This window comes from Vicia villosa, linkage group LG4 (genome assembly GCF_029867415.1).
Source record: "Vicia villosa cultivar HV-30 ecotype Madison, WI linkage group LG4, Vvil1.0, whole genome shotgun sequence".
Classification (NCBI taxonomy): Eukaryota; Viridiplantae; Streptophyta; class Magnoliopsida; order Fabales; family Fabaceae; genus Vicia; species Vicia villosa.
Genome location: NC_081183.1, coordinates 194,426,860 through 194,498,132, shown reverse-complemented (window position 1 = coordinate 194,498,132; position 71,273 = coordinate 194,426,860). Strand labels below are relative to the sequence as shown.

Sequence of the window (71,273 nt, the reverse complement as noted above, 5' to 3'; positions counted from 1 at the left end):
TATTAATGAAAGATTACACTATTCTACCCAAAATATCTTTTACTCTTTTAAAATTTACAAAGTAAAAAAGGTATACGAGTATTTACATAAAGATCAATATAATCACAGTTTCTATTCAATAAAGTGTTGACACTTCACAATACAAAACCACTTTCTCATATCAAATTATATTTTTCCTCCTTTTTCAAATTAAATTAATTATATCTTTCACTCTCTCTATTAAACACTCTACACACTTCATAATTTTCGTTTTAATTTTTTTCCCCTCAATTTTCTTTTTCCTTTTTTATTTTTCTAACCATAAATAAATTAATAAATTAAATCTTTTTTAATAGAACAAAGAGGAACACGCAAAAATTTACTCAACCGAAAACATAATTATTTTATGATTATTAAAAAATTATTCGTAATTATTAAAAAAAAATCAAATGTCAAAATGTCTGTTTACTGACGGACCACTATCAACAAAATATCTTTTTTATTATAATTAACAATTGTCTTTATTTGAGATACAAAATTCTTATTTTCGAACGTCAAAATTTTATTTTTTTTTCACGGGGCGTTATCAACAAAATACCTATTTTATTTTAATTAACCATTGCCTTTATTTGAGACACAATTCTTATTTTCAAATGTCCAAATTTTTAATTTTATTACGGGACAAAATCAACACGATACCTATTCTATATTTTAATTAACAATTCTAAAAGATCATTATTTAGCTTTGTTATGATTTTTACAATATATATCTCAAAATCATATTACAACTTATTCATTATAACTCTGCATTTATCTTTAATGTTATGGGACACAACAACTTAAATCCAAGCAATAAAACATGTATAAATGTTAATTTACATTTGATAAAGTGACACTAGACACAATCGATTAGATTTAGATAAAAAAATACATAAATTGACCCTTTTAATGATGAAATATCTTAAATATTAATATCTATTCTAATCTTTTCGTTCTAATATGATTGAAGAACCTATTTATTCTTACTCTCAAGATAATTTATTATTTCATAGGTGTTTACTTATCACTCATTTGCACTTGTGTTTAATGTTGAAAATGTGAATTAAATACTTTATTAAGTGTCATGGAACACAACCAATTAGATTCAAGCAGTTAAACATACATAAACATAACTTTAAATTTGTAGTATAATTTTATACTACTAAATAATTTTTACCCGTGCGGACGCACGGGTATATTTCTAGTTTGAAATTTCAAAATGGTACACCAAACTAATAATTTTAGTTCTGTTTCAATTCTTAGTAAATTAAAACGGTTCGTTCAATTCGAGTGAATTTTTATTATTGTTTAGTTCGGTCCGATTTAATTTTCTCACAAACTGTCTTATAAACTGTTTTAATTATTATATTTATTTTTTATACATATTTATAAATGAATTGAATTTTTTTATTAGAGTTAGGGCAAATTTTAAGATTTAAAAAATAATTATAAAAGAATTTACAAATTATTCATTTAAAAAATTGTTTATTGTTGATGATAAAAATTGAACTTGCCTCTTCGCAGAATATGAGACAACTTTTTAAAATTGAATTAACTTTTGTTGATAAAAAATTTAATAGATTCAAGATAAATTACTAAAATATTGCTAAATAATGCTATCTCCGTCCCATTTATAAGAAAAAAAAATTCATTTTTCAAATACATTAAATAAATAATATAATATTTGAACAATATATTGTCTTAGAGAGAATACACTCTTAACCTCAAGAAAAATTTAAATGTTACCCTTATTTTATCAAATTCATTAATAAAGTATATGCTTAATTTTTCAAGCTATTCTTTCAAAAAAATATATATATAATTAAAATCGATATACAAACTAACTTTTAATAACTTGTGAATGAAGTCTCTTCAAGAGATGTACATAATTGTGTCCCCCACTCCACTTAGAGATGTGAATCATGTAGCCCATAATATAGTAGTAGCTATCAAGAGTGACCTTATACCTAAATCAAGGAGGAAGAAGAAATTTCTAGATTAAATCAATAGGGAGATTAGGGAAGAAAGGGACATTAATCATCACCTATAAATCATTTTAAACACCTAACTTTTTCCACATCCAAACATCTTAGTAGTCAAGTCTTTACTTTTTTGACCATTAAAGGAAAGGAGGGGGGGGGGGGGGGGGGGGGGGGGGGTGTTGTTAGCTTATTCCATTAAGAAAATAACAACATGAAAACTATATTAATTTAATTTTATTGAATTGAAGACTGAAACTAAAAGTAAAGACATGGAATAGTTTTTTATAATTAGATAAAGTATTGCATTGAACTGGTTGGTTGAGTTTGTCGCCTGGTCTATTTGATAGGACATAAAGTCTGTATTATGGTGAATGAATGTCATTCTAGGGTGACAAATCCGTTTCCATTTAAGTTTGTCACATAAAAGTGCAAACAAAAGAAGCCGAAGCGGAATGGAACAAACATTGTGTAGGGGGTAGTCTTAAAATTTTGATTTTCTTTTTATAAAGAAATAAAAATAGAGTTGATCTGCAAACATTGCACTTTTATAAGTCAATAAAAAAATTTGGCAGAACAACGGTAATTTGTTTCATAGAAAAAATTTTGGCGGAACAACCGTAATTTGTTTCATAGAAAAAATATGAACAAAGCAGATATGTCAAATAAGTCAGATTTATTTTATCATCTCTAGTCACTAGTGCATGGACTAGCTAACCAATTTATTTTATGATAAGGGAAAATATTGTTTTAAATTGAATATTTTATATAAATTAATCTCTTAACTTAAATACAATCAAATAATGTGCCGTTTGTTTTAATTTTTAAAAATATGTTTTTTTTTTTTTAAACCACTTTTGATAAATTTAAATACAATTGTGTAAATATTTTGTTCTCTATTTCTAAATTCATGTGATTAAGAGAGAAATAAATTCCAAAAATTGATCCTTTATTATTAAATTATTTTTGTTTTCTCATGCAATTTAGTTTGATTTATGGGTGTAATCAGATCGGTTTGGACCGGTTTTTTGTCAAAAAAAGTCCGAACCAATGATATTTCCATCGGTTTGGTTTGGTTCGGTTTTCAACATTTTTCAAAAATGGAACCGAACCAAACTAACCGGTTTGGTTCGGTTTGGTTTGGTTAATCAGTTTACAATATTTATTTTTAAAAAAATTACATTCATCAATATATTCTCCATTATCTTTTTTTTTTTGTGTGTATTTAATGCTATTATTTTTTAAAATAGTAGGACATTTTATGTTATTTATTTCATGCTATATTTTTTTCAAACAAACTAGTAACAAACCCGTGCGTTCACACGGGTTCTGGTACGGGACGCCCATTTGGTTAAGATGTATATTTTTAATAGAAAAATATCTAGTTACATGTGAAAAAAAATAATAATTGAATGTGTAATTAATAAAAAAAAATTGACCAGTAACTTCATGTCTCGTTAATAATTAATATTTTGATAAAAAAAACTTCATATTCCCGTGTACAAATATTAGTTTGATCAATAACTTCATGTCCCCGTGTACCTTACAAAATATTTTGATCAGTAAATTCATGTCCCGTTAATAATCAATATTTTGAACAATAGTTTCATGTCCCGTTAATAATCAATATTTCATATTTTTATTAATAACTTCATGTTCCCGGTACAAAAGGTTTAGTAAAAATCTTAATTTTTCATCATATTTTATATACTAAATCTAACTTAAAAAAATATTATTAATTTCATTTTAGAAGCATAAATTTTCTTATATATTATTTTATTTTTAAAATCCGAAATTGTAAAAAGTATTTATTAAAAATAATCTATTATAAAACCATTTGCTTAAATAAGAATTTTGGCTAAGTTTATTCTGTCACAAAAATTGTTGGTCTTAAAATCACTTATTATCATACTTATTAAATGACTATTGCGATAGTGAATGATAAAAAATTAAAAAACAATCATTAATTATTCTCCTCATAAGTTGTATAAGGTAAAGTAGTAAAAATATTTGAATTTAATTAATTAAAATATTTTGATTGAAAAGGTTGAGTATGGGGTTAGAGAAAGTTGTATTGGGAAGATAAATAACACTTAATATATTTGTCTAATCACACTTAATATTTTGGTTCATATAGAATCATCCAATCACACTTAATATTTGTACAATCATTTTATATATTATTTTTTTCTTTAAAACTTAGTATAGAAAAAACATGTGAGATTTATATTAAACTTAGTTAAAATATATTCTCATAATTAAAAAAAAAAACATTTTAATATGCAATACATTGTTTTATTCTCATAATTTAATCTAACAAAAGAAGAAAAAAAAAGTTAAGTATCAATATAACAGTATCACGTAAAATTTATTTATAATAAAGCATATTTACATTTTTTTTCATAAATTATTTCATAATAAATAGACTTTAATGTATTAATATCAAATAATTACTATAATATTACAAATTAACTATATGTTAATTCCATTAATTGAAGTTTACCGTTTTACTATATATTTATAGAAAAAAATTAATTTTATTATAAAGTAATCTATAATTTTATATCAATATATTGAAGTTCATGTAATTCATTTGTACATACCAATTTTTAAATTTATCATATAAAAAATGTTGAAGTTATTATGAGAGACTTCGATTTGATTTTGTATTCAAAATAGAACTATCTTACTATTTTTTAACAATATTTTCATAAAGAATGGTAATAATGAGAGAGATATTATAACTATTGAATGGTAATAAAAGAGAAAGATAACTATAATTTCATAAAGAATAATAAAATTTATCAATATTATAATAATGATTGTATAGTATAAATGATTTAAAATAATAAAAACATAAATTTAAAACTTAAAAAAATTATTATGTTTTAATAAGTAACAAATAGTATTTATAATGGTAGTTTAATAAATAATATGTATAATTATATTTCCAACAACTGATAAAATTAAAAAAAAAATACTTTTTGTATTTTGTTGATGCTAGACAACTAGTATTAGCTTTATTACAGGATATCAATTTTTCATAATTAATTTTCTTTTCTTTTCTCTTTCTTTATTCCACGTGTCTTTTTGTCATTCCACAATCCAGTTCTCCATCAAAGATTATTATTACTATCAAAGACCATTATTACTCCTCATATCTATTCCATCAAAGACCATTATTACTCCTCATATCTCTTAAGACCATCATTACCTCTCATATCTCTTACATCAAAACCATTCCTTTTTATTGGTCGTCTTTAAATTCTCACTTACTATCTTTTAAGATTTTTTTTCTCATTTCTCATTTTTCTTATTCTTATTTGGATCTGTAATAACAAATAAAAAAATAGAATATTTTCATTCAAAATCACACAACAACTTCATAAAAAAAACCCAAAAAAATCAAACCAAACACAAAAAAATAAAATAAAATAAAACTAAAAACCCAAAAAAATCAAACCAAACACAAAAAAATAAAATAAAATAAAACTAAAAACCCAAAAAATTAAAATCAAACATTATTATATAAAATCATAATAGAATATTTGTTTAGAAATACCGTAATTTGATACAAATCATTATAGAAATTCCATAAACATCTCTGCAAAAAATGAAACTATATGCCATATAAAATCAAATATTTGTTTAGAAATACCATAATTTGATACAAATCATAATAGAAATTCCAAAATACATTATTATATAACATTTCAAACAAAGCTACCATCATACTTGGCGCCGCAAGATATCTTCCACCGCGAAACCGCAAACTGTGGTAAGAGAGTCGAAACGCCATAGAAGCCGCCGGAAACGCTATAGTCGTCGCAACACCTGAACTTACCGAAATCACATAAAACATTTCAAGAAATCAAACCATCAAATCAAATAAAAAAGAACTTGTTTTACTCACCCCAACATCCACTTCTAAATCCATAGTGCAATCTACTTAGACTTTCTCTGCTTTCTTTTTATCTCTGTTAAAATTGAAGCTCCATAGTGAAATTTACTTAGACTTTCTCTGCTTTCATTTTGTCTCTGTTAAAATTGAAGCTTTTATCAGTTTATGATAACTCAAAAAATGTATGGTTAACATAACAAAGCATCTTGAAATACAATAAAAAATAAAAAATAATTATAAATTAAAAGATTGTTTCATATTATCACATAGTATTTAATTTGGCAGCAACATTTATTTATCAACTTTCTTACCAACAAAGTATAAATTTCACATTCCCAAGAAATTTAGCTCCAACTAAATAAAAAACAATCTTTTTCACTGGTTTCCCTTGAATAGAAAGAGATCAGTAAGAATCTGAACAATCTAGATGACTTTTTGAGTAATAAATGCAAATCAATACAAAAAAATATGAGATTGGAAAATAAATAAAGAAATATGAACATTGTTGATTTTTAGGGTTTGTATCAATGTTACAGATAATGAAAAGAAAACACAACAACCATTTCATCAACAATCATCACTTTCACCATTGTCTGTAATATTGAAAGCCAAATGCTTAAAAGTAAACGTTGGTTCTCCAAAGTTGAAAACCTAAACAGATCAAATAAAAGAGAATATGTTATTAACATTGTTTTCTTATACAAAAAATCATTAAACAAATCTAAACTTAGGGTTTAAGGGGAATAAGTTAATAAATAAACCTAAACTGAAGAAATCACACATAAAGCATTTCGAATCCAACCACCACCATGCTCGTCGTCGGAAACATGTTGTCGCTGCAACAGATCTACCATTGTGAAAACGCCTACTACCGTAAAATCGCCGGAAACGCCATAGCCGCCGCCAAAGTTTCGTAGATCTAAGCAGAGATGGATAAAATAATACAAATCATGAAATTTATACTTAAAACATAGCTTGAAGAACTTTGAGCATCATTAACAAAATAAAATAACCATAAAACCATACCTGAAGTAGAACAAAATAAGCTTCTAAACAATGAAGTAAGACCTGGAAAAAATATGTAATGGAATATTGTTAAATAAAGATGAGTAAATTTAAACAAAAAATTGATGAAATAGCTGAGAACATAATTGGAAAAAATGAAGGGAGAGAGAGAGGACCTGAGAAAAAAATGAGAGAAAGAGAAAAAGTTGAAAAATTAGGAAAGAGAATGAGAGAGAAAAAGGAAGAGGAAGAGAGAAATGTAGTGTTTCTATCAGAAAGTTAATTAATATAATATTGTTTAATTTTTCCAACCACCAGTTTTGCAGTGAATGAGATAAAACATGTGAGAAATAAAAGAAAAGCAAAGAAGAATGAGGAAGGCATCCACGTGGAGTCATGGTTGAGCAGCAGGGCAGTTAGGTCATTTTAAGAACATCAAATTTTCTTATACGATAGATTACAAGTTGCTCTTATTCCATACGAAATAGTTACATGATTTCCATTGCATCATGAAATAAGTTCACTATCAAATATAAAAGTTAACACTTAGCATCAGAATGTTGGAAAGAGATTTCAAAACTTAACATATAAAATATAACAAAACACACATCCATTAATATTAACATGTTTCACATCTTAAACACGCATCAAAACTATTTTGTAACAAAATTGAAATGAATTTTGTTGAAGAAGGAGAAAAAAAGGTACAAAAATATATGAAAATTAACAAAGAGAAAGTGAACACGAAGAAGACGGCCATAACATATCATAATGACTGTAGTGAAAGGAACAATGGTTGTGGGCAATAAGAGCAACAGTTCTGTGAAAGCATATTTTTGGTGACTTATGGTTTCTACTTTCTATGTTTTAGAGTTTGGTTCTAGAGGCGTGTTTTGCTTAAAGGAATGAAGTGTAAACAAAAATGGATAATGGTTTGACCGATAAAAAATTTGAGCTTAATGACGGGTAGAATAAAATATTTAGAGTGTCATTATTTTCATTGGTTCGGTTCATCGGTTTGGCGGTGCCTAAAAACTAAAACCGAGAACCGAACCAAATCACATCGGTTTTTATTGGTTTGGTTCGGTTTTTGAATCAAACCAATAATAATCGATTTTATTTCGATTTAGTTTGATTTGGATTATCGGTTTAATTGGATTTTTTATCCGCTAACCCCCTTAGTTTGATTCATTGACATTTAAAAATATTATTTGGTCATTTAACTCTTAAATTAGACATGTTTATTTAATTGTTAGTAACAACATCAACTTTAACTGATATGGAAAATGACATGAAAATCGGCCGCTTAACTCGAGTTCAATTCTGTGACTAATTAAGCAACTGAAAAATCGATCGTTAAAAGAGATTTTTTGGATTTTTTTTTACATTATTCTTCATCTTCTTCATTAAAATCAAACACCAAATTCGTGATCAATTTTTCTCTCTCAATCTCAAACTACATAAGGGTAACTTTCTATCCTTTATGGATTTTTGTCTAACTAAAATTTTATGTTGTTCAACAATGTAAAATTGAATCATTTTGTGATTTAAATTTTATAGGGTTAAATATACGATGCCCCCCTGCCACTAGGGCGAGTTTTGATTTTGCCCCCCTGAAGTTTTTTTTTTGTAAACTGCCCCCTATAAAACACAGATTCTGTTTTCAGAAGCCCCTATCCCCTGTTTGGGTGACTGGACGTGGGGGATCTGGCTGACTTGGCATTTGAAGTCCTTGTTTGGCTGACTAGACTTGCTTACTTCTTGTATAAGATGTTTAATAAGCAAAAATCAATTAAAATTTTTGCAACAACCAAGGATCGAACCCACCTACTAGGATGTTAATGAGCAACTACTCAACCAACTGAGCTATGCGTTTTCGTTGTAACTAAATATTTTTTATATGCTTTTCTTATTAATTGTTTAACTGAATAAATACTGAACATATTAATTACTAAATTTTTTATAAACTATTAATATATATACTTTTATATAAAATATATTTATATAAAACTGTAGATATAAAATGAAATTTAAAAAAAAAAAACTGTACATATAAAATGATTTATATAATATATATTAGAATCATTATAAAAAACTGTACATATAAAAAAACTATACATATTAATTTATAATTTTGTTCTATAAAAATATATATATAAATGATTTATAACACAATTAATTTAACACAATTAATTTTTATATATAACGTTTTATATTAATATACTAACTTTTATATATAACGTTTTAATATACTAACTTTTATATGTTAAACGTTTTAATATATATACTTTTATATAAAATATATTTATATTAAAACTGTACATATAAAATGAATTTTTTTTTAAAAAAAAAACTGTACATATAAAATGATTTATATAATATATATTAGAATCATTATAAAAAACTGTACATATAAAAAAACTATATATTATAAAACTGTACATAATATAATATATACTAACAAAATAAATAAACTATACATATTAAAAAAACTGTACATATACTAACAAAATGTACATATAAAAAAACTGTACACAATTAATATATATTAGAATCATTATAAACATATTTATTAAATAATATAATATTAATTTTATTAAATAATACTATGAAATAATACATTAACGTTTTTTTTCAAAAACATTAATATATAAAATACATTTTTTATAATATATAAAGTACATTAATATATTAATGTTTTATAATATATTAATATTTTTTATAATATATAAAGTACATTTTTAATTATATATTAACGTTTTTTTATAATATATTAATGTTTTTAATATGTATAATTATTGTTTAGTTTTTTTTAATTATTAATTATTGTTCAGTTTTTTAATTATTAATTATTGTTAGTTTATATTTATATATTATATAAAATATTAATTAGGGTTAGTTTATAAAAATGATAGGTAAAACGTAAGTAATATATATTAAATTGTTTTTGAAACGAAAAAAGTCATTAAAACGAAATGGTTTAGCTGGCTGGAGATGTTGGTTGGTAACCTTCAACTACCAGGTTCGATTCTTGGGTTTGACATGATTTTTGAATGTTTTTTGCCTTTAAAACATAGTATACAAGTCCAGTCAGCCAAACAAGGGATTCAAATGCCCAGTCAGCCAAATCTCCCACGTCCAGTCAGCCAAACAAGGGATAGGGGCTTCTGAAAACAGAATCTTTGTTTTATAGGGGGCAGTTTACAAAAAAAAAACTTCAGGGGGGCAAAATCGAAACTCGCCCTAGTGGCAGGGGGGCATCGTATATTTAACCCAATTTTATATCTGGCTCAGCAAGTTCTTATTTTTCATGTGTAAAGGATAACAAACGACAAGAGGGAAGAAGATACCTTCTTTATTATGAGTTTTTTGGTTTTGCTCACCATTGAACAACCTCCGAATTCGGTTTCTCACTCAACCTACACAAATTTTACCCTCAATTTGTTTAACCTCTCAAAATCTCCACTTAGCCTAGAACCTTGACTTCTTCAAGTTCTTTAGTTTTTTTTTTTGTTTTCTAAGATTTCTTTAGTTATACATTTCTGAGTTCCAAGAACTTTTAGTTCATTAAAGGTTGGGATTTATGTGTTGTTTTCAATATTGTTTGATTTGTTTCTCCTCTTCTTAGATTGTGGTATGTTGGTTTTCTGCTATGAATTTTTGTGTCCATTTGTAACATTTTGTTGTACTCACCTCATGGCTAAGGACAAAGGAAGCCCCAAAGTTAAGCCCTAATCAAAGAAATGCAAAAGAGAGAGGAAAAAGGGTCTTTCAGATCAAGATCAAGACCACACTCATCTTTATTAACCGACTTTGTGAACGATTTGAATTGATTGAGAGACGGGAATTTTGAGAGATTTTAGACACACTTCCACTAAAAAAAGGGTTATGACCAATTTGTACAGCTCTCGTTGAAAGTAAAGTTAGTATTCTGTTTTTCGATGTTTGAGTTCCATAATCAAGAAAATATTGTTAATACACCCTCTTTAAAGAAGATTAAGATAATTATCAAAACCCAAAAAATACTTTTAGTGATCGATTTTTTTATCATTAAATTAGTCGTAAGTTAGTCAAATCATTCCACGTCAATGTCATGTAATTCTATTGATTGACAGAATTGACGAAAAGGACTAATATGGTCAAAAGAAAAATATTTTATGTTATGAAACAAAAGATATACGAGTGAGGTGGCATTACTTCGACACCTTTCTATACCATCACTACTCATGTATCTCAAAAAACGAAAAGTTACATCCATTGAATTTAATACACATGAATTTCATGAAGAAAATTCATCGTACTAAATAGCAATGTTGTGGTCAAAATCACATAGTAAAGACAAATAGTTTTTCTAAATATTAAAGGATCAAAATAACCCTGAATCAAAAATAAATGAAAAAAATATTAAACCTTGATTTCTTTGTAATTTTATAAATGGAATATTTGTATGATAACTAAGTTAATGAATCCACATAAACAATACTTATATTAAGTTTAAATATATTACCTATTTTATCTCAATTTAATATTTAGTCTCTTTATTTTTAATAACAGCATTTTTTTTCTCTCTTTTTATTACCTTTGAAATTTTATTACTCTCTTTATCGTTTTTATTATGTGGCAAGGTTGACTAATAAGTATTTATGTCATTATTTTGCAATAAATTATTTTAAGATAAATTAAAATAGCACTAAAATAAAATAAGCCTAAATTAAAAATATATTACAAAAAATTTAATAACAATAACATAAGATCACGAAGATCTTTCTACGGATAGGTTTGATAACCATTGACCATCGGATAGTTCTATGATTGAAATTGAATCACAAAACAATCTTAAAAAGATTACAATCAAAATGGACCCCACTTAAATAACCATATTTATGCCATAAATCATGTTAGATTATAGTTTAAGGCAAGTCATAAAAAAATGCAATAAGTGAATGATGCATATGATGAAAACTAGTAAACTACTAGAATTTGAAAATCAAAAAGCATGAAGATTTGATGCTCATTTTTCTACTTTTAGTTTCAATCCACAACCTTTGTTGTGGTAACCTATAAACTTGTTTTGTCCAAGAAATTGTCTTTGGAGTTTGAGGTATAAGTCTTGGAAGAACCCTCCCCTTTTTTGTACCTTTCAAATTCTCTGCAATTTTCTAGACTCTTGTCTCACGGTACACGCTTCTTTCTCTCATTTTTTGAGCTTTTTTCACTTCTTTTTTTGTTTCTTAAATCTTGTACCAACTTTTATATTTTATCGAATTCGGATTCTCCGAAGTCTATAGTTGCACGCATTCACCCAACAGTCAGTTGAATCGAGATTAGACGGTCAAGATATGAACCGTGTGATCTCAATTCAACGACTGTAGTAGTTTCTGAATGCGTGCAATGTCTTTATATATATTGTCACTCCATCATTGTTAATATGATAAATACATTGAACTTAATAAAAAATGCTACTATATTGTTGTGTATGCTAGATTTCTAGTCCTGCATATCATAATGTCATTCAAGAGTATTGTGAGAGAGATCAAGGAGATGAAAGAAGGAATTGGAAATATGTATAGAAAAAGGGTAGAAGCTAAGAATATGTATAGACATGGAAAATCTCATATTGCCCCAGAATGTTCATCACCAATATCATTATCACTATCACCAACTGAAACTCCGTCTTCATCGTTATCGCCATCGTCACAAAGCAAATGGGCTAATTTACCTCCTGAGTTGCTATTAGACATAATTCAAAGAGTGGAAGCTAGTGAAACCTCTTGGCCGTCTCGCCGAGCAATTGTAGCTTGTGCCTTAGTTTGTAGATTATGGAGAGAGATAACAAAAAGTGTGGTTAAGACACCTGAACAATGTGGTTGGATCACTTTCCCTATATCTTTGAAGCAGGTAGTTTTTTTCGCACTCTATGTATTTGATTTAATGTCATCTTTGTTTCAAACTTGGTTGTAAGATAGTACTAAATGTGTGATTATTTTGTCTTTTGTTTTGTTTTTTCAGCCTGGTCCAAGAGACAACACAATTCAGTGTTTTATTAAAAGAGAAAGGGTTTCTTCTACATATAGTTTATATCTTGGTTTGAGCCCAGGTAAGATTGTTGTGTTCATATGAGTTATACTCAATCTATTAATTTAGTCGCTAAATTAGCGTCTTTGTGAAAATTGTTACATTGTATTTGCAGCTCTTTCTGGTGATATGAGCAAACTTCTCTTGGCAGCAAAGAAGATAAGAAGAGCAACGTGTACAGAATTTTTAATATCATTGGTTTCTAATGATTTCTCTCAAGCTAGCAATACTTACATTGGAAAGTTAAGGTTAGTTTCTTTAATTGATTCACATCTTTTCATGGATGGTGCATTTTTATTCGACTGCTTATCATTAAGCAATAAACAGGTCTAATTTTCTCGGAACGAAGTTCACGATCTTGGACGGTCATCTTCCACATGATTCTTCGCTTCCATTGAGTTGTAAGTTGCATCAAAAGGTCCATCGGAAACAAGTACATCCGAGAGCTGCTTCTGCTAACTTTAAAGTAGCAACGGTATCTTATGAACTTAATGTTCTTCGTACGAGAGGTCCAAGGCGAATGCGGTGTACAATGCACTTAATTCCGATATCTTCAGTCCAAGAGGGAGGGACTGCTCCTACTCCCATGGAGTTTAGCAATTGTCGTAATGAGCGTGAATCTTCAAAAGGAAAGAAACCAGAAGTTGTTGAATTTGGCTCAACTTGCTCCGATTTTGCAAGAGAACCACTGATTTTGAAAAACAAAGCACCTAGATGGCATGAACAACTTCAATGTTGGTGCTTGAATTTCAAGGGACGGGTTACGGTGGCTTCGGTTAAGAATTTCCAGCTTGTAGCAGCTGCAGAACCTTGCCATAACGTTTCGGCTGCCGAACAAGAGAAAGTTATACTTCAATTTGGAAAAATTGGCAAGGACATATTCACTATGGATTTTCGATATCCTCTTTCTGCTTTTCAAGCTTTCGCAATCTGTTTGAGTAGCTTTGATACAAAACCAGCTTGTGAATAATAATGCCTTTGCAATCTTATTTGGTATAAAGTGTACATATTTAGTTGAGAAAATGTTGCACAAAATAAATTTCATTTTACATTCAGCAGGTCCAAGTTTGTGTTATGCTAGCTTTCAGAATCAATAATTAATGTGTAATCAAGTTTGTTAATTTCCTCAAGCATGACATTACAAAGTACTCCACTGAACATAATATATATTTTCTTGTAAATATAAATGAACAATTAAAAATAAAAATGACATTGACATTGACCATAAAAATAAAAATAAAAGTAAAACTTCACAGTATACATTGTGGATGTTGTCAACACTTGCATGATAGAAGTGGTGAAACTGGCTCCTTATTTTCTTATACTTTTTGTGTTGCAATATTTTTATACTAGGAAAGCTATGTTGTTTGTTCTTCATTCACATAATCTCGATATCTTCATTATTATTGCCACGACTGAACTTGCAACCATAACGGCGAACCGTTGGCTGAAATGTCGACTTCTGAGACCGGCTCATGTTAAACTCGGTCCTCTGATTGTGAGTGTCTTTATCATTGTGATTGACGGGTTCTAAGGGCTTTTGTGGAAGTGTAACTTGAACTCCAGGGTCTCTTTCACTGACTGAACCGTGAAACATGAGTGAATTGTTGATACTTTGTATGTTGCTGTTAACATATGCCTTCCCAACCTCACCATGTTCCATAGAATCTTCTTCATTGTTAGTATTTCCTTCTCCATCTGTGCTCACCTCAATGCTCTCTTCAGATTCAGTCTTGTAGTCCCTATGAATGTGGATTGATCCGTCTTTTTTATCTGATTCAGAAACAACATGCATCGTAGCTCCTCTATTGTCACCGGTCAGCGTTATGACACTGAATTTCTTGTCATCCATAGGCTGTGTTGGTTGAACTGAGGCAGATATTTTATGAACAAACTTTGTAATATCATCTTTGATACCTTTTTGTATTGGAGCCTTTTCATTCTGTTTCTCCCTTTCCTCGCTTGATGGAGCAGTTCTTTCGTGTGAAATGCTTGAGCTTGGATCTTTTGAGCTCATAACTCCTATGTCTTTTCCACTAGAGTTTGATGTGGCAAACATTATCTTTCTCTCTACTGTTTCTCTTGCTCCATGATGCTTCTTATCCTTTGTGCCTGAAGAAGATGGCTTGGCATGTCGATTCAGTTGGTTAGTACTTTTGTCTTTGGATTTTCCTATCTTTTTGTTTTCATGCACAGCTTTCTCCTTTTCTTTATGTTGAAGGATCTTGTGATGAGTCTCCAAAGGGGACTTTGATCTTGTTTTTGAGATTAATCTTTCCTCATCTAATTTTGTTGTTGTGTGCTTAGACAAATTCTCTGATTGTGACATGCGGAAGGTTTTCAATGGTGACTTCATCTTTGGTTTTGCTTCATCTAGCATCGGATCAGACACTGACACTGGAATTTTAACTTTTTGTTCTTGAGAGGTAGACGATGAATGCAGAGTGTTTTCTCCGTGCTTATCCTTCCCTTTATGTTGAAGGAACTTGCTTAAAGCTCCCAAAGGGGACTTTGGTGTTGTTTTTGGGATTGATCGTTCCTCGTCTAATTTTGTTTCTCTGTGCTTAGACAGATTCTCTGGTTGTGACATGGGGATGGTTTTCAATGGTGACTTCATCTTTGGTTCTGCATCATTTGGCACCGAATCAGACACTGACACTGTCATCTTATCTTTCTCTCCTTGAAAAATAGATGATATATGCAAAGTGTTTTCTTCGTGATTAGCTTCTAACACCTCATTTTTTCGCTCCGAGGCCAAAGGAGATGGTGGATGGTGCTGAGAAGCTGGTTCAATTTTAGAAACTTCGAGCGAAGAGGGAGTAGAAAAAGGTTGTTGATAAAAGGTTTCTGGTGACTTGGTGATTTCTCTCAATGGTGAATTCACCTTTACCTTCATCTTGGGCTCGGCTTCAGCTTCTTGTGGCATTGGTTCAGATACAGATGATGAAGGATGAGTACTCTCTTCAGTAGAAGAAGGCATCGACTTTGGCACCTTCATGGTGTCATATTGAGAAGGAGACTGAGGTGGAGTTGAGAAAACATGAAACTGAGGTGCTGCATAAGAGGATGGTGGTGGAGAGTTAACATGGTTTGGAGATTTTGATGGAGAAAGAGGTTTTGAATGAGTGGTCTCAACAACCACTGAAGTTGATAATGGTGTTGGTTGAACTGGATGAGGTGGTGATTGAATTTGAGGTTCTGTTCTAGAGGCTTCTTGAGTTTTTGTAGGACCTGGAGGAGACTCTGCAGGGGTTATGACAGAAGGCCTGCTAGATGATCTTTGAATCGGAACATTTATGTCTGATTGAGTAGATGATTTTGCTGCTTCTTTCGGATGGCGAGAAAATGATTGTGTTGCTGTTAGCCAAGGGATTCGAAAACGAAACGACGGCTTTCTTTGCGTCATGGATGGTTTGGTTAATATTTGAATACAAAGAGGATTATGTTTTTCTTTCTGTAATCAAATATCTGAGTTAAAAAAAAAAAAGTAATCAATTTTGTTTTTCTAGTGTTCTGGTTAAATGTAATGCTGCATAATGTGATTGTAGTCTATCTATATATACATAATTGAAGTTGTATTTATGCCTTGGATGCATGATGAAGCTTTCATTATATATGTTTTACTTGAGCTCACAATTTCTTTATTACTTCCTTTGGAACATTTCACGCTGATTCCCTTAAAAAGTTCTACTTTGGTTCTTTTCTTCATTATATTAATGACTTAAATTATGCAAATAATCAAACGTTTGCCACCCATTGATTGTTGTTTCTTGACTCTTAAGAAAGGATATGCCTTGCCTCATTGTTGTTTCTTTCTTTCTTTTAGTTATTCATCCATTTCTTGAAAACTAATTTCATTTTGAACCAAAATGTGAGTATTCTCATTTGCTTGGCATGCTCTGCATATGGGGCATGACCCATCAAGTTAAGAATTTTGAGGTGGGGCAGAGACACATTTGGCTTGGCCCGAAACGTTTAGGCAATTTCACACAGTAAAATCCAAATTCCAGGACAGCTCAAGGTAAAGTCAGAACAAAGTGCATCCATGCAAAACTGTAAAATCGAACAAGAAAATGCTTAATCAAATTAATCTACTACTATATACACGAGACAAAAGTTCAAAAGAATATTAAGAGAAATAAATCAGTGAATTCTGAACACTTCCAAACATGCAACCATGGCAAAATTTTCATTGAAAATGATACAACTGAGGAACTAACAACTTATCAATAATAAACTAAAAATCTTTTATTGGTTACATTGTATGGTCAATCTATAAGACCGAGGCTCCCTTCATAAGGCAGTGGATTTGTCGGCCACATGGCAGAAAAAGACAGACACAGCACAACTCATGACCTCATACTTAATAGTAAGTCGCCAGATTTAAGGGCTGAAATAAGCTGTCCAGATGGTTTGAAACCCTGTGCCTCCATGATCCCAAGCATTCTTTGTGCGTCCCGCATAAACCCGCCACCAACAAGGCCGGCTATAACCCTCTGAAACTCGAGTTCTTTTAATTCGTTCTTCCTAGCTATTAGAACGCCTAGTGTTTGAAGGGCCTTTTTCTCCATTTTAGTCCTTGCATACATATCACAGAGACTAACTTGAACCTTAAAAGGAGGAGCCTCACCCAGCAGAGCAATTTTGTTTAAAATCTGTTCAGCTTCATCAACAAGCTGCATTTTGGCCAGCCAATCAATAAGAACAGAATAAGTTGCAACCCCAGGCTCAAACCCATCCTTCTCTAACGTCAAAAGAAGATCCAATGCTTTGTCCAATAAATTTGTCTTCTCATAAGCACTAATCATGGCAGCAGTGCACCTATCATCAGGCTTATGCCCAAGTTGTACCATGTGGTCAAAATTGGAGCTTACCTTATCTAGGTCACCTGAAACTGCAGCTGCTTCAATGAGCAGGGTGCATGTCTCCATAGTCTGCTGGTGTCCTGCAAACTGCAGAGATGTTGAAGTTCGTGAAGCACGATCAAAGTCACCACGTTGGGAATAGTATCTGAGCAATGACATGTATATTTCCTTTGTGGGCTTAATATCTCGGGTGTCCATCTGCCTCATCAGTGTCTCGCCTTTTGTAGGTTCACCGGCATTTATATAGGCCATGATCATTGAGTTGTAGACTTTAGTGTCTGGTTGGAAACCCAGATCATTCAAGACTTTCAATGCTTCTTCTGCACGTTCCAGATTACCTATCTTGCTGTACATGTGAACCAACACACTGGCTATCGAAGCATCTAGCTTTATACCATTTTCATTCATCTTCTTAAGCATCCTCTCGGTATCATCAATGCGGTTCTCTTTAGCATACATATCAATAAGCCTAGAGTAGTCAGATATATTTGTTTGGAAAGAATCTTCGGTCAATACCATTTCTGCCACCTACAAAAGCAGTGTTTGAAAAAAAATTACACCCAAAATTCAAACAGGCCTTATTTAATCTCGTTTTGGATCACATCAATTCACATTCTAAAACCTATACACTACATGAAAATTTTTACAACTTCCATATGCAGCATATGGAAATGTTTTCTTAGAATCATTTGTGCTCTCAAATGATAAAGATTGAAAACAAATGAATGATTTCTTATTGGTGTAGAGACATCGAAAGAGAAGATACAAAAAGTAAACAGTAAAGATGATAACATTGCACAAGGCTACCCAAAAGAAGCACTCCCTTTTCACACTAGATAATTCTCTAATCACAAAATTGAATTATTCAAAGCTATATTGCCTATCAACTTAAGGCTATTTAAAGACTTCTTAAGAATAACCAAAATAACAACTCTTAACAACCACCTAATAAACTTATCCACTTACTACTAGTACTAACTAACTCTTAGCTACTCTAGTTATCAACTTCTCTCTTGATTTTTCATTCCAAATATGTGCTTTTGATTTCTTGTATAGTTGTATCTTTATTTCTTGAATTACTTTCAAGTTACCATGGCTAAAATAATATGGTAACAAAAACATTTTCTAATAGCATTAATCAGCTAAACTATCTTAACAAATTCACATAGACAAGTAATCTACAAAAATGACATCGAATTTAAAAACTAAAACAGCCAATGCAATCGCAGATATACCAATCCAACTATACAAACAAAAAAAAAACCACTGGCATTGACGTACCTTGAAGTAAAAAGGAGAATTCTGGTTTTTCAACCTATCAAGCAAATTGATCCAATCCACCCTAGCAGGCTGTAGAAGCTCTACCCACTCAGCCAACAGGTTTAACAAATTATCATCCCCATCCTCCTTCTTCAACGACAAAATTTTCTCAGTAACTTGTTTGCATTTCCCAGTTATCGGCTTTGCCTCCTTCGGCCAAAGAACTTCTCCCGCCTCATGAATCCTATCCGCAACTTGCTCCCATTTAGGATCAGATAAATCAAGCCCATATATCTTAAACCTCATTTTCCCTTTCCTCTTCGGAAGCCCAACAACCTTCTTCTCCTCAACATTGCCATCAACAAGAACATCACCATCAACATTAGTTTCAGTTTCCTTATCATTTTCAACTTCTTCTTCAACAACCTCTCCCTCTTTCCTCAATTTCTCCAAATCCTCATTAAACTCGTGTTCCTCCATTTTCTCGCGCGCCCATTTAAACCTAAGCTCTCGAAGCAAATTACCCCGAATACCAACCTCACCGGCGAACCTACACATCTCTTTCACCTCATCACACTGCAAAAACCCTTTCATTTTCTCCTTCTTCCTCTCTTTATTCATATCAACCAACACCTTATTACTAACCTCCCACACAGTCCTCCAAAGATCCTCACTGAAATCCACCGATTCAAAAGACGAAAATTCCGCCGTCGCACCACCATCCTTCTCCATTTCCGAAGCAACTCTTTCCACAATCACAAGTAACATCGCATCAACAGTGCTCTTGTCGCTCTCGGGATACGATTCCTTCACCTTCTTCCGCATAATCCACGCGAATCGTGAGAGGAACTCGTTGGTTGTTTCGTCTTCATCGTCGTTTCGATGAACGGTGTCGTTTTTGAAGTGAGTACCGAGTGATGGATCGATTAACGAGTTACCGAGTTCCGGGGAATGGGAATGAAGGTTACGGTGAACGGTGAATGATGAAACGGGTAGTGGTTTGAAGAGTGTTGTGGGAAATGGGGAATTTGAGATTGATTTGAGTTTGTTGATTGCGTATCTTGAAGAATGAAGTGAAAGTAAAGTTCTCCAACTCATTGTTTCTGGATTTGAAAATGGTGGGAGTGAAGCATTAACTGGTTAGGGTTTTGGGTTTATGCTATGGTTCCGTCGCTTACACTGTTGCGAAAAACGAACAAACGGAGAAGAAGAAGCATGAAATGAAATGGAACTATGGGCCTGTGGGTTATTGTTTGTGGGCCTATTTAGTACTGAGATAAGCCCAATATCATATAGAAAGTGGTTGGGTGTGGTTAGTAAACTATGGTGGAGAAATATACATCCAAAATCTCAATTCACTAAAACTTCTGCCTACTGAATTTAAATGTATTTGCAACCGATGGTGAAAAGAAATTTTACACGATCGTCTAATAAGAAATCAGCAATCTGTCAAATCATTTAAAATTGTTTTAATTATTAGTATGATCTAAGGAAATACACGTTGTTGATTGGATGACGGTGTAAAATTATTTTATTTGTTAATATATCTCTTATTTTCTCTTTAACAAATTCGATTTAAGTAAATTTTTATAAATTCATAAATTTATATAATTTATGTATAAGTGAACTTTAATAATGTAGATATGCGTGAATTTAGTTCACTAAAATCAAAACTTTAAATAACACGTAGCTGATTCGAACTATTGTTTATCCGCAGGCAAAGAAAAAAGATGTTAAAAAAAAACTTCATACTTAAAAATGTTGAAGGCTATGTTTTATTATGGCAAATCACAAGGCTCTTAGAGTTTTGTGATGTTCAAATTCACCACTCTTATCGTGAAGCTAACAAGTGTGTAGATGTGTTGACCAATGAAGGATACAACTTAGATTGCACTTTTGTTGAATACTTTGCCGTCCTAATTTTATTATTGGGTTGTTAGAAGATGATTTGTTAGAAATCTTTGTTCCTAAATTGATCCTGTAGCTTTTCTCCAAGCTTCTGCCCTCTTGTTTAAAATTAAAAAAAAAAAATCAAAATTTACTAAATTTTGTAAAAGAGTGATTTCACAGTTCAATCATTAATTTTCTATTGCATTTAATTGCATATTTATCCAAGTTTGTGAGAGATTAAGTGAGAAATAAAATGAATTTTTAACCTCTGGTTAAATTAGAAACCTGGTCAAATTAGTAGAGACTCCTTCTAGTAAGTGCTTTTGGATTTATATGTATTCATTTAAATTGCTTGCATCTTACACTATTTTTGCTCCAATTAAATGGATCTTAATGGTCAATGGACAATAATAATCATCAATAAATAATCATAAATTTCCACCTTTTGGGTTGATTGAATCTTTGACTTGATTCACACACATTCCTACCATTTTGAAATTCAAATAAAATTCTCATATTTAATCAACAAATACAAAAGGTATTCTAGAAGCTCCTTCTCCTTTTGGTTTGTCTTCTTGACTTTTTCAATTTGCTTCTTAAGATTTTCTTTCTCCTCTAAGAGAGAGATTGAAGACTTAATATCCAACTTCAAAGCTGCAACTTGAATAGCTTCAAGTTCTGCTTTCTCTTTAGAAGTTGAATCTGGAAATTCCTTCTCGAGTAGTGAAAGTAAAACTTTCCTAGTTTCATCTTCAATTTCCAATGAAAATTTTGTGCCCCTTAGATCCTCTAGTATTGCACATATCTGTAGGCCAATTCCAAATATCACAATTAGTTGCAAACCTAATAAACATATACTTAAAAATATTCCGAATACACACATCACCTCTAATAATAAATTTAAAAAAATAAATAAATTGAACATAATCAGTTGTATTAGTCTCAGCATCGTATCAGACACCAGACACATCGATTCCAGTAATAAGTGAGTGTGAGATATTGACACGTGTCGAACACTATGTTTTGTTCAGAGGTGTGGCTTCTGTGTTAAGTATCACTAACCTCAGAAGCTAATGGAATTGGAACAGTATTTTGAATCTGATCCAAGTACAACTCAAAAGAGATTCTTATCTTTTCACATCTTGAAACTATCTTCTGTGATGTTATTGCCTAACCAGTTTGCAAATAATAAGGTTAACTGAAATTAATATTTATAAGGCATATAAAAATTGAGTAAGGTTTGAAGTTGAAGAAAATACCAGGTAGAGTTTACTGGACTCAGAACAGTGTTTGATAACTAACTTGGCTTTATCCAAAGTGAAGTGCAAAGAGCACAGTGTTTGAATTGCTAAGGCACAATTTGGTCTTGCAGATTCAATGGATAATATAACATGCAAAATTCTATCAATGAAACCTTGAAGCTCTATGCATATTGAACGGTGCACCTACACAAGTCAAAATTTGAAGTCAAGTATAATAAAAACTAGTTGGTGAAGGTGGCATAAGTTGAGGGTACAAACCTTGACTTCACAACAGATTGGAGTTGTAGCACTGGTGTTGACCAACATAACTATGAGATTGAAACACAAACTCAACAAGAAGAAGAATATAAAAGGACAGGTAGTATATTTTTTCTCTGTTATATTAATATAATCTATCAATAATTGAGACAAGTTTCCAACCTTTCAATAGGATTTATTTAATTATATATACTCCTTCTATTCTATTTGTAAGAAAATAAATTATTTTTAAATACATTTAGTTACTAATATACTCAGATAATATATAGATAATATATGAGAAATGCTAGGCTTACATAAAAAGGTTACACTACACCGTATGTGTATACGGTTAGACCTGTCTTTCTATTTTTTTAATAATTATTCTCCAGCATTGATTTCTGTGCCACAATAAAATGGGTTGAAAAAGGCTACGGTGTATATACAGTGTAAATGAATTGGGTGTATATATAGCACACCTCATAATATGTAGGTCAGATACATTGTCTTTTCAATTAATTTAAAAAATAAAATTATATATTAAAAATTATATTATATTAAAAATAATATATTAATAACGTTTAGTATTAAGTACATGGGCTCCTTCTATTTTAATTATATATTAAAAATTATATTATAATTTAATTATATATTAAAAGTTATATTCTAATAGTATATTATATGTTAGAACAAGAAATGTTCTGATCAATATTCTTAGTTTTGATGATAACATTATAAATAAATTTTGTATAAGAGAATGTGGTACTCTAATTATTCACGTTTTCCATTTCAGGAAAAGTATAAAAGAGTATGCACAAAATCAGCGCTCAGAGGCTCTGACCCAGAAGTTCTGGAGTGCTTCATCAGAACATGGTCTGACAAGACATCAGAAGATGGTCCTGCAAAATTAGAACATGAACTGGAAAGCATCAGAAGATGGCAGTCAGAAGGAAAGCTCTGAAGTTCTGATGGTATCACACTCAAAGCACTTCTGAAGTCTGAAGACAGAAGTTGCATCTGCACCAAAGCTGAAGACTCTGATATTCAAACGTCTATTCTACATATTCTGAGTCCAGGAGCAAGTGCAAGATGAAAAGGCTATAACGTCAAATCTCTGACTGACAAAAGGAGCGTTAGAAGCTACAAACGCCAAAGTCAGTAAAAGCAGTGAAAGCATGGCTTGAGGTAGTTGACAAAAGTGTGAAATATTAAATGCAGCAGTGTACTATTCACGCAAAGCATTAAATACTCCCAACGGTCACATTTCCTTCAGCGCCTATAAATAGAAGTTATGATTCAGAAGCAGCAACGAACTCTTGCGCAAAAGAACCAAAACGCTGTCAAATTGAAATCAAACAAAAGAAAAGAAGAACTTCATCTTCAACCTCACAACTTTGTAATATCTTAGTGAGAGTTAGATCTTAAACTTAAGAGAAAAACTATTTTGTGATTATAGCTTTTTTAGAAGCATTTGAATCTCTTGTAATATTTATTTTACATTGATTGTAAAAGGATTTCCTAGAGTGATCAAGTTGTGATCAGGATACTCTAGAAGACTTAGAGAGTTTCTAAGTGGAGAACCATTGTAACCAGTTTGATTAGTGGATTAAATCCTCAGTTGAGGTAAATCACCTTGTCAGGGGTGGACTGGAGTAGTTTAGTTAACAACGAACCAGGATAAAAATAATTGTGTTATTTATTTTTATCTACCTTTTTTTGAGAAAGAACCCTTATTCAATCCCCCCCCCTTTCTAAGTGCTTTTCACTCCTTCAATTGGCATCAGAGCGCCGGTTCTAGGTGCAAATACTTAACCGTGTTAGAGAAAAGATTCAGGGAGAAAACACAAAATGGTTGAAACAACTACTTCAAATCCTCTTGATCAAAACAACAATGGTAACAATGGAAGCAGTAGCTTCAATGGTTACAATAGACCACCAGTCTTTGATGGTGAAAACTTTGAGTATTGGAAGGATAGACTTGAAAGTTACTTTCTTTGTCAAGATGGTGACTTATGGGATTTGGTGTTGGATGGTTACACACATCCTGTAAATGCTCGTGGAGTCAAGATTACAAGACAAGTTATGAGTGATGACCAAAAGAAAGAATTCAAGAATCATCACAAATCAAGAACTATATTGTTAAATGTTATCTCACATGTTGAGTATGAGAAGATCACAAACAGAGAAACTGCTCATGACATCTTTGAATCTCTGAAGATGACTCATGAAGGAAATGCTCAAGTCAAGGAGACAAAAGCTTTAGCTCTAATCCAAAAGTACGAAGCGTTCAGAATAGAAGATGATGAAAACATTGAAGCAATGTTCTCCAGATTCCAAACTCTAACTGTTGGATTAAGAGTTCTTAACAAGGGATACACAAAGGCTGATCATGTCAAAAAGATAATAAGAAGTCTTCCCAGAAGATGGGGACCAATGGTTACAGCATTCAAGATTGCTAAGAATCTGAATGAAGTATCTCTTGAGGAGCTGATAAGTGCCTTTTGGAGTCATGAGATTGAGCTAGATGCAAATGAGCCTCAAAAGAAAGGTAAGTTTATTGCTTTGAAATCTAAAAATAAAAACTGTGTGAAAATTCTAGTAACACACGCTTGATGTCAACCTGGATGTTATGACATCCACAATTATGCAGCACAGACAGTAATACCAAAACAGCATAAAAACAATAAAGAACACACACAATTGTTTACCCATTTCGGTTTAAATAGCCTACTCTGGGGGCTACCAAGCCAGGGATGAAGTCCACTATCAGTAGTATCAATTCAAAACTAAACTCCCCCGTTTACAACTTCTCACTTAATCACTACCCAATGACCCTTCTACCTAGGTTCTTCCTAGATATGGAATATCTCCATTCCACTCCCCCTCAATCACAGCAGTGATTACACATAACCAATAAACAATTACAGATAGAAGACACTCTTCAAAAAACACACCTTGATCTGCTTAAAAGCTTCAATCAAGAGACACACACTCGTGCTTAAAAGCTTAGAGTGACATTACAAAAACACAAACTAATTCCAACGCAATCATCAAGGACAATTGCTTGGATCACACGAGACAGTTACATAACAGCCGTTCTTCACAATACACAATCTTCTGTCTGCGTTCCAAATTAGGATTGCAGTCATTTTTATATGCAGTCTTGGGCCTTGGGCTTGTTAAGAAACACATTAGGGTTAACAAAGTTAACCTAATTCACACGCCAACTGTCTGTTACACAATGTGATGTCAGTAGGATCTTCTGGACGAAATATGCAGCATTCAATAAAAAGTTTCCTAAACTGATAAAAAGAATAAATCAGGAAACACAATTAATAAACAATAACAGCACCTACTGTCACAAACGGATGTCATGACATCGATCATGACATTCACTACAAAACCTGTATTAGCTTCACACATATATGCAACCTGCATATACAATATCAACCAGGTATGTTTTACCAATAATGCAGCCAACATGAAAACACCTTCAATCTCCCCCTTTGGCAAATTTTTGGCTAAAACAACCTGTCACACCATACCAGAGAAAAACTTGCAGCGAGCACAAGATAACCAAAACACAATAACACAAGCTAATACAAAGCAGACAGCATACATCACCAGTATGCACACGGTGCTTAAACAAAACCAGACAGACAGCCACAAGAGTAGCACAAGCACAAACAGATCAACACAAAGATAAGAAAATTAGTATTGTTGATCACACACAACCACCATTCTTGTTGTTCTGGGGTGACATAAATTACTTCTCCCCCTGTTTGGCCACAAATGTTGCCAAAACCAACAGAAGTGTCTTCTTCACCTGGTTTTTTTTGTTGACTCTATGATTCTTCAAGGATGCAGAGTCCCAACTTGCTTCGCAAGTTCTCAAACTGTGTAGCATCAAGAGTTTCTGTGAAGATGTCATTGATTTTGTTAGAAGCATTCTCGTCACTCTTGTTAGGATCATCTTTAATATGCATCATATGTACCATTCGCATACTTGCATCATTCAGGGTTCCTACAGGGTTAGTCCCTTTTGTATGAGTGTGTGGACAATGTATTGTTTCAAGAGAGATGAACCGAGATTGTTGAGGCATCTCAACATTGTGAGTTAGCTCTAAACCTGTTTCTAAGGGAAAATTGCACTATGTGATCACACTAGGGCTATTGTGGTGGGATGTCAGCTGAGAGTCCTCCTGGATATCTAGCTTGTTGGCAATATCTAGATCAGTAGTTGACTTTTGCTCGAGGTTCCATTCGTCCTCCACCTTGTTTTTGATGTAGTAAGGCATAGTTACGACATTCCACTCTATATTCTGGTGAGATACACCAAGGTGTGTCCAGTTTGATTTAAACCAGTTCAACAGATTTGTAGAAGTCATACCTGTCATCAGCTTAGCATCTTCAGTTGTGATTACAAGAATCTTGCTCTTCTTGCTTTCTTGATCTTCCAAGTGTGGCTGTGAGTCTAGTGCTCTTTCCATCTAGAATCTTGAGACTTGGTCTATCTCTAGTGTCTTCTTTCTCAGGGGATCCTGACAGTTGATGGATACCTTCCTTGGGACAGTGTTTGGAGCAGTGATTTTCCTTTGAATGATTCTTTGAATATTTACTGCAGAACATTCATCAATCTCGGATGCTTTGTTTGTCTCAATTTGCATAATTGAGCTCTCAGCAAATTTTTATGTTGACATCTGTGTTGACATTGACTTGATATGCTGAGTGAGTCAACTCACTTCCTTCTACAATATCCTTCATGACTGATTTGTTCTTGTTTGTAACTGAGAAATCCCCATCCTTTTTGTGATGTTTGTTTCGGCTGGATTTCCTTTTTCTGGAGTTTCCTGCTTTCTTTACAGCCTTCTCTTCAGGTATGAGATTGCTTGAGTGATTAGCTTTCACCCACGACTTTTGTAGCGATGGCTTCTCTTTAGTCAGGTTTTCCTGTTGAGGTGTACTTCTATTGGAAGATTCTTGAGTGTCGGGGCAAGAGAACCTCAGGTGACCTAACTTACCACATTGATAGCACCTTTTGGCTGAGATAGGAGTGTGTTGAGCCTCTTGTTTTGCCTTTTTTCCCCTTCTTTGTCTTGTATTCCTCCTTCTAGATCAACAATGTTCATCATGAGTTTTACTCTTTCTTCTTGTAACAGTGCATAAGCATTTTCATACATCGTCAATCTCTTGCTCAATTCTCCATTTAGAACACACATCTCAGAGTATCTAGTAGCTAGTTCTTCGCTGGTGAGTTCTTCAATGTAGATCTCATCATCAGACTCATCTGTTTCTTCTATCAGAATTCTTGTTCTGGGAATAGGATCTTCCGATTTGATGGTTCTTTCTTGATCTTTTTCTTCATTTTTCCTTTTGTTCATGGGATAAGTAGTTAGAGACTTGGAATTTTTTGGCTCCCATAGATAACAGTTATTTTCAGATCTGACTCCTTTCATGACTTCTTCATTTTCTTTGTTGGTAACAATGCACTCTTCTTTAGTGAATCTGACATACATTCCTTCATCACACAGTTGGCTGATGCTTATAAGGTTTGTGGCCAGTCCTTGTACAAGTAAAACATTATGTAGGTTAGGAATACCCTGACCTTCTATCCTGCCAACACCTTTGATTTCTCTTACATCTCCATCACCAAGAGTCACATAGTTGGATCCCTCCGGTTTGAGGTTTACTAGTGAGTTCTTGCTTCCAGTCATATGGTTTGAACAGCCATTGTCAAGGTACCAATCTTCTTTGGTGGGCGTCCTTAGAGTGGTGTGTGCTATTAGAGCAACATTCTTAGCTATCCCTGATTGCTTCCTGTTACCAATATCATGATCAAGTTTGACTTGTTGAGTTTGGTCTAGGTATCCAAAAAGTCTGAAACAGAACGACTTTATGTGACCAAACCTTCCACAGTGATAACACCTCCATTTCTGGAACCTTTTCTTTGAGTGCCTCCTTCTTATGTTTCCTTGATGTTGTGACATTTGGATTGACATCTAGTTAGTCACACAGGTCTTGGGTTCTGTCCTCCTGAGTCCAAAGATTAATTCCTCTTTAGCCACAAATCCCACTCCAGACATGTCTCCTGTTCTTTGTCCAGATTCCAGAGTTTCTTCTAGAGAATCAGATACACTGTTCAGCATTTTGAATGACTTGGTCATTTGATCAAGTTTGTGGTTCAACATGCTTACTTCACTACTGAGGGAGTCTATGGTTGCAAGATGTTTGTTCTTCTCAATTTCTAGCTCTCTTATGATTATCTCTTGCTTCTCCACTTGTTTGCAGACTTCAGCATTCTCCCTACACAACTTCTTGTACGAGGTAGCTAGTTCATCAAAGGTTAGGTCATCATCACTGGAATCAGATTCATAGATTCTTGTTGAAACTGTGACATGTCTTGCAGTTTCTTCTTCTGAATCTGAGTCTTCGTCAGACCAAGTAACAGTGAGTCATTTCTTTTGCTCCTTGTGATAGGTAGGACATTCAACTCTAATGTGTCTGAATCCTTCACATCCATGACACTGAACCTCTTTCCCTAGATAGGGCTTCTCCTCAGCCTTGAATCTTTTGCTTGAGTCATAGGTCTGACTGATGTCATTGGAAGTGTTCTTGACATTGGGTCTGGACTTCTGATTAACTTTTTTAATAAGTCTGTTGAATTGTTTTCCAAGCATGCCTATGACGTCTGATAAGGGTCAATTTAGGTTTTTATTAAGGGTCAACTTTTAAAATCACATCAAAACATTCAAATTGTTTAAGATGTGACCTGTCACATTAAATTATAAAAGGGTCTTGCTAACGAGTGCCCTCAAGACACTCTTTAAGCATACTAAATAAAGAAAATATTCTTTATAAAAATCATGATTTCAATTTCCAATGCATTTTTAATGCATTGAATGCACACATTTTTTAAAAAATTTATTACTTTAATCACTTAAAAAGTGCCTCAAAAGTAGGCATGGCAACGGGGCGGGTCGGGGACGGTTTTTACCTCCCCCAAACCCAAACCCGAATCCCCAATCAATCCCCGTTATCCGCCCCAAACCCAAACGGGGATGGGGAATTAAAACCCAAACTCGTCCTTAACGGGTTCGGGTTGGGTTCGGGTATCCCCGCCCCGCCACCATGTATTTCGTAAAATCAAATTTTTCAATAAAAATATTTACATTTTGAAAAATCAAATTACATTATAATAACAAAATAAAACAATCTCAAAAAATTTCATAATATATTTTAAATATTTAAAATAATAAATACAAATCAAATTATTAAAACATTAGTCACATATTTAATAATATAAATTATGAAATATAAATAATAATGTACATATTGAAATAAACGGGGCGGGTTCGGGGACGGGTTCGGGGTGGGTACTAGTGTCCCCATTACCCGACCGATCTTCATGTCTTCTAATCGGAAAAAACCCAAACCCGAACCCAAACCCAGTCAAAGCGGGTTTTCCCCGTCAACTTCGGGGCGGGTTCGGGTGGGTACCCATGGCTCTGGATTTTATTGCCATGTCTACTCAAGAGTACTAGTTAGCATTTCCCAATATAAAGTATTATCAAGAGGATCTATGGATCAAATAGGAATTCTTTAGCTCCAAAAGGATGCTTCCAACCGGCATAATTCTTTCAAAAAGAGTTAAAATGGAGTTCTTAAAAGATCCCAAAGAATTTCATAGAATTTTCGCAGAAAAGGCATCTAACCAACCATGTGACAATAATATAGGAAAATTGCTGACTGCTTGACATTTTAATCATCTTCCTTTGTTTTCCGTCATGGAAAAAGATTCTCTGTCAATATTCTAGAACAAAAACTACATATAAGATTTAATAATGTTCACAGCAATTTTCCTGCAATATTAATAGAAAATATGTTTCATTAAAACCTTCCTCTTAAATATAGTGAAGAAAGGGAGTGCAAAACCTTCATGCACACAACTATCTCTAAGACAGACATGACATGAGACTGAAAGGTGACCCTAATGTTACATCAGCAGACACTAAATTACTAATACAGATCTATAACTATACTAAGCACATAAACAGCCGTTGGAATCCCCGAGACATAGAACACTCAGCAGCATCACTCACAACAACAGATTTGCTATAAAATTGTATTTTTAACATTACAATAGGAGATGCCATCACCGGTTATAAATACAACAAAGCATGACTGATATTAGTTGGTGACAGTAACTAAAAAACTGCAGTCAAGCAGTAGGGATTGCTGTCAATATTAAGGCAACCTTAGGCACTGTCAGATTCATTTCCGGAATCAATATTCATAGGTTGAGGATTCTTGTAACCACTAAGCTCATCCTGGTAACGCTTTTTATCCGCTTGGGCTTTTGCCTCGTAAGGTTCTTTCTCCTCCGCTGTGTATTGAACATGCAAAGAAACAGAAAACATGGTTACAAACACATTAATATAATAGGCTTTGATCATGAACATAAATGAAACTAGATGGAAAACTTCAATGAAATGAAATCAATGGTAATCAGCTATACCTGACAGGTTTTTCCATTTCTCTCCAAGTACTCTTCCCACATCCGTAAATGAAATTCCAGGATTAGTTTTCCTTAGATTCTGTCATTAAAAGAACATCTATGTTAATTCTTAAATCCAATAGAGCTTAAACAATTTGGCTAAATGCCATATTTGGCTATATTGAGTTCAGAGCATGAGCATGAGCCCAGTTATATTAGTGTAGGGCCTTCCGAGGCTCTTGTCCATTAATTACAGGTTTGTCAGACGATTTCATAATATCTATAGCTTGGCATTATGAAGGTATTCTTTACAAATCCAACCAGAGAAACTTGACTATCACCCTCTTAATATCGTAGAGCAAAATAAGATATAGAAACATACTTGAACATCAAATCGAATCCCACAACCCACACAGCACAACCAAATCCAAAACCATATCACCAATATGTACGACATAAAACGAACCTCTCTTTCCATCTGAGAAAAGAACATGAAACCAGACAGTGCCCTTTTAGGTGCATTTGGGTCCTTTTTCTTCTTCTGTTTCTTCTTTACTCCATCAACATCAGCATCTTTTGATTTCTTCTTAGAAGTGGATGCCGAAGAAGACAAGTCCTTCTTTGGTTCCTTCTTGCTAGGCTTCTGAAAATTAGTCACCATTAAGGTGTTAGGGAGAACAATTGTCAAAGACTAAGAGTAGGAGTGAGGTATCACGTGATAATAAAAGCAAATAACTTACCTCTGTCTCACCACCACTTTGGCTAGCATCAGAGTCATCTCCACCAGAATCATCAGTAGGAGAACCTCCATCATCCTTGTCGATAACAAAATCTGAATCCTGTAGACATTTTACACCAATTCTTAATTCATACATAAAAACAAACCAATTCTAGAGGGAAATCCTGACACGCGCAGCCCCCATAAGACATACACACACGGCATGCATAAAAATACAGAGTCAATGCACATAACCACAACGGTAAGCAGTATAGAGATCCTAACAAACTGAAAGGCATAGATGGATTAACAAGAGAAAGTTCAACTGCAATCACTTAAATTAGAACACAAATATACCAAAAGTTACTCGATCTACAGAAGAGGATAAAAACAATATTAAGAACAGATTAGGCACCTCCTCGTCACTTTCATCTCCACCAGCTTCATTTCTGATGCGCTCAAGATGTGGATCAACAGCATCATCGTCATCATTCTCAAGAACCTTAGCCACACCAGTAACAGTTGGTTGGGCATCAGCTAAATTCATAATTTTCAAGCCCTTTGAACTGCATGTGCAGACCAAAAGTGAATCACTTGTGTAACAACTAGTTGTAATAAATTTTGGCAGTGAGCTGATATTTACCTGATAAATTCATACAAATTGTGGTACTCATTTCTCTGAATATTACGGAAGAGATGCTCTTGCTCAGATTTTAGTCTGATAAGAAGGTCAAAATAATGCATGTTTGAACCACCAGCAGCATGTCTCTCAAATTCCACATAGTCAATCTAGTACGAAATAATGAAACCATAAAAATCTCTAATTTGTAAGTATCATATGCACATCAACCAGTAACGGATATCTGGTTATCAGTAATTACAACTGGATTTTACCTCTTCATGAAGAATAAGAGTGGGAGGTTTAGGTAGAAAGAAGAAGCTCTTCTCGAGGGGATACAGAATTCCATCTTCAGCTTTCAAAGATGATTTCACTGCATAACCGTCTTGACAACTCCTAAATTTTCCAGGCTTAGTAACTTTGCCCCCAGACAAACCACGTAATACTGTGGTGAACACTTCATGGATAAGCCCCTGATTATTGAATTATGAATTGAACATATCAAATATTGTATCAAATGATTGAATGACCCAGAGTTACCAAATTCTCATACCAACCCAATCAATTAAAATATGCTCTTTTTCATTTCCCAAGTAGCTCCCGAGGAGCAGTACCACGGGCTGTATATCAATAAACCAATTATCAATAGTTTAGTCAATACCTTGTAAGACAGCTCCAACTTGTCTTTGTATTTTGAGTTATAAAGATCTTCACTTATCGCCAATTCACTATCGACCACAGTATCAGTTTCAAACTATACAGAAAGGAGCAAACAGTGTTGAGTTCAGAAGCAAGTAATACATGTATCCACTAAATTGGTAAACCACAAACCAACAAAGTAAAATAAATTACCTGCATCACAATGTGAGGGTACAAAGTTTGTCCCTTCCGAATAGGGGGGTCAAGACTAATAATGACAAAGGTATGCGGCTGATTAGACTTTGAATACATACATACAGCCAAAAAACATGAGAAGATGTCAGCGTACTTAACAAGTCCAGAGGAAAGCATCAATATTTAGACATGTGTGGCTTATATCAAAAACAAATATTGCTGATATAAAAGCAAGGATTAGGAGATAAACCTTAGGAAGTAAAAATAAGCGAACCACACTGCTGTACTGGATTTTGAAATCGTTAGCCTGTCCTTGAAGTCGTAAGAATGACAGGTGTAACTCAACACTGTATCGTCCTCTGAAAAATAAAGCAAATTTCTATTATTATATATTAATGTTTTTCTTGAAATGACGTAATGCAGCATAAGCGTGCAAGATATGATAAGTTCAAATAGTTGAATGATACATGAAGTGCACTTAAAGATATACCTTGGTGTAAGGATTGCAATACCATCAAATGTAACAACAGCGTCTTCTCCTCCAGCACCAACATCAGCCATAGACATTATTTTATCACGGAAAACCTTGTACCAAAATGATTTTTCAAATGTCAGTGTTACTTATAATTTGTTATAACATGATATTTATTAAAGTCACAAACAAACTCACCTGAGCAGAAGGGCGATTTTCATCACCAACAAACTGGGTGTTGGAACTTGGTATGTGGAAACTCATCTCCATCAAAGAATCTTTCTGAGATCGCAACAACAAAAATATTAGACCAAAACAAAGCACTTGCAAAAAACCCTACTAACTACAGCCTGTAATAATATTCATGCCCAAATTCGGACGAGGTAAGTTTACTTTTAATCAGCTGCAAGTTATTCTAAACAGTAAGAAATTCTTCAAAACTCACAAGAATTTATAGATATACCTCGTTTGCTCCAGTTGTGTCATCCACATGAAACTCCAATATCACATCATTTTTTCCTTGAAGGTTTGTCTGAGAGACATCTGCTAAAGACACCTCAAAAGCTTGCTTTGAACCAACCATGAAAGCCAGCATATTTCCTGAAATGGAAATAGAAGCATAAGGACATCCCACTAGTAGTATATAAAGGCAGGGTAGTCAGTTCCATAAAAAAAAAGATCCACCATGAAGGTAAAGAAAGCGTGGATGAGATTAAGTTCCTGTTTGAGACGCAAACCCCATCTCCACCCCAAAAAAAAAGGGTTCACATTCCTGTCTTATCAACCTCTCACTTTAAATAGCACTAGATGTAATTACCAGATAGGAGGTAGTGTTTGGATTCATTTCAGACGTACAGAAAAAGAAAGAAAAAAAATCAATTTGAAATAGGGTACAAAAAACAACAGCACAGAAGTTCCAGATTTTTCTTCTCATAAAGTTATAAGTAAATTACCCTGCAATTTACAAAGGGAGTACGCTGCAATCCAACTACAAACTAAATGGTTCCAACTAAATTTCTTTGAAAATAGTAAAACATTGAAGGTCATTCGTGTAAATATTACAAACCGTTTAGGTCAACTTCTCCCCAATTGCGCCCAGTAACAGAAAGTTGCTTCTCCACAACAGTTACACCAAAGGTGTTTTGGAAAAAATTGGTCAAGCTTACAACATCCTGCAAAATAAGTATAAAATACCAACATAAGAAATAGTAATAGATAGAAATCCAAGTCCAAATCATGAATGTACATCAAACACATGTAAATTACAAATTAAGGGGGAAGAGAGAGGGCAACCTGATCACGAAAACCGGTGAATTTGTAGAACAGCCCATCTTTAATCTGAACACCAAGTTGATTGGTCTTTGGAACCTTCATCCATGTTACACCCATTATATCCGCCTTATCAACATCAATCGATTTACCACCTCCCTGTCTCTTCCATAAAATCCCTCCAGAATATATTTTTATCTGCCCCGGATTCTGCAACCACAATAATAACATAACTATCAAGATAATAACAATGGCTATTTTCAGTCACCTATTCACAAATTTACAACAAATTTTCATTTCTCTTCACCTTTCATCAATATTTATTATTTTAAAAAAATAGCTATGAGAATAAAGATACAGTTTTCTACACTAAAATAATAATAATAAATTTAAATAAATAAAAACATTAGAGATTAACAATAAACGAGAGATAGAGATAAAATAGAGAAGAAAACCCTAAAGTTGAGATTTGTGATTTTGGAAAGGGGACGAAATAGGGAAAGTTTTGGTGACTGAAAGGGTAGTTGGAGCAATTAGGGTTTTGAAAAAGGGGGAAAAGGAAGATTTGAGGGAAGAGGGTTGAAATGGAAGTAATAAAGTTGGAGAGAGGGAGAGCTGACCGTGCCACCGCGGCCGCCGAGGGTGATATTGTTGAAGAGATGACCGTCTGTCATGGCGGCGAGTAGTAAGAGAATAATGCTACGAAAGGAAAGACTCTGTGTCTCTGCACTTGCGCAGGTATAAATGGCGCCATTTCTACCGAGCTAAACATATAATAGGTTGGAAAAAAAAATGTTTTTTAACGATAAAAGAAATAATAAACAAATATATTTATTTTGAGAATATATTTATTTTAGTTTTTAAGAAAAATTAGAAACTTCATTTGTTTTTTGAAGTAGAAAAATATGCAAATAGTCACTTAATGTATCTTTAGACAATTTTTAATTTTTAATCTATCTAAGTATCTAAGGTGTTATTATATGATAAAGTTTGTTTCAGATTTAAATAAATCGATTTTTTATTTGTATTTTTTTAAAAAAATTATAATTGTTTTTCAAATATCACAAGTTTTTTTATATTTGTTTTTTTAAATTAAAAGGCTAATTTTAACATTCTATAACATAAAATACATTATTGAAGATCACAATATAATCGAAATCACAATTTTTTTCAAAAATTTATATTTCAAAAATAATTTTTATAAAATGCTGTTTGAAATAGTTTTAAAATTAAGTGGTTTTTTGAAATTTTGATATCTAAATTTTTTTGATGAAATACCTAAAATAATATTTTAAGAATAAATATTTAAATCAAATTTTTCTTTTAAATTTTTTTACACAAAAATTATATTACATAGTAAAAATCATTTTAAAAATAATCAAAACAAACAGGCTCATATAACACTTTAGATATACGAAAAATTAAAAATTATAAGAGTTCGAGACAACAATCTAATTTAGAGAGAGAGAGAGAGAAACAAATCTAATTTAGAGAGAGAGAAACAAAAACGAACATAAAAGTGTCGAAATCAATCAAAAAAAAATTGTTATAGGTTAATTTCAAAAGGGGTAAATATTCAACCACCATATATACAAAAATCAAGTGCACAATCCTGCAAACTCGCCTGCAGGTGCAAAATTAATAGAGGGTAACAACGCAATGTAAGCATATAGGTTCATGAACCATGTCCATCACATGCATGAATCATGAACCTTATTCATCACACTTCATGTCCACATTGTTGTAGTTAACTTTAATTTATAAAAGTGAAATGAAGTTCATCAAAACAATTTTTTATTATGATATCATTTCCTTTGTTGATCCTTTTCGCTCTCTCTAACAAACTCCAACCGAATTCAATTACTCACCATTGGAGTTATTGCTTCTTCTTCATCGTTCATCCATGGTTGAAAACTCAAAACTTATGCAAGCAACATCTTTGGGAACAATGGCGTCGTAGTTTCAACAATTCACGTTCAATGCACCCGATGCATCATCTTCGCATCATTTGGGTCCTAGACTTTAAATCAAACTTCAAGAGAACAATTACCTGTTGTGGAATCAACAAGTTAAGGATGTCATACTTGCTCAAAGAGTGCACAAAGTTGTAGTCATTCCCTGCATTCCTCTGAAGTTTAAGACGGTGATCAAGCCAAAGGCAAGACCACCGATGAGTATGAAACTTGGATTATGCAAGATCAAGCGATTTTCATCTGGCTTTTTTCCACCATTCACGAGTTTATGCTTCCTTGAGTTCTATGTTTCAAGCACACATTTGAAGTACGAGACAAGGTTCACAAATACTTCAATGCTCACATGAAGACACATGCGAGTCAACTCCGTGTTAAGCTCAAATCACTCAAGAAAGGTAATAGCTCAACAACTGAGTATGTTATTCGCGTCAAAGCCATTGTCAACTGTTGAAGCAATAAAGTGACTAACAACAAAAGTTTTGGAAGTATTTATCTAGGAAATTATCGTGTCCACAGAGATTAGTGCTACTGAATTGTCGTTCGATGGATTCTTAGTTATGAGTTTGGATTAATTGGGTTTTAAGTAAAAACGGAAAATATAACATATGAACATAAAATAAATACATTCTTTGGAAAGAAATAACTTATCAGGCATGTAAATACACTTACTCGTCACAAACTTAAACCTATCACTCTGTTGTACACAACTTACAATACTCGTCAGAATCACCACATATCCCTCACATCAATGTTCATTTCTGCAACACCGACGAGAGTTCAACCATATTGCTCTTTCGACAATGTCTCAACCGATCGAACAACGTAGAGGCATTAAACTTAGATATTATGTGGATGTTAACCCCAATCCTATCTCTAGAACCGAAAGCTAACAGATATCCCCCTAATCAAGACTTGTGATGTCTATTTCTAAAACAACACAGATCCAAAGTATTTAAGCAAAAAGATCCAGGAAACACCGACAAAGATTTGTAAAGAAAATTTTATACAACAATATAGTAACAAATATACATAGGTTTAGAGTAAACTTACAAACAAACCCAACAAAAAGGAAACACACAAAGAAGAGAAGAGATAAACCAAACATCTCACGGGTTGTCAGCTTTGGTTGATGAGCAATCCACCCTCTAATCATCCAAATGCACAACCCCATGTTGTTTTCAAGCTCTCTCTACCAAAAAGTGATGGTTGACGAGTTAGGGTTCAAAAATACCCAAAACATAACATAAAAAATCTGTTTTTCCCTATTTATACACTTTGAAACTCGCAGAGCGCGCGCCACACGCTGGGAGGGCGCATTGCGCGGCCTGGGTTGTCAACAAAAAAACAGCTTTGGTAAAAATGCCATAACTTGAGAACCGTAACTCTGATTTGTGCCCGGTTTGAAGCGTTAAAAAGCTCATTCAATTTCCTATCTAACAATTAATAAATATTAACCAAATTTATGATTTATTATTATTTTATTTTGAGCCTTATTCGTTGATGAATTACTCAAAATCACGTGTTTGAAACCGTGTCTTCGACACTTTATTACTCATGCTCCAAATACGCATCAATACCTACAAAAGACACAAAAACAATCAAACGGTATAAAAGTATATGAAAATACAACTATTCACAATGTATACGAATTTACATACAAAATAGGAAATTATTGAAACGGTATTAACAAAAAGTATCGATAAGTGCAACAAATTATATACACAAAATAACGATATTTTTGTACTTATCACCAACTCTTTGCTAGTTGTTGGTGATGTTGTTACAGAACAAGATCAAATCGAATCTATCACTATGTATTCGAGACGCACAATTGGACAAGTTTTGCCAAGAACTCGCTATTTCAACTCTATCTGCCAGTATGATTCAAGCAAATCATCAAACATGTGATGGATGTGATCAATATATCAATTCACATGGAAGGGGTTGCATGTCTCGTGGTAGTAGCGTGGTAGAGGACGCACCATGCCTAGAACTCAACTAACAAGTCAACTGTGTGGTAAGTATGGGCATGGTGTAGTGGATTGCTGACATGGGTTTGATGAGACATACACTTCTGCATCAGTTCAAGCTAATGGTTCTGAGGCATCAACTACCAAAACTGACATGATGATGAGACTCAAGATCCTCAAGCCCTGGCCTTTATGGCTTATGCTCGTAAGTATTCCTTTGGAGAACCATACGTGGTTCGCATATTCAGGTACCTCCCGCTGATTTACCTTTAATCTCTCTTTCTTGCATTCTAAGAAAATATACCATAGCTTGAGTCGTGTCAGTGTAGCAAATGGCCAATCTTTACAAATCCAATGTATAGGGTCTCCTAATGTTAATATGCCCTCATGTTCTTCATTTGGTTTGACTATTGATAATATCCTTATTGTACCTTGCAACTGATTGATAAGTAAAGATTGAATGAGTGGAGGTTGAGATTGAAAATATTTGTAGATATGGGTGATTTTTCCAATAATGGTATTTGAAATATGTTTAGAATGTTTTAAAAATTTTATTGAATGGGGAGGAAAATGTTTGTTTGTGTTATATGAAACGAGTCTCTAGTTTTTTTTTTGTGCGGAAGGTGTGTCCGAATTTTAGAATTTAGACCAACTCATTTGGTCATTTACAGGTCGAGTCCATATGCACATCATTGTATGAGTTGCACCAAAATTATACGATTTGAACAAGGCATAAGAGGTAATTTTAGAAATTCATAGTATTTAGGAGAAACACTAAGGGTGTATTTAAAAACCCTCTAAATAAATATATGTCATTGTTAGCAATCCTCAATTATTAACTTCGACTAACATAATGGATACAAGTAACAGACACATGTCACTTTAATTAAGTTTAATAGTTGATATGAATCTTTTTTAATTAAAGGACTAATATGAACTTCGAACTAATTATAAGGGATTGGAAAAGTTATTTTAGTGTATACATATTTTGCCCCACGTGAATCAGGAAATTTAGTGAAAAAATAGCTATAGATGCTCTCCTAGGATTCTCGAACTTTTCCTTTTCCTTTTATGGAATTCCATCTTGATCCACTTTTCCTTTTCCAACCTTCTTTCGATGTTGCATTCTCCCCGTCATTTCTACTTTCCATTAATCACGTATGGGTTATATCCTAGTTAAATGCTTGTTTTTTATTTGGTTTAGGGTAATGTTGTTGATGATGATGATGATGAACAATTGTTTTTTGGATGTTCAATTTTAGGGTGTGGAAAATTTATAGAGAAGTCAGACCTTCTCTCTAATCATGCTTTATCGTTATTCCACTATTTTAATATGTTGCTTTTGATTCATAAAATCCTGATATTTAATTCAAACAATGTTAAGAGCCTAATTAGGATATGCAACATAAGACAAGAGTTTGGTTTCTTTGTTCTAATTTTTTAGGCTATCTCTTGTGCAAATATATTACCATTTTATCGGAAAAACATCAAGTCTAAAAAGGAAACACCATAAATAAAATGTGACTTGTTTTTATATATATTTGACACTAATCAATTGTCAAATTGATTAAAAATATATATATTTTCATTGAATTTCAATTTATTTTTTATAAAAAAAACGTGTGTAGCTTAACATTTTCCTCTTTATAAATATTATAAACATGTTACATGTATTTTCTCCTCGTCTCCATGCATTTCTTTTCTTTCTCTTTTATCAATATGATATTTTCTCTATGTTTGAGCTCAAAATTTGTCTCTGTCACTTGAATTATTTACATAACTAATTTGTCCTTTAACCATATTTTCAATGTTAGTCCTAGATAAAACCGTAGGATCCATTCACCAAATAACTAAATTTGTCGCAATTAAGTTGTAGTGCTTCATTAATCTGAATATGATACTTGATTGGTTAAGTATGAAAACCTATAAAGAAAACTAGTCGTCTACCCGTGCGATGCACGAACATGTTTGATTGAATTATTATTCTATTAAATTATTTATAATCATTATAATTTTTAAAAAATTTAATGAATTGATATAAATATTTCTTATATACTTTGTGTTATTTGTTTAAAATATATGCTAATTGTTTGATCACTTAAAATAAAATTTAAAATAAGTGAAGTGGAAGAAAGTTAGAATTATACATAAAAAAATGAAAAAAGGAAAAATTGTAGAATCAAAATATATTATAAACAAATTTTTTTAAAGGTACATGATGAGATTTATAGAATTAGAAAAAAGAAATAATAATTTAAGCGTGACAATTAAATTAAAGGTTCGAATGAAAAATTCTCAGTATTAAATTAATTTGTATTTTTTTTATATCTCTAATTATAAATTACAATTTAAATGTGAAAAAATCCTAACAAAACATTACAACAGATAATAAGTAAAAGAAGATATAAACGGGGTAATAATATTATTAGGCTTTAATTTTTCATAAATTAGTAAGAAACATGAAAGTGTATGAAATAGAAATCTAAGTTTACAAAACTTTTTTTATAAGGAGTTTTTTTTATATAATAAAAAATTGAATATACTTCTAACCGATTCCTTTCTCAAATTGATCCACATTTGAAAAAAAATAGTAAATAATTCAAATCTAATCTAATTATCCAAGCAAATGCATTTGACAAAGATACAATTGTTTTTTTAAATGAGAATGCATCATATATCATCCCCAAATAAAATCATTAAAATAAAAATTTGTTAGCGAAAGCACTAAAGAATCTTCTTGTAAATTATCATTCAAATAATCCTAGTTTGAACAACAATTTACATACTCCAGCCATAAATTATATTATACTTCTTAAAAATGTTTCATTATGGCTATACATAAATTCCTTGTCACGTCAAGTTTTAATGGTCCATCTCCCATACTCAGCCCCAATAGCCTAATTTTGAGAAAAACAACATATTACAGAAAATAAAAAAATGCAAAAAAAAGGACCAATTAAAGAACATTCGTTAAACTTGGTCGGTTGAAAAACAATGGGAGATGAATTTGAAAACTATAGCACTGTTTAAAAAGTATAAAATTAGTAAAACAATTACTTGCTGCATAAAAATGTAAAACAATTATCTGCTGCGTAAAAAGTTTAAGTTTATTAGATGTTAACCGAATTCCATTAAGAAAATCGGAATCATAAGAGCTTAAAATTGCAACTCGTCAATTAAATTATTCCTATTTATATTTATTTATAAGTGACAGAAGTTACTATAATTAATGGTGCTATGATTTTGTGAGATAAAGAGTTAGTGGGATGAAAAATTACTAACCCCACCTTTCCAATGCACATTTTGCATCCTCGTATAATAAAAAAAAAAAAAACTAAACCCACGTAAATATTCAGATTAGTTATTGAAAAATAGAGTTAGTGGAATGAAAAACTACTAATTACACATTTCCATACACATTTTGCACCCTAATGTATTAAAAACCAAACTCACGTAGATATTTCAATTAATTATTGAAAAATAAAACAAATAAGTAATTATATTTTAATTTATTTATAAATAATGATTAATTATAAAATATGAAATTATTTGAATTAATAAATAAATAAGAAATAGTTTTGAGTTAGTGGGATGAAAAATATTTATATTTAATTTTTTATTATATTAAATTAATTGAATTATTAATAAATAAATAAAATAAACAAATAAAATAAATAAGAAATTACAAATATATTAAATTAATTTAATTATTAATAATGAATTAAATTAAATAAATAAAAAATTACAAAAATACCCTCAATTTTGACGCCAGAAACTACTAAGAGACTTAACAACTTTAATATATAAGATATATATAAAATATAAGATAAGATGCACTCAATTTTGGCGTAAAAAATTGCTAAGAGACTGAACAACTTTAATATATGAGATTATTTACTAATTTAAAATTTGATTGAGTACTCCTTAAAGTCAAAATCAATTTAAATTATTTTAAAATAAATAATATAAAATATAATATAATATTAAATGATTTGGTGTTGGATTATATATCTACATAACTCTAGAATATTGAAATGCTACTGTTTTAGACTTGCCCGACAACTAGGAACGGCCCTATCCATATCTACTTTGGGACTGTCTAATGACCTTGGCCCAATCACTCAAGGGCAGAAAGGCCACCACCTCTTCAGCTCGCTGCCGAGCTCGCTCTTCCGTCCACGACCGGAGACGACCCATCACGACCTCATCGATCAAGTCGACTCATGCGTCATTGGTTGGACATCCAATTCCTCGGATACCGCCCATAACACCTTCATGTCGACCAGGAACGCCCTTCTGCTTGCCCAACGGCTAGTTCCGAGCAACTTCCCAGGATTCCTAGATTTACTCCTAGAATCCTGACAGTCACGCGTTTTGGACCTAAACCCACGATTCAGCCCAAAACGCTGACCAATGGCCATGCGCTGGGGGTAATATATAAACTCTCTCCCTCAAAAGAGTTAGGTAACACATTCTCAAAACCCTAAACACTAAATCATATTTGTGCTCCTACTTACTTGATTGTCGGTGTACTTGCAGGTACACCCCCTTTTTCTCCATCACCAACATTATGCAAGACGTATGTGACTCTTTCTGATTTTGATCCTCACGTCATACATCTATCAATTTAAAATTTGATGGTACATCAATATATTTTATTAAACTAAATAGATAACTTGATTACTGTATATTCTATTTATAAAAATCTAGAATTAATATTGAATAAACTTCTAAAAAATATTATCTTGAAATTCTCTATACATCTCAAAAGCATAATAATCAAGATTTTTTTAAGAAATGAAGATGAAATATACTTAGAATTAGGACATACACATATATAATTAGCAAAGACGAAAATGATGGCTTAACATTGCAACATGGTTGATGCTATAACCAAACATAGAAAACTTTGATGTGATAATAAATACTTAACACTTGTGTGAACCCCATTTTAAACATGAACATGAAAGCCAAATATAACAATTCACACTATAATTATAACGCAATTTAAACCAAACAAAGTTTCACTACACATTATTGCAAACTATCATAATATAATTGTTATGTCATATATCTTCAACCACATAAGATAAATTAATTCTAAGAAAGAAAGGAATTAGCAAGAAGAAAATGGTAACAAAGTTATCAATTTATTTGGCATTTGTATTGGTAGCGTTACCATATTATCCAACTTTGTGTCAAGATAATGATTGGCAAAGTCTAATAGATCAAGCACAAGAGTATGGTATCTCTCAAGAAACAGTTGCTGAGGCTCAAAGTGTTTTAGGAGATAGTTCTATGGAACAGGTTGCCCAAGATGCTTTGCGTGACGGGTCATTGGCTGATTGGGTTATAGAAGCAACGTAAGATCATATCATGTCTGCTATTCTTTTATATATTTTAAAGATATTTTTGACATTTTTGGAGACTCGTGTAAATTACTCACCGTTCAAACGTGAAAAAATAACTATTCACCTTTTAATTTTTATTTAAGTATATAATTAACTATCAACTAAATTTGAATGTTGTTGTGAAAAATCAGTGAGAATGACAAAGGAAGCACACCACCATCAACACGATCAAGTGGAGGTTTACCTAGTGATGTAGTGAATTCACCAAATTTGGCCCCAAATGAAGGACCTGAACTAGCACCAAATAATGCACCTTTAAGTGCACCATCACCTGCCCCTTATGCAGCACCTCCCCAAGCATGAGACATATGTTTATTTAGTTATGCAATAGATGTACTTTATATAGACTTAATGTGATGTAGATTAAACCAAAAAGTAAGTTCACATGAAGAGTTTTGTCATCTAAAAAATATTAGTGATGTAGTTTGTTGATGTTTATGATTTATTTATGTGAAAATAATATTTGATTTGATATTATTAAAATATTATTTCCAATTATTTTCACATTTATGCTGCCAACATTGAAAGAGTATCATATGATGGCTATGACTATACACTTCAACATGTATGTTTAAAAATAGAATAAAATCATAGTGATAATTTTTTTGTAACAAATTTATTCTTTACTCAAATCGTGTATAAGAAATAATAACAGTTTGAAATAAAGAAATATCAAAGAAGTTATAAGAGATGGAGAATTTGAATCTAATGTTTTGAATTTTTGAAGAATGTGTTTCAACTCTAAACAATACAAAAAAAACTAGATCACCTATATTTTATGTATGACAGAGAGTTTAATTTTAGAGAATTTTTTAATACACATGTTTTCTTAGAGATCTCTGGCGAAAATATCAAAATACCTCAAGAATTCGGATGTGTACATCCAAACGCACATTTTATTAAAAAAAAATGGTGATTTCACATGTGCACTTTCGAAGACACATTTTTTTCTTCAAAAAAACGTGACTTCGCATACTTCCGAAGACACTTTTTTTTCCAAGAAAATATGTTTTCGCATGTGCACTTCTGAAGACACTTTTTTTTCAAGAAAATGTGACTTCGGATGTGCATATCCGAAAACATGTCTGGGATAGCAGAAACATAATCCTTAAAACCAAAGCAACACAACATATATTCATCATAAATCATTGAAATTACATAATTAGTTCAACAAAAATGTAACGTTACATATTGTTATAAACAGGTAATTGAGGACGTCGCAACATTTTGATAACATCTTCTCCGATCTTGAAGCTTCGCATCCAACTTGATCGGACCCTTTGAAGAATATTGTTGAAAAGTTGTCCACATAACCTCTAAATCGTTGTTGTTCTTTAGCTTAAATTGGGTGAACTTGAATTTTTCTTTAGTGTCAAGTAAAGGTGAACGATACTCAAGCTTGACCACCTTTCGATTTTCTGGATATTACAAGAGAGAGTTTAGTATTGGAATCAGCTCGGCGAACAGGGTGTCGTGCGATAACCTAAATTGAAGTGGCATCGTGTAACCACTACTGAAGTAGACAAAATCAAGATGAGGATATGTTTGAGTCATTTATGATTATGGCTTGTGATGTTGATGAAGTGCTTTAGAGACCATATTTATAGGCTTTTTGGAGCAATATGAACCCAAAAATCTTATCTTACTATCAATGCATATTTCGGAAATGCACATCCGAAATAAACATTGATGCTTTTTTAAAAAAAATTGAAGGTTCGTTCGGATGTGCATATTCAAATTATGCAGAATCACAAGGACATTTTGTTATGGCAAAATCATCAGCAAATCAACATAGAAAAAAAAAGGCAAAATACCCTTTTTAGTCCTGTAAGTTTATCTCAAGGTTCATTTTGGTTTCTTAACTTAAAAATGTTCATATTGGTCCTTTAACTCTTCAAAACATTTTATTGTAGTTCTTTTAGTCTAATTAGCGATGAATTTATCAACCGATTTCTGAGTTTTTCTGTCGCTGATTAGACAAAAAGGACTAAAATGAAATATTTTGAATAGTTAAGGGACCAATATGAATATTTTTTAAGTTAAGGGACCAAAATGAACCTTAAGGTAAACTTACGGGACCAAAAAGGGTATTTTACCTAGAAAAAAATAAAATTGATAAGAATAAACATTGATTACATGAAATATATACATATTATATATGTATTGAATCGTATTGGTTTTACATTGTTCACTACAATACATTCAAAAAATGATTCGATTACATTCTAAAATGCACCGAACGAATTCTCACCGCTTAATTTTAAAATCGGATGTGCATATTCTCTCATGCTTCATCATTTCTTTGAACTCCACCATCTTTTCATAAAAGTGATCCGACCAAGTTTCCGTCTCTTTTGTATGATGTGTCGTCCACTGACACACACCCTGTTATACACACTTGTTATAAGATGGCACATCTCAGGGAAGGATATCCACTTTGAAATTGGTGTCTTACCGCTTAGTTGACATGTCGTCTTGGATACTTTTCACCTTTTTAGGCGCACCTTTGGTTTTTACCGATTGCGAAGGAGGTTTCAAATCAGTTGTTTCCGAAAAGCGATTTTCTCAATTGTTCTTTTATGTGCATTTTTATGGTGTCATCCACTTTAGAAAATCTATCCATGATCATTCCAACTCCATTGTGATGGTTACATTGGATGTACCCTCCTTTGTCGGTTCATAGTCACTAAGTCAAACACATGGAAGCCCGTAAGTTTTTCTAATTGTACACCCACACTTCGAACTATCCGGCCCCATCGTATCCGCCCGCTTCGCTTCATGAAAAATAAAATTCAATCCCCCCCGAGATATTTTGAAAATCAATTGCGAGTATAGAGTGTTGCCTTGAAACCGGTGTTCTGACATAGTTTTGCTCCGGCCAAACGTGGTTTGAATTTCATTATGTTGATTTTGTAGCATTGATAAGTGCAAATTGTATTTGTTTTTGTGTATAAGTTTTGTTGCACTTATCTATTCTTTTTGACAATATCGTTTGAATAAACGCCATTTTATTGTAAATACGTTTACTTTACGGATTATTGTATTTTATTGTAATTGTGTACCGTTTGATAGTTTTAATGTCTTTTTGTAGGTATTCTTGCATGTTTGGAGTCTCGAGTAATAAAGTGTCGAAGGCACGGCTCCGGATGCGCGTTTTGAAGAAATAAAGAGCCAAAGTTCTGTCAAACTCGCTAAGCGCAAATTCTAGCGCGCTATGGCCCTTTTTGTGTTCCTTTGGCAGTAACTTTTGCTTCGCAAGCTCGCTTAGCCAGCTTTTTCTCGCTTAGCTAGATAAGCTCGCTTAGCCAGAAATAGCTCGCTTAGTCAGATCAATTTTTGTTGTTTAGTGTAAAATATTTGTAAATAGTGTACGTATTAGTGGAAGCTCGCTTAGCGAGATCTGTGTGGCTTAGCGAGGTCTGCGAGTTCAGAATTGTATATATGTTGTAAAATCAGATTTTGTTAGGTTTTATAATCTTTTTTTGGACAAAGTTGAGCTCTGATCCATTTTTTTGTAGTTTAGAGGTTCAAGCAACATTATTGGGTGGTTCATCATGTCAATTAGTAGCGGGCGGTCTCTGATTGTGCCGACAACACAAGAGGTTTTTGCTTGTTCTTCTTCTTCCCTATGACCCATTCCAATGGTGGGGTTTGTATGTATATTTTTCCTCTCCTGTATGTATATTTGTCGATCTTGGGATCATTTATATAGTTGCTTTACAAATCATTATTGTTGTTGTTCTTGATCTTTTTGCTTAAATGCTTTGGGTTTGTGTTGTTTTAGAAACAGACATCATAGATCTTGATTAGGAATGGTAGCTATTAGTTTCTAAACTCTAGACATAGATTTGGGGCTAATAATCTTAATGGGTATCATGTTTAATGCCTCCGTGTTGTTTGTGTTGGTTGAGACATCGCTGATGTGAATAGTACGGTTGAGCTTTCGTTAGTGTTTCAGACATGGACATTGATGTGGCATCTCGAATGATGCCTAGTGATTTTGATGCGTATTGTGAGTGTTGAGCGACAAGATCTTCAGATTTAAGTATTCAACGGATTGAGTAGAAATACGATTCCATAATGAATTCTCTTAAGCTACAATAGATTGTTTATTTGCTTTTATTTACTTTTCTCGCATTTACTTTCCGTAACCCAATCATGAAACTTAGAACGCGAGATAGTCAAACGACAGTTTTTCTCTTCCAATCTATATGGATTACAATACGATATAACTTATATCACCCGGTAATAAAGAATACCTATTACTTTTTGCTTGCCGCTTTACCGCTTCAACAAAATGGCGCCGTTGCCGGGGATTTGTTTTGCGATTAATCGCATTGCGATGGTTTCACGTTTTAAGTTTCGTAAATATGTCCATATCATATATTTTGTGCATATTCTCATACTTGTGTATTTTTGTATATTTGTACATGTTTGTGTGTTTGATTTTGTTCCTCTTTACTTTTGCTATTTAGCAAGGTGAAGTTGGCTAAACAAATTTAACTCGGATAGTTCGTAAATTCTAATTCTTCATTTTTCAATTTGTTTAGCCAATGGAGGATTTTGTAAATATTGTGTTTTATGAATATTTCTGCTTTTACGCATATGTGTATATACTTTTTCTTTTGATTCGTTTGTTAAGTGTTTGGTCAGGACGCTTTCTTTAGGTTGCGTTGAGGCGAAAGCATTGGCGTGTCGCGAGGAAGTTACTTGCCATTCACGAAACAGTAAAAGGTGTCGAGCTAACGACGTAAAACAAGCGCTTGAGGGAGGCACCCCTATGTTTTTATTTTCTGTTTTGTTGCTTTATAGGTAAATAAGCGGCGAGGGAGGCTTGGATTGTTTCTGTTTCCTGCTGGAAGAATTTCTGTTGCAGTAAGCTCGCTAAGCGGTTGTAGAGCTCGCTTAGCGTGGTTGCCTGCACCAGAATTATTTCCTATTTCTCCAAGCTATTCTTGCCCAATTCTTTTGTTCCTATTCTTTTATACTTACTCTTTTGTATATCTGTCTGATATTTGAAACACTTTGAGGTATTTTTCGTTTCAAATCCGCAAGTATGTTTCTCAGTGTAACTTTGATTATCGATAATTCTAAAATAGATTCCTTCTCTTCTGGCTTAAGTCGGTACACAATTGGATGTCCTTGTAGCTTGGTGTCCAATGCATGATTATGAATACCTCAAATGACACTAAAACACCACAAACAATAAACCCTACAAGATACACACAATTTAAACAGACACACACATTTTCTCGATGCCGTGTCATCATGTTTTAACGTTAGAACTTTTGGAACATATTTCCCACCTCTCTCGTATGTTATCACAACAAATACTTGCTTTCTACTACTGCCATTGGCGGACCTTTCTATCACAACACCAAACCCAAGTTTTCTAGCTTCAATTCGAATCCATTCAAGAAAATGTTGACGAGAGGTGAAAGTCATTTCATTTGTAAATTGTTTTTCGAACATCTATCGCGACAACAATCGTTTTAACATCGTCCTTCACCTCATTCGGCTTAGAATCTTAATTGACCTTCTTCGGAACCTTTACACCATCTTTGGGAATGTTGTCGGGGTGCTCCATACCTAACACAAGCTAAAAAAACATGAATTCTGTTAAAATAAATTTCTCAATTCTGTAACAGATATTTTTTCAAAAATGCACATCCGAAATAAGTTTGGTGGAGTTCGAAAGTGCATATCCAAAATGATGCTATTTTATTCTACCATAAATCAGCACCAATACAAGAAAATGAGAGATGAAATGAGGAGACGTTACCTCAAATTGAAACTTTCTATGCTCTCTTTGCTATGATAAACCAATTGAAACATCGTTTGGAGACGAAAAATGGATTGTAAATGGTTGAAGTTTTTGAGAGGGTTTTGGTTATGGAGGAAAAGAAAAGAATGAAATTGTAACACCCCATACATTACTGACTAGTATATTATGCATGAAACGTTAAAAATTGATGTTGAGTACATACAAAAGCTATAGATATAGAAAGATCCATATTGAGTACAATATGAAATTCTACTAGGAATAACAAAACATGTGTCTTCAATGGATCTGCACAGCGGAAGATGAGATCTGACGAGGTCTCTGAGCCATCACCACTTCCAAGTCTTCAGACCAAACCTGCTACTGACCAAACGCTACTAAACTGCACCTGAAAAAATATAAGTTGATTGGGGGTGAGATTACTAAATCTCAGTGAGTCCTCCTATCCTATGGGTCCACTCGGGTCTACAGGGTACATGCATCAAAATCGAATCCACCATTGATCCGGGGTTTATCCTCACAGCCGGTACAAGTACGGAGCAAATAATCAATTCGTCCACCATTGGACTCATAATGCAATTATACAATTATATAAGCAACCAAGTATGAAAACCCGCATCCATATACGGGGAATCCAGAAACGCGTTAACGTCTCGACTAGGTTATAAAACACACCCTCGATGAATCACGCCCATGCCTATTGTCAAGAGACTTGTTCAAGCACACCGCAAGATGATTAGACGGGTTCGCACAAGCCTAAATGGCCGCGAGATGATCTTAGACTAATTGGCGTCATTGTCCCATTAACCATCTTCACGCACATGTGTTAACGCTGAGTACAATATGCCATCTTGACACACTGGGTCCATCGGGCGAAAGCCTAGTGATGTAGCCTACATGGCACCACTAGAGATGGTTTACCTGTTATGTGTAGGCCTACTTGGCCGCATAACGCCACCATACCGAGCACATAAGTGTGTTAATGCCAAGTGAGTAAAAAGCCCCGTACGGCACTCACGAGCACACTGCAACGGTAGCTCAGGTGTGAGCCTAAGATCACACGATCGGGGCTGTCCCATTGATCACAAAGCCCGGGACATAACGCAACCTAGCCCCTGGCCTATTTCGATTCAAGCATACACACATATCAATCGCCAAATCACACAAGCACACAAATCCCAATTGTTTAATCGAAACAACGGGCATCAACAATGTGTTCATGTCTCATCACAATATAGCATTCACATTTCAGCATAACATAGCAATTAAGTGTAAGGAAGTTAATTCAGTCTAACTGTACATAATTTACATATTCTCCATAGTCGCACTTAACTGAAGGCATGTCAGATATATCGAAAAACGTTATTTGGACATCAAGGCTAATTTTCCTAGATATTACACCTCGTTAGCTTTCTAACGGTATATGGTACGCGTCAAACGGATACACGAAATGGGAGTTATGAATTTCCAAAAGTTGCTGATTTTTCCCTCTGCGCTCAGGATAACCGGTTACTCTGAAGCCAGTAACCGGTTACTGGCATGAAAAATGCCCAGCAACGCAAATTTTATACAGGGTAACCGGTTACCCAGAATCCAGTAACCGATTACTCTGAAGCATAATCGATTTTTCTGTATTCTAAGAGTTCTAAACCTGTCCCAAATGCCCTATAATTGATCCCCTGCATCCTCAATACAGTCCCAACGAATTTTATATCATACACATATTCAGAATCATCAACATGCAAGGATTAAGGCAGATCAAACATGTTTAGCATCATTAGTTCATAAATTAATTCACAATCCCTAAACACCAATTAAAATCCCTACATGCAAAACCCCAAGGTTTCTAACTAAGGACTCACCTTGACCAAAAGGAGGTTAGGACATCATCCATGCATCCATAGAACTCCCACCATGGCCAAAGTTTCACCTCCATCAACAACAAATCCGTAACCCCTTTTCTCCAATTTTCAGCATGAACATCCAAGTTTCAAACTCACTTTTCTCCTTCAATATAGAAGCTATAAACATGAACCAATATACTAAATTGAAGGGAATTTTGTGTAGAATCCATAAATGCAAGAATTACCTAAATCAGAGCTTCAAGTAAAACGGTATGGCTTGTTGAATGAAGACTGTCCATGGAATTCGTGTAAAACTTTCAGCTTCAGACCCCTAACTTCAAACTTGATTATCTCCCTCCTCAAGGACATGCAAGAAGTGAACCATATATGTAGATTGTAGAGAATTTCGTTAGCTTTCCGAAAAGTCCTAATTCGTCTCAATCGGAGTTACGAGCAGAGAGATGTTACCTTTTTAGTGGGAGCTGCACCATTGTTGCGAAAATGAAACTTGAACCATTTCTTTCTCCTTTCTCTCTCTTGCTTCTAACCGTTCTCTTCTCAAAATTCTGGTTTTGAAATAAGTAATGTCTCTACCAACAATCTTAGGTCCATGCATTTAGAGGTTAATGTCTCATTTGCCCTCTAACTAAGTCATCATATTCACCAAATTGCCATTTTGTTGGTTTCTAACTAATCCACTTACTTTCTTAATAGTCCCTCTTAGATTAATATAGAATAATTCTATTTATGCATTCCAATAACCAATTAGCCGATTTAGGATAATTACCGATGTCGGAGGGTCGGGGTATTACAGAAATAGTGGTAGTGGTAACATTGCAACAACCTTGTATAGCAAGGGCATTTTCGGATATGCATATCTGAAAACACATCTGACATTTTAAATCCAACGTTTAAATAATAAAACGTTGGAAAAATGTGATTTCGGTCTTCGGATATCCATATTAGAAACATCTTAAAAATGTGAAAAAGTGTGTTCGCATATACACTTCCGAAGAGTATTTTGAGGTTTTTAGAGTTATTTTTCACCATATATAGATAGCTTAAGAAATTCCCTAATTTTATTGATTTGAACTTTTAGATTATGGGCCTATAGTCTCCCGATGTTAAATGGACATGAGAGTTTCTTTGATCATTACCGGACATCTTTCCTGAACTTTATTGTGCCTAGATTATTTTCATATGTTCATTTTATTTTTTCGAGTCTGCACACGCCTACATTTTCTCGTTTTTGGTTCATTCTGGCTATTTTTTTATTCTAAAAATTAACAGCAAGACTTGGTTCATTCTGGCTATTTTTTTATTCTAAAAATTAACAGCAAGACTAATTTGAATTGAGATGGATCTGAAAATTCCTTCACATTCCAATTTGAATTAAATTCAAGTTTCTCACCAATTGTTTGGTAACTTTTCCTTTCATAAATCAACCTTTATAGTTTCGGTGTTGTCATAAGTTTCGTTTGCCTCTGCTTGATCTTTTGTGTTACTTTAAATTTGGAAGATGAACATTTGTGTTTTTCTTAGAAAAACACGTTTTTTAAAAGGGTTATTACCATTTTTACCCCCTACCATATAGATAATTTTTGGTTTACCTCCCTGTAAATTTTTTTTTTTTGTAAAAATAACCTTGCCATTAAAAGATTATTTCGTTTTAGACCTTGGCAGGAAAAAACACACTCCAGTTGCTTATGTGTCATCCTATTTGGCTTTTTTCTTTTTGTTTTCTAGTTTTTTAATTGTGCCACATCAGATTAATTGCCACGTCATATTTTATTTTATATTTTATTTATGAAAATGAATAAGTTATATGAGAATGTAATAACAAGCATTGAATTTATATTTAATAATTGAAATTAAAAGATATTTTTTTAAATTTGATTAATAATTTCTCTCACCTCTTAATAATATATGATTTATTAGAGATTACAATTTAATCTTAACACGTTGTGGCTGTGGGTGTCGGTTGCAAATAAAATATTTAATAATAGATCATATATTTAATAAACAAATTGTCAGCATTAGAAAATACAAGATCACAAATTGTCAGCAATAGGTCATAATAACAATACTATGCATTAATAAAAATACATCATCACAAATTGAGTTGACTTAGCCAAATGACAGATCATAGTAAACAAGATGGGTCGCGTGTATTGATAATAATAGTAATAATAATAATAATTTAATATAGTACATCCAAATTTCATAAGATTATTTCACCTCAAGTAAAATTTTTAAGTTTGAATTTAGTTCTGAAAATACAGAAGTGTTAAATTTTTTGAAGGAGGGTTTGCCTTTATATTAAAAAATATTTATAAATTAATTTAAATATTTAAATTAAATTTACAGTTTGTAAGGTTCCCAATTTTTTTATATTTTAAAACTAATTTTACAAATAAATTAATAAATTACATTTTATTTTAAGAATTTAATCCGCTAACAGGTATACACCCTTCAAAATATATCTCATTAAAAAAATCATTTATTTATATATTTTTTAATATACATTTATAGATGAATTTAATAGAAATATCGCTTCATAATTCATTGAAAAATATGTTATTGGTTGATTAGATGATTTTTTTATTCAATTGATGAATTGAATTGAAATTTTTTAAAAGAATTTTTATTTGGATAATGGATAGTTAAATTTGGATAATATTTGTTTTAAAATTTGAATATTCTTAAAATCAAATTTATGTTTAACACTGTAAAGATAATACAAGATAATCACAATTTATAAACTGTATTCAAATTTTTATTCTCAAAATTTTATCTCATTAATTTTAATTTTTAGTTCAAACAATTTTGCTGATATTTTTTGTTAAAAAATTAATGAGATATTCGTTTTTTAACCTATATTTTAAATCTATAAAATTTTACAAGTTATATAAGGTAATTTATCATATTTCACAAAAATTTGTAATTTAAAAAATAGAATAGAGAAAATTAAAACTGTGGATCAAAAGCCAAAAAAATATAACATTTCTATATAAGAAGGAGAATATAATATTTGACTATTAATTTTAATATATAAAATTTAAATGACCTTATAAGTAAATTTACCTTTTTTAATAACAAAAAACAACATATAGTATAATAGGTTTATATATGTATACATATTTTTATATTAAAGTATAATATATATACTATATATTTCTCTCTTTTAATAGTTATTAGACTTAGCCTGAGTCAAAAATTTAAGTTGTAAGACGATATATTAATTTATAAATTTATAGTATACTATATTAATTATTTATTATTTCAAATACATACATACATATATATATATATATATATATATATATATATATATATAATCAACTAAAATGTTTATCTATCTATTTTTATATATAATTAATTAATTATGATATGAATGGTTGTCTTCAATTTTTTGTGATGATATTTTAGTGTTAAAATAAAAACATATAAAATAACTTATTTTTTAAAAAAATTTAGTGAAAATTTTTTTTTTTTATAAACAAAGTGATCATATTAAAGAGTACAATGCTTAACCAGTAGTTTAAAAAAAAGAAAAAAATTCAGAAAGAAAAAGAAACTTATCCAAAACAAAAACAACCAACTAGAAATCACACCGAAATTAATTTGACTATATTTTAATTGAACATGTTTTAGTTTTAAAATTGACTTTTAAATTGAAAACACTCACAATTATCTCAAACATACTCTAAACAATTATTCATATAATATGCTCCTAATAATATATTCATATAAAAATTCTCTTTCAATCATATGATGGACCATACTACTTTAAATAAATATTTTAAACGTAGTATAATAGAAACTAAGTTATAAATATTATGAATTATGTAACCAGAAAAAATATTATGAATTATAAAAAGCAAATTTTAATAAATTTTAATTATTTATATTTATTCTGGATATTTTTATCGATAGTCAGTAAACATTCATTTAAAGAAGAGTAATGCTATTTAGTACGAAGGAATTTGGAAAAGAAATGCAAGAATGAACACATGTCACTATATTATAGGAAAAGTTTTAATTTATTTTTAATTTAATTTCCTTTTTAATAGGAATCATGGGATGGTGATGATAATGAATGGTTGAGATTTATTCTTGCCTTTCTTGTTTTTATGTTTTCTTAACAATTAGCATTTTCCTTTAAAGAAATAGCTATATAAATATCAAAAGAGTTAGAAAAACTTTAAAAAACTTGTAAAATTCAAACTCAATTTTATCTTGTTTATTTTGAGTACACCTAGATTATCAAAAAAGAAAGTCTATCAGAAAATGGATAACGATAAAATAATGAATGTGCAGCCACGTTGATTAATATATGTATTTATATAAAGATTGTGGTAGCTGTAATATATCTTGAATCAACTAGCATATATATTATTATTTTTATTATTATTATTTTGACTGTAATCAACATATATATTATTATTATTAAAATATTAATTGTTTGAACCAATATAATAAGCACATGATGTATGATAATATAACATGTAACACACACTCTTTCTGTATTTTTTTTTTCTTGATAATTTGTGTTAAGAAGTTATCATAGATAGAACAAGAAAAGGAAACAATGAAGCAAGAGAATGAAGAAGGAAGGGATCTGAAGAAGCCATTTTTACACACAGGAAGTTGGTATAAAATTAGTGGAAGAAGAGAATCATCAAGTTTGTTTGGGTCAACTCAAGCAATTCGTGATTCTTCAATTTCTGTCATTGCTTGTGTTCTCATTGTTGCTTTGGGTCCAATTCAGTTTGGTTTTACAGTATGAATTATTTTCATCATTTTATTAATTAATGCACACATTGAAAAAAAAGCTTCATTATTACTGGTATTATTAATGTATGAATTATGAAAATTTATTGCAGGCAGGGTATACATCACCTACTCAATCAGCTATCATCACCGATCTTGGTCTCTCAGTTTCTGAGGTATGAAAATCATGATCATAAAATGTGAAAAATGATGACTTAGACTAATGAATAAGTGAGATGTCGCGGGTTTGATCTGCACCCTAGCATCTGATGTACCAGCACAATTATCACCTGAGCTAATTTAACGGGAAAATGATGACTTAATTTAACCATAAAGTGATGACTTAGTTTCTTGATTCTCATTTGTTTTTGTTATTTTTTATTGGCTATATAGTTTTCTTTGTTTGGTTCATTGTCCAATGTGGGTGCCATGGTTGGAGCAATAGCTAGTGGTCAAATTGCTGAGTATGTTGGGCGCAAAGGGGTAAACCATTTTTCTTTTTTTTTTTTTCTTTTTGTTTGCATTGTATATAAAATTGTGTTTTTCTTTAACTTCATTTTATTATGACTAATGCTAATTACCAAATTCATTGTCTAAATTTGCAGTCTTTGATGATTGCATCCATTCCCAATATTATTGGTTGGTTGTTCATCTCTTTCGCAAAAGTGAGTTTGGATCATTTCAATTTTTCTCAATTTATTCAAGTTCTTATTATCCCGAGAATTTGACAATATAGTGAAAAGAGTTTGACCTTATAATTTCAAATCTTTTCGAAGACAAGTGAATAATGACTATTAGTGTTACTTTAATTAATGGTATAACATGTTTTTCGATTTTTCAGGATTCTTCTTTTCTCTATATGGGAAGATTGTTGGAAGGATTTGGCGTCGGAATAATATCTTACACAGTAAAAATAATTTCAAAATATTTTCACTTTTTGTAGTGTGTGAATAAGTATTTATGAAGACAATAATAATTATTGAGTTTTCAAAATCATATAGGTGCCAATATATATAGCTGAGATATCACCTCAAAATTTAAGGGGAAGTCTGGTTTCAGTAAACCAGGTTGGTTGATATTATTACCATCAAGACTATCTAAGCTTTAATGAACAATTTAGATAATCTTTATTATTTGTTTTTGTTTTCTGCATAGCTTTCTGTCACAATTGGAATTATGCTGGCTTATCTTCTAGGACTTTTTGTTGAATGGAGATTCCTTGCAATTTTAGGTAAATAAACTATACAACATAAACTTGACATAAATGTTATGTCAGAAATTCTACACTAAGAAAATTAAAACCCTACTCTTACAGGAATTATACCTTGTACATTATTAATACCTGGTCTATTCTTCATTCCCGAATCTCCAAGATGGCTAGTAAGTTTTGTGAATTAGTGTTAGTATTTTCAATTTTCATTGAATATGTAATGTCATGATAGAAATTAATTTGAATTTTCTGAAAACAGGCGAAAATGGGCATGACAGAAGAATTTGAACGCTCCTTGCAAGTGCTCAGAGGTTTTGAAACTGATATTTCTGTCGAAGTCAATGAAATAAAGGTGATAATAATTATTCTTTTCATTTTTTTTTTGTATTGCATGCATGTACTATCTATAGTCAGATTTCATGATGTTCAAATTTTTATTGCCATTTAATGTGTATCATCAATGAGAGTAATTTCATTCAGGCTTCTGTTGCATCGGCAAATAGAAGAAACACTGTTCGGATTTCAGAACTCAAGCAAAGACGATATTGGCTTCCTTTAATGGTAACTTATTTTTTTAGAAGCAATAGTCTCAATCAGATCCTAATCAGCTTAAACTAACTCCTACTCGTATATTCTGTAGATTGGAATTGGACTTCTTGTTTTGCAACAGCTTTCAGGGATTAATGCTGTTCTTTTCTATTCCAGTACCATCTTTCAAAATGCTGGTATGTTGTACCAGCTTATAAGTGTTTATGGACTAAATGAGAGAGCTTTTGAAAAAATTTAGATTCATAAGCAAATTGAAACTTGTACTACAAGCTATTGTTTAGAAAACTCATAGTCATTAAGATTCTTGTAATGTTTCTTTTTCTATAAGCGCTTCTTAAAGGAGCTTATATACTATATAGAAAATTATGCTTTATTCTCATCATTTTAATGCATATTAAACAGGAATTAGTTCGAGTGACGTAGCTACATTTGGAGTTGGCGCTGTTCAGGTTAGACTGAAAGGAAACTAAACTTTTAACACTCCAAATTTTTTTCTGTCGATTATTATCAAGCCATAATCTGAATAATATTTACATGTCATTTAGGTTCTTGCAACCATTTTAACTCTGTGGTTGGCAGACAAATCTGGTCGCCGGCTTCTACTTATTGTGAGTCTGAACTTTTTCTATAAATTTTGCATTCATATTATGATTTGTTTGGAGGGTTTTTTAAGAGATTAATCAAAATCTCCTATTACAGGTTTCTTCATCTGCAATGGCTTTGAGTCTTTTGGTTGTTTCAATAGCATTCTACATGAAGGTAATAATAACTTTTTCGTTTGTTATTATATATACATTGCACATTAACTGTATATTACACATGCATTCATGCATAAATGTTCAGAAATTCGTATCACAGATTCACAGGGTTATATATCAGTAAATTCTTCTTTATGTTTTTAGTTTTTTATATGGATAATATATTGTGTTGAATTTGCTCTCAGGAATATGTATCACCAGATTCTGACTTATATGTGACATTGAGCCTCATATCGGTGGCTGGAGTTGTGGTATGTAAATACGAAGTCATTACGCAAATGATATTTTTGATTTGTTTGTTTCCCTAACTTTATTATTATAAACTTTCAATTTCTTTTAGGTCATGGTTATTGCATTCTCTCTGGGATTAGGCGCAATGCCATGGATTATAATGTCTGAGGTACAATACAATCTTCAATAATGATATGCATAATGCATGACAATCCTATATTTTGAACCTTAAAGAACCTTTGTTGTATAATAGTTGATGAGTTAAATACATTTTACATAACAGATTCTACCGATTAATATCAAAGGCCTAGCTGGAAGTTTTGCAACACTTGCCAATTGGTTCTTTTCATGGTTGGTTACTTTAACAGCAAATTTGCTCTTGGATTGGAGTTCTGGAGGTTTGTGTGCATTGCCTATGTTAATTTTCTCTAAATATCTATTTGTTTCTAACCAGAAACTTCCTATGTTTTTATCAGGAACCTTCACAATATACACTGCAGTGTGTGTTTTCACAGCAGGATTTGTTGCCATTTGGGTCCCTGAGACAAAGGGGAAAACTCTTGAAGAAATACAACAGTTTTTCAGATGAAGTTTCCTTTCGAGTAGAACTTCACCTCATGTATACTCACGCGTGCACATTCATATTTTTTCTTCGTCAACTCAATTCATTTTTGTGTTCTTTGGGCTTGTTAAATATGAAAATTACCACAACAGTGTCATTTTTTAATCTAGCATACTTGCATTTTTGTTGTAACTGATTGATTATAAACAGATAAATGAAAGAGAGTGGTTATTATACACAATTAGAGTAGTAGTGGTTTCAGTTCAAGACATTTCAATAAGCATATATCATTACTTGTATTTTAACATTGAAAAGCATAAAAAGAACCTTTAGTTGCTCTTGTGAATTATAACAAGCATCTGTATGCCATTTTCCTCTGGACACCTCTTGTGGCTGCAACATAACCTGAAATGAGAATATGGTCACAGCTACATGTCATGCATGTAAATGCTAATTACAATTCGTTGAAAATTATTTAGATACACAACATGCTTAAAGTATTGTATACACTTTTTATTGAAAGATACAAACACTTGCTTTTTATTGAAAGATACAAACATACTTGCTCGCGAAACCTTAAGTTTGACACTAAACACAAATTGAAAAGCCACGCTCACCAAACACGTTTATTTACTAGATATACAGTATGAAAATAGCATTAAGACTATAACACAACTATGGGAGTAGTTCCACAGGATACTTATCAATGCAATCTTCCCATGGTCCGTTGGGAGAAGGCTTCACATCACGGATCGCCTCCCAAACAGCACTGTTGCACTTGAAACCACTTCCAAATGCAATTTGCCAGACTCGGTTTCCCTTCTTTACCCTCCCTTTAGCTTCAATATACGCCAACTCATACCAAATAGAGCTCGAGGAAGTGTTCCCAAAGCGATGAAGCGTCATCCTAGAAGCCTCCACGTGTACGGGAAGCAACTCAAGATTCTTCTCCAACTCATCGATCACAGCCCTTCCACCAGCATGTATACAGAAATGGTCAAACGCGAGTTTGAAATCTGGTATATAAGGCTTCACAGGGTTATTAGAAAACTTTTTCAAAACCAAATTAGCGAAAATCATAAGTTGCTCACTAATCGGAAGCACCAAAGGACCAAGTGTAGTAATATTTATTTTCAATGCCAAACCAGCAATTTCCATCAAGTCTTTCGACAATGAGACACCAGTTTTCCCCACAGCATCTTCTTCCTGATAAACACATCGAAAGGCCTTATCGTCTGCACCGCAATTCGTCCTCACAACATGCACAAGCTTATACTTAGCCCTCGTTCTATCAAAGGATTTATTCGATAGCAACACAGCCGAACAACCAACTCTAAACAAACAATTAGGTATAAGCATTGATTTGTTATTCCCAAAGTACCAATTCTGAGTGATATTTTCAGTGCTGACAACAACAGCATAAGTATCATTCTTTTGAACCATCAACAGATCTCTTGCAAGATCAGTAGCTATAACACCAGCACTGCAACCCATTCCAGCTAAATTGAAACTCATAATGTTACTTCTCAGTTTATATTTATTCACAATCATTGAAGAAAGTGAAGGTATAGGGTTAAACAAACTACAATTCACAACCAGAATTCCAATTTCTTTCGGATTTAGGTTTGTGTTGATGAAAAGATTATCCAACGCACCAAACATGACAGATTCCGCTTCCTTTCTAGCCGCATAGATTGAAGGACGGGGAGGAATGCAATGCATGGCTTCGGGAACGTATGTTTCATCGCCGAGACCAGATCGGAGAAGAATCTTGCGCTGGAACTCCAAAGAGGAATCGTCAAAGTCGCCGGTGAGATGAGAATGCTGGATGAAGCTGTGGAACGGAGCTTTGAGGTGATCGGCGGGACGGAAACAAGAGAAGTCGATGAGGTAGACGGCGCGTGGGCGCGTGCGGATATGGAAAATGAAAGCAAAGACTGTGAAACCGAAGAAAGTGAAGATGTGGATGAGATTGTGCTGAAGAAACCCTTGTTGGGTGAGATTTTCTTTTTTGAGGTTTTCTTTTTTGAGTAAGATGATGATGACTAATGGAATTAAAGATAGGGTTATGAGATTTGAGATTAAGTAGGGATAACCTAACTTTAGGTATTTGAGTTTCAAGGTGTGGACAAAATCTGGGGAGAGAATTCTTGCCCTATCGGCGGTGACGGCAGTGCCGTCGTCTTTGTTCATAGTTGCGGTGGTGACTGACATATTTGGAAGAGGTGTTGAAGAATACTGATCACTTTGTTTCGGTGAAGTGAACAATTATGAAGCCGTTAATTAACTGTTCGGTGCAATAGATTCGTGAAGAGAGTATGCCTTTTTATATAGATTCTGCCGCCAAATTAATAATAATAATAATAATAATATTATTATTATTATTTATTTTTTTAAATTAAATAGAAACACTATTTTAAGAATATAATTAAATATATTTGATGATGAATATATATTTATTTTTCTAAAAATTAAATGAATTATCTTTTAAAATTAAATTTTTACATTTTATATGTAATAATGGTATAGATTTAAGAGATCCAACGTAAATTTTCATGTATTTAGCAATAAAAAAACTCACAATTTTAACCATTAAAATAAAGGATTAAAACGCAAAACTTATTAACATTTTTCAATTTTCTATTGATTAAGCTAACAAGTTTTCTATTTAATTATTAAAATAATATTTTTAAAAATCAGACTTATTAACATTTTTTTAAAATAAATAACAAATAATATAATAGAAACATAACTTGTAGAAGAAAAAAAAATGGAAGTGTATAAACATATTTAAATAATATTAATTGTCAATAAATTTAATATTTTATTAATTTTTAATTAATTTTTAATTTTGTTTACTATATTTTATATTTATAGATGAATGCATTTGTATTTTTCAAAAGAAAAAGAATTGATTAGACTCTTTATTTCTTAATTTAATTAAATGTTTTTATGTGCCCTTTGTTAATAATCAGCCATATTTAATTTAGTCTTTTACGTTAAAATTTATCAAATATAAAGTTAACTTAATTGGTATATTCTATCAAAATGAATCATCATGAGTTCATCTTCTTTGAAATGTAAATGTTTTAGATCATTTCTAAACTATTTTTAGGATTCATCACTATTCTTGAAAGAGAGAGTGATAGTGACTATTCTTGAAAGAGAGAGTGATAGCGACGTTGTCAAATAATTATTATCATCGATGAAATGTTGGTTCAAAATTGCTCAGAATTTACTGCCGCTCAATCATACTCTATTTTATTTGATTATTGTTGTGAGTGACGTTGTCAAATAATTATTATCATCGATGAAATGTTGGTTCAAAACTGCTCAGAATTTACTGCCGCTCAATCATACTCTATTTTATTTGATTATTGTTGCTATTAATTTTAAGACATTGGTAGGTCAGAAAAGAATTGTTTTGTCAATAACTCCATATTTGAGAAATCTATATCTATTGTAATTTATTTTAAATTGTTTAAATTTGAGAAATCTATCTCTATTATGATTTATTTTAAATGGTTCAAATTTAATTATGATTTATTTTAAATGGTCTAAATTTGATTATGATTTATTTTAAATGGTCCAAATTTAATTATGATTTATTTTAAATGGTCTAAATTTGATTATGATTTATTTTAAAGGGTTAAATAATTTGTTGATCCCTATAAATATTGGAGTTTTTATTTTTAGTCATTCCCTGCCTTTAGACAACGGTTTTTTAAAAAAAAAACCGTTTTCAAAACAAGCTAAAACTGTTACTTAAAGTCAAAGAGACTAAAAATGAAACTGCAATATTTATAGAGACAAAAATTTATTTAACTCTATTTTAAATTGTGTTTCTCCTTTTTGTATGTTTTTTTTGTCATTACTATTATATAATTTTTTGTCATCTGTACAACATTATATACTTACCTATTTATGTGTTTGCTTATTTATGCCTTTGCTATGCTATTAAATTACTTTTAATTGTAATGATATTTGTATCTCGTAATTTTATTATGTTAGTATGTTATTTTTATGAAATTTATGAGAAACCTATTGAGTTTATACACTTATGGTGTGGGTATATTATTAACCTTTCCTATTTTTTTGTTAAATTATGATTAATTTGAATTTTGAACCACAGTCTACTTTCATATGCTTTATTTTTTACTATTTAATTTCTTATAAAAACCATTGTGTAAATAATTATTTGGATAAATTGTATTCTTCTTATTATAGATTCAATATACATTTCTATTATGCATTTTTTTTTTATAATTTCTATTGTCTGATTTTATTTCAATAACTTTTTTTTCGTTTGATATTCTCCCCTAAATTGACTCCACAAAAGAATAATAAAATAAGATAATACAATAATATTAATATAATTAATATAATTTTTTAACACACATATGAAATTGAAATAACTAGGGAATCGATGATTTTCTGAGTTAATATAGAAAAATGTTCAATGAAAATATTATTTAAGAAACTATATCTTCAAATTTCTTAAAAGTTTGAAAGTTAACTATTTTCAAGATCTTTTATATCCTTCAATATAACAGCATTTACGACCACTCTACTCCATTAAAGTCAAACTTCCCAGTAGAATCTGAATTGAATCATTTTTCATGAACAACACTCCAGCTTGAAATTCTTTTCTTAATGAACCAATTAGTCACAATACAACCTTATGCTAATAGTAAACTATGAACAAATATATTATACTTTATTTAAACATAACATAACTGCCTCAGTAGTACACAACGCAGACAAATAACTGATACTAAAAAAACACTGTATATAGAGCCATGGTCATTACTTAGCAGTTCCACAAGGGAGATAGATAGCGCAAACTACAGGACTATAAGGTTAAATTAACAGCAAATTTGCTCTTGGATTGGAGATCTGGAGGTTTGTGTGCATTGCCTATGTTATTTTTCTCAAAATCTATCTGTTTCTAACCAGAAGCTTCCTATGTTTTTATTTATCAGGAACCTTCACAATCTACACTGCAGTGTGTGTTTTCACAGCAGGATTTGTTGCCATTTGGGTCCCCAAGACAAAGGGGAAAACTCTTGAAGAAATACAACAGTTTTTCAGATTAAGTTTCCTTTCGAGTAGAACTTCAGCTAATGTTACTCACATATGCACATTCATTTATTTATTTTTCATTAACTCAATTCATTTTTGTGGTCTTTGGGCTTGTCAAATATGAAAAATACCAAAACAGTGTGATTCTTAAATCTAGCATACTAGCTTTTTTGTTGTAATTGATTGATTATAAACAGATAAATGAAAGAGAGTGGTTATTACTTATTACACATTTCAATTAGAGTAGTAGGGTTTTACAGTTTCAGTTCAAGACATTTCAAGTAGCAAGAGGATCATATAACCCTTTAGTTTGCTCTTGGGAATTATAGCAAGCAACTGTATGCCATTTTCCTCTGGACACCTCTTGCGGCTGCAACATTACCTGAAATGAGAATATGGTCACAGGCACAGCGACATGTCATACATTTACCATTAGGAGAAGGCTTCACATCACAAATCGCCTCCCAAACAGCACTATTACAAATTTACAATTAAGTTGCTCAGTAATCGGAAGCACCAAAGGACCAAGTGTAGTAATATTGGTTTTCAATGCCAAATACTAATTCTGAATAATGTTTTCTGTGCTAACAACAACAGCATAAGTATCATTCTTTTGAATAATCAACAAATCTCTTGCAAGATCAATTGCTATAAGACCAGCACTACAATACAACCCATTCCAGCTAAATTGAAACTCATACTGTTACTTGTCAGTTATATTCAGTCACAATCATCGAAGAAAGTGAGGTATAGGGTTAAACAAACTACCATTCACAACGAGAATTCAAATTTCTTTTGGATTTAGGTTTGTGTTTGTGAAATGATTATCCAACGCACCAAACATGACGGATTCTGCCACCCTTCTCGCCGCATAGATTAAAGGACGGGGAAGAATCGGAAACGTAGGTTTCGTAGCCGAGACCAGATCGGAGAAGAATCTCGCTGGAAATCTAAAGAGGAATTATCAAAGTCGCCGGTGAGATGAGAATGTTGGATGAAGCTGTGGAACGGAGCTTTGAGGTGATCGACGGGACGGAAACATGAGAAGTCGATGAGGTAGATGGCGCGTGGGCGCGTGTTAATATGGAAAATGAAAGCAAAGACTATGAAACCGAAGAAAGTGAGTATATTGATGAGATTGTATTGAAGAAATCTGGTTGGTTGAGATTTTGTTTTTTTTGGATAAAAGCTATTATTATTATTAAGGGAATTAAAAGATAGGGTTAAGAGATTTGAGATTAGCCAGGGATAACCTAACTTCAGGTACTTAGTTTCAAGCTGTGGAGAAAACCTGGGGTAAGAATTATTGCCCTAAAGACATCGAAGTTTTTGTCCGTAGTTGCAGTGGTGGCTGACATAGTCAGAAGAGGTGGCGAAGAATACTGATTACTTTGTTTCGGTGAAGTGAACAATCATGGAAGCCGTTAATTAACTGTTCGGTGCAATAGATTTGTGAACAGACTATGCACTTTTACATAGATTCTGCTGCCAACATTATTATTATTATTATTATTATTATTATTATTATTATTATTATTATTATTATTATTATTATTATTATTATGTGCTATCAAAATAGAAAAACATTTAAAAAATCAGGTTAATGCACTAACATGTAATTTTACACTACTATCTAATTCAGATTTATCATTAAATCATGTCACATAATTTTTTTTAAAATAAGAGTGTGATTTGACATTTAACATAGTCGTGACAATGCAAAATATTGTTGGTGTATATTTTTTTTCACTTTAAAAATATAATTAAATACAATTGATGATGTTTATATATTTATTTTTTAAAATTAAATTAATTATAATTTAAAAATATATAATGTAAAATGACTTATAATTTAAATTAATTATGATTTAAATATATATATATATATATATATATATATATATATATATATATGTATATATATATATATATATATATATATATATATATATATAATGTAATATATATAAATATATTACATTATAGGGGTTTGAGAAATCAACTTAAATATTTCATGTATCATCTATTAGAGAAATTTACAAATTTAATTCGTAAAATAAAAGATTAAAACTTCAAAACTCGTGATTAAATGAGATAAAGAAGATAGAAGAATGATTCTCTACCATTCTAAATTTTAATAAAATTCTATTTGTTAAAATTAGCGGTTGAGTGATAAGTTACCTAATAACTTATAATTTGACTCTATTTGATAAGAGACAATTTTGAGTTTATAGCTTATAACTTATAAGTTTATAGGACAATTTAGATATGTTTGGTAATGATATTTTCATCTCGAGCTTATGACTTATTTTGCTAGCTTATAGTTTATTTTTTAGAAGCTATTTCAAATAGCGTTTTAACTTATAGCTTATAACTTATAAGTTTATAGGACAATTTAGACATGTTTGGTAATGATATTTTCATCTCGAGCTTATGACTTATTTTGCTAGCTTATAGTTTATTTTTCAGAAGCTATTTCAAATAGCGTTTTAACTTATATCTTATCTTTTTTCTCCTTTTTTATCCTTATTATTGTTGGATCTGATGTGTCAGTATTCTAGCTACAATTTAGGATTTCTGTTAGTGGTTTAAATTAACCTAGTGATTTTAGGAGGTGTTGAGCACGTTCTATTTTAGTGGGTTAGTAGAAGTCTGTTTCAGTCTTTTTCTACATTCTGTTCCTATTTTTCTGCAGTTACGTTTACTATTTCAGTTTTCATTTTGTAGGCTATTTAAGCCATATTTCAGTATTCAATTAAACATTGTGATTTCACAGAAGCATACCTTAGTGTTTATGTTTTAACATTTGGTATCAGAGCTCTAGCAAGGGGGCCTGATTGAGTGATTAAACACCGAGAAGTTTGAGGAATGAAAACATTAGTCAGAGAAATGGCAGCTGAATCAGGAAATTTCACTGCCCCATGTATTCCCAAATTTGATGGGGATTATGATCATTGGAGTTTGATCGTGGAGAACTTGATGCGTTCAAAAGATTACTAGTGTATAATCCAAGACGGTTACCAAGCACTTGACAAAAATGAAGTGTTGACGGCAACCCGAAAAAAGGAAGTGGATGAAGCAAAAATCAAAGACCTGAAAGCAAAAAACTATTTGTTCCATGCCATTGACAAGTCCATTTTGAAGACCATCACGCAGAAGGAGACTGCAAAACAATTGTGGGAGTCAATGTAAACCAAGTACCAGGGAAGTGCAAGAGTGAAGCGTGCCAAACTGCAGGTGTTTCGAAGGACTTTCGAAACATTGGAGATGAACGTGGGAGAATCGGTCATTGATTACTTCAGAAGAGTAATGGTTATCGCAAATGATATGAGAAATTGTGGAGAAGATATGGAAGATGTTAAAATCGTCGAAAATATACTTCGGTCATTCACAGAGAATTTCAACTTTGTTGTATGTTCGATTGAAGTATCTAAAGACATCGACCAACTCACGGTTGATGAGCTACAGAGCTTGTTACTAGTACACGAGTAGAAGGTGTGCCATAAGAAAAGTGAAGAGCAGGTTCTAAAGGTAGAGCATGACTCCTATTTTGGGCGTGGTAGAGGAAGGAGCAACTGTCCAAGAGGAGGCGGGGGTAAGGGGGGGGGTAGCAGCTCAAGAGGGAGAGGAAGAACCAGGTCAGGTTATGACAAGGCTACTATTGAATGCTTCAGGTGTCACAAGTTGAGACACTTCCAATATGAGTGTCCTAGTATGAGAAGGGAAGCAAACCATGTTGAATTTGATGATAGTGAAGAGTTATTGCTGATGACACTAGAAGAAGTTGAAGGTGATGGAAACAATGGAGTTTGGTTTCTTGATTCTGGTTGTTCAAACCATATGACAGGTAACAAAGGCTGATTTTGTGAAGTAAATGAGAGCTTCAGACACACTGTGAAATTGGGAAATAACTCTAAGTTGGCTGTTATGGGAAAAAGAAATATTAGATTTGAAGTTGAGGACATAAATCAATTGATATTTGATGTTTTCTTTGTTCCAGAATTATCCAGCAACCTTTTAAGCATTGGACAACTACAAGAGAAGGGAGTAGACATTTGTATCAAAGAAGGAATGTGCAAAGTTTACCACCCTCAAAGAGGTCTAATTATGAACACTAGAATGACTGCGAATAGACTATTCATTGTGTTTGCACTTAGGAAACCTCTCTCGAGCAAGTGCATGAAGGTAGAAGGAGGGAAAGCTGTAAACCTCTGGCATAAGCGCTATGGGCATTTAAACAACAAAGCCATTCACACCATGCAGTATAAAGGAATGGTCAAAGGGTTACCGCAACTCAAAAATGCAGACGGGGTATGTGAAGTTTGTAACATTGGGAAGCAACATCGAGAGATTATATAAAAAAGGAGCAAGTGGAGAGCGTCAGAACAACTCCAACTAGTTCATGCGGATTTATGTGGTCCTATATTTCCTACATCTCATAGTGGTAAAAGGTACATGTTAGTTCTTATTGATGATTTTTCTCGCAAGACGTGGATATACTTTCTTACAGAAAAAAATGAAACTTTTGACATGTTTAAAAGGTTCAAAAGTTGTGTCGAAAAAGAAGTAGGAAAGTATATATGTTGTTTAAGGACAGATAGGGGAGGAGAATTTACCTCAAACTCCTTCAACCAATTCTGCGGGGAACATGGAATTAGACGACAATTAACCGCTGCCTACACTCCACAACAAAATGGAGTAGCTGAAAGAAGAAATCGCACCATAATGAATATGGTTCGATGTTTGCTCATAGAGAAAGAAATGCCAAAGAAATTTTTGCCTGAAGCTTCAAGATGAACATCACATGTGCTAAATAGAAGTCTCACAAGTGCGGTAAATGACATGGTTCCAGAAGAGTGTTGGAGTGGGGTCAAACCAAGTGTTGATCATTTTAGGGTGCTTGGTTGCATTGGTCATGTACATATCCCTGAACAACATAGGATAAAACTTGATAATAAAAGTCACAAATGCATTCTGCTCGGGATCAGCGAGGAATCAAAGGCGTATCGACTATTTGATCCAATATCAAATAAAATAGTCATCAGTCGAGATGTTATATTCGAAGAGGAAGGGAAATGGGACTGGAAAATAGCGGAAACCGAGTCAAAAAATGATATTCTGGCCTGGAATGATGAAGGAAGAACAACCGAGGGAGAACACGAAGAAGAGGTGGAGGTTGATTGTGAAGAACAACAAGAACAACAGCCTACAACAGGTGAACCAGATTCTGAAAATTCTGATGCACCAGATTTTGGAATTTTAAATCATCCAGAAATGCCTCAAAGAAGAGACAAAAGAAGACCCGCGTGGATGCATGACTATGAGAGTGGAGCAGAATTTTCGGATGAAGAAATAGGTGCAGGTATGGTGCTGTTTTCTTCTCATAATGATCCTCCAAATTTTGTAGAAGCTGCCAAAGAAGAAAAATGGATAGAGGCAATGAAGTGTGAATTACAAGCTATTGAGAAGAACAATACTTGGGAGCTTGTGGTTCTACCGGCTCAAACAAAAACTATAGGGGTCAAATGGGTTTTCAAAATAAAACTAAATGAGGATGGACATGTCGATAAATACAAGGCGAGACTGGTTGTAAAGGATATGCTCAAAAGGAAGGGATCAATTATGATGAAGTTTTTGCTCCAGTTGCTCGATGGGACACTATAAGAATTATGCTCGCTGTTGCTGCACAAAAAGGATGGACAGTGTATCAGTTGGACGTAAATAGTGCTTTCTTGTACGGGGAGGTAAAAGAAGTTGTGTATGTGGACCAGCCAGAAGGATTTGTCAAGAAAGGTGAGGAAGACAAAGTTTATCGACTTAACAAAGCTCTTTACGGTCTACAACAGGCTCCTAGAGCATGGTTTAGTTGAATTGAGAGTTATTTCAGACATAAGGGGATTGAGAAAAGCAACCATGATCACACTTTATTCAGCAAGAGTGTTGGAGAAAAATTGCTTATGGTAAGCCTTTATGTAGATGATTTAATTTTTGTTGGGAGTGATGATGTGATGTGTGAAGAGTTTAAGCAATCAATGAAACAAGAATTTGAGATGAATGCTATAGGGAGGATGATTTTCTTTCTTGGTGTTGAAGTACATCAAAGCTTGAAGGGAATCCATCTATGTTAGAATAAATATGCTAAGGAAGTGCTTGAAAGATTCAGAATGTGGAACTTCAATCCTGTCGAAAATCCTATAGTACCAGGGACCAAACTCTCGAATGAAGGAGAA

The 71,273-nt window shown here is 32.4% G+C and overlaps 9 protein-coding genes and 1 long non-coding RNA gene across 12 annotated transcripts in view; 4 read left to right on the top strand and 6 right to left on the bottom strand.

Moving 5' to 3' along the window:
• Positions 1–4,836: 4,836 nt before the first annotated feature.
• LOC131594193 (uncharacterized) lies at positions 4,837–7,217 on the bottom strand. Of its 3 annotated transcripts, none has more exons than XR_009281305.1 (5): positions 7,080–7,217; positions 6,925–6,966; positions 6,660–6,817; positions 5,911–6,549; positions 4,837–5,831 (listed from the first exon to the last, which is right to left on the bottom strand). It is a non-coding gene; the product is annotated as an uncharacterized LOC131594193 (long non-coding RNA). The 3 variants fall into 3 exon arrangements; XR_009281306.1 differs by having other exon boundaries at positions 4,837–6,035; positions 6,210–6,549; XR_009281304.1 differs by having other exon boundaries at positions 4,837–6,549.
• A 4,599-nt stretch (positions 7,218–11,816) lies between these two features.
• On the top strand, positions 11,817–14,099 carry LOC131596609 (tubby-like F-box protein 5). Its single transcript, XM_058869327.1, has 5 exons — positions 11,817–12,080; positions 12,387–12,801; positions 12,913–13,000; positions 13,094–13,226; positions 13,306–14,099. Exons 2-5 carry the CDS (start codon positions 12,409–12,411, stop codon positions 13,946–13,948), a joined length of 1,257 nt encoding a protein of 418 aa, XP_058725310.1. The 5' UTR covers positions 11,817–12,080; positions 12,387–12,408; the 3' UTR covers positions 13,949–14,099.
• Positions 14,100–14,113: 14 nt separating this feature from the next.
• Positions 14,114–16,530, bottom strand: LOC131596608 (uncharacterized). Its single transcript, XM_058869325.1, has one exon. The coding sequence runs from the start codon at positions 16,382–16,384 to the stop codon at positions 14,357–14,359; it is 2,028 nt and encodes a 675-aa protein (XP_058725308.1). The 5' UTR covers positions 16,385–16,530; the 3' UTR covers positions 14,114–14,356.
• Positions 16,531–17,107: 577 nt separating this feature from the next.
• On the bottom strand, positions 17,108–20,312 carry LOC131596607 (uncharacterized). The gene is made up of 2 exons (XM_058869324.1): positions 19,125–20,312; positions 17,108–18,371 (listed from the first exon to the last, which is right to left on the bottom strand). The coding sequence occupies exons 1-2, from the start codon at positions 20,199–20,201 to the stop codon at positions 17,328–17,330; spliced, it is 2,121 nt and encodes a 706-aa protein (XP_058725307.1). The 5' UTR covers positions 20,202–20,312; the 3' UTR covers positions 17,108–17,327.
• A 971-nt stretch (positions 20,313–21,283) lies between these two features.
• Positions 21,284–22,637, bottom strand: LOC131594192 (U-box domain-containing protein 6-like). Its single transcript, XM_058866279.1, has 4 exons — positions 22,514–22,637; positions 22,253–22,438; positions 22,056–22,163; positions 21,284–21,798 (listed from the first exon to the last, which is right to left on the bottom strand). Exons 1-4 carry the CDS (start codon positions 22,559–22,561, stop codon positions 21,493–21,495), a joined length of 648 nt encoding a protein of 215 aa, XP_058722262.1. The 5' UTR covers positions 22,562–22,637; the 3' UTR covers positions 21,284–21,492.
• A 7,697-nt stretch (positions 22,638–30,334) lies between these two features.
• LOC131596606 (FACT complex subunit SSRP1) lies at positions 30,335–35,662 on the bottom strand. Its single transcript, XM_058869323.1, has 16 exons — positions 35,519–35,662; positions 34,923–35,108; positions 34,696–34,801; positions 34,093–34,229; positions 33,828–33,911; positions 33,648–33,742; positions 33,408–33,516; positions 33,176–33,262; positions 32,985–33,077; positions 32,599–32,796; positions 32,348–32,493; positions 32,120–32,270; positions 31,727–31,825; positions 31,453–31,629; positions 31,008–31,086; positions 30,335–30,875 (listed from the first exon to the last, which is right to left on the bottom strand). The coding sequence occupies exons 1-16, from the start codon at positions 35,570–35,572 to the stop codon at positions 30,748–30,750; spliced, it is 1,929 nt and encodes a 642-aa protein (XP_058725306.1). The 5' UTR covers positions 35,573–35,662; the 3' UTR covers positions 30,335–30,747.
• Positions 35,663–43,909: 8,247 nt separating this feature from the next.
• Positions 43,910–44,685, top strand: LOC131594191 (uncharacterized). Its single transcript, XM_058866277.1, has 2 exons — positions 43,910–44,204; positions 44,384–44,685. The coding sequence occupies exons 1-2, from the start codon at positions 43,972–43,974 to the stop codon at positions 44,553–44,555; spliced, it is 405 nt and encodes a 134-aa protein (XP_058722260.1). The 5' UTR covers positions 43,910–43,971; the 3' UTR covers positions 44,556–44,685.
• Positions 44,686–56,396: 11,711 nt separating this feature from the next.
• Positions 56,397–60,713, top strand: LOC131596604 (sugar transporter ERD6-like 6). Its single transcript, XM_058869322.1, has 18 exons — positions 56,397–56,661; positions 56,765–56,827; positions 57,045–57,134; positions 57,257–57,316; positions 57,493–57,558; positions 57,653–57,718; positions 57,807–57,882; positions 57,967–58,031; positions 58,121–58,213; positions 58,342–58,422; positions 58,502–58,586; positions 58,813–58,859; positions 58,956–59,018; positions 59,110–59,169; positions 59,354–59,419; positions 59,509–59,568; positions 59,683–59,797; positions 59,876–60,713. Exons 1-18 carry the CDS (start codon positions 56,470–56,472, stop codon positions 59,986–59,988), a joined length of 1,461 nt encoding a protein of 486 aa, XP_058725305.1. The 5' UTR covers positions 56,397–56,469; the 3' UTR covers positions 59,989–60,713.
• Positions 60,451–62,247, bottom strand: LOC131596603 (3-ketoacyl-CoA synthase 4-like). The gene has a single exon (XM_058869321.1). The coding sequence runs from the start codon at positions 62,173–62,175 to the stop codon at positions 60,637–60,639; it is 1,539 nt and encodes a 512-aa protein (XP_058725304.1). The 5' UTR covers positions 62,176–62,247; the 3' UTR covers positions 60,451–60,636.
• Positions 62,248–71,207: 8,960 nt separating this feature from the next.
• The window catches only part of LOC131598627 (secreted RxLR effector protein 161-like), a 756-nt gene continuing 690 nt past the window's right edge, over positions 71,208–71,273 (top strand). Inside the window, exon 1 of the mRNA XM_058871209.1 lies at positions 71,208–71,273. This exon is cut by the window's right edge and continues 690 nt beyond it. Coding sequence (XP_058727192.1) covers positions 71,208–71,273 — 66 coding nt within the window.

Coding starts and splice junctions, on each gene's coding strand:
- LOC131596609 (XM_058869327.1), top strand. CDS start 12,409: ATGTCATTCAAGAGTATTGTGAGAGAGATCAAGGAGATGAAAGAAGGA. Junction 13,001..13,093: donor ATATCTTGGTTTGAGCCCAG/GTAAGATTGTTG, acceptor TTGTATTTGCAG/CTCTTTCTGGTGATATGAGC. Junction 13,227..13,305: donor ACTTACATTGGAAAGTTAAG/GTTAGTTTCTTT, acceptor AGCAATAAACAG/GTCTAATTTTCTCGGAACGA.
- LOC131594192 (XM_058866279.1), bottom strand. CDS start 22,561: ATGTTGGTCAACACCAGTGCTACAACTCCAATCTGTTGTGAAGTCAAG. Junction 22,439..22,513: donor CAATCTGTTGTGAAGTCAAG/GTTTGTACCCTC, acceptor TGACTTGTGTAG/GTGCACCGTTCAATATGCAT. Junction 22,164..22,252: donor AGTCCAGTAAACTCTACCTG/GTATTTTCTTCA, acceptor CAAACTGGTTAG/GCAATAACATCACAGAAGAT.
- LOC131594191 (XM_058866277.1), top strand. CDS start 43,972: ATGGTAACAAAGTTATCAATTTATTTGGCATTTGTATTGGTAGCGTTA. Junction 44,205..44,383: donor GATTGGGTTATAGAAGCAAC/GTAAGATCATAT, acceptor GTGAAAAATCAG/TGAGAATGACAAAGGAAGCA.
- LOC131596608 (XM_058869325.1), bottom strand. CDS start 16,384: ATGACGCAAAGAAAGCCGTCGTTTCGTTTTCGAATCCCTTGGCTAACA.
- LOC131596603 (XM_058869321.1), bottom strand. CDS start 62,175: ATGTCAGTCACCACCGCAACTATGAACAAAGACGACGGCACTGCCGTC.
- LOC131596604 (XM_058869322.1), top strand. CDS start 56,470: ATGAAGCAAGAGAATGAAGAAGGAAGGGATCTGAAGAAGCCATTTTTA. Junction 56,662..56,764: donor CAATTCAGTTTGGTTTTACA/GTATGAATTATT, acceptor AATTTATTGCAG/GCAGGGTATACATCACCTAC. Junction 59,420..59,508: donor TATCGGTGGCTGGAGTTGTG/GTATGTAAATAC, acceptor AATTTCTTTTAG/GTCATGGTTATTGCATTCTC.
- LOC131596607 (XM_058869324.1), bottom strand. CDS start 20,201: ATGAGTTGGAGAACTTTACTTTCACTTCATTCTTCAAGATACGCAATC. Junction 18,372..19,124: donor ATTCTCCTTTTTACTTCAAG/GTACGTCAATGC, acceptor CTGCTTTTGTAG/GTGGCAGAAATGGTATTGAC.
- LOC131596606 (XM_058869323.1), bottom strand. CDS start 35,572: ATGACAGACGGTCATCTCTTCAACAATATCACCCTCGGCGGCCGCGGT. Junction 33,743..33,827: donor AAAATCGCCCTTCTGCTCAG/GTGAGTTTGTTT, acceptor TTTTGGTACAAG/GTTTTCCGTGATAAAATAAT. Junction 33,263..33,407: donor GCTTATTTTTACTTCCTAAG/GTTTATCTCCTA, acceptor ATGTATTCAAAG/TCTAATCAGCCGCATACCTT.